At 39.1% G+C, this 72089-nt stretch overlaps 2 protein-coding genes and 3 pseudogenes across 3 annotated transcripts in view; 3 read left to right on the top strand and 2 right to left on the bottom strand.

The window, feature by feature from the left end:
• Window positions 1-12910: 12910 nt before the first annotated feature.
• LOC107805232 (leucine-rich repeat receptor-like serine/threonine/tyrosine-protein kinase SOBIR1) lies at window positions 12911-14399 on the top strand (annotated as a pseudogene).
• Window positions 14400-18242: 3843 nt separating this feature from the next.
• LOC142179883 (uncharacterized) lies at window positions 18243-20888 on the bottom strand. The gene is made up of 5 exons (XM_075250770.1): window positions 20723-20888; window positions 20564-20624; window positions 19727-19972; window positions 18898-19078; window positions 18243-18290 (listed from the first exon to the last, which is right to left on the bottom strand). The coding sequence occupies exons 1-5, from the start codon at window positions 20886-20888 to the stop codon at window positions 18243-18245; spliced, it is 702 nt and encodes a 233-aa protein (XP_075106871.1).
• Window positions 20889-25794: 4906 nt separating this feature from the next.
• LOC107819447 (protein SIEVE ELEMENT OCCLUSION B-like) lies at window positions 25795-28951 on the top strand (annotated as a pseudogene).
• Window positions 28952-50156: 21205 nt separating this feature from the next.
• Window positions 50157-52282, top strand: LOC107819446 (leucine-rich repeat receptor-like serine/threonine/tyrosine-protein kinase SOBIR1; annotated as a pseudogene).
• Window positions 52283-71603: 19321 nt separating this feature from the next.
• LOC107785968 (protein MHF2 homolog) overlaps window positions 71604-72089 on the bottom strand; it is a 2389-nt gene continuing 1903 nt past the window's right edge. The window contains exon 6 of one of the 2 annotated variants that reach the window (XM_075251743.1): window positions 71604-72028. In XM_075251743.1, the coding sequence (XP_075107844.1) occupies window positions 71928-72028 (101 nt within the window). In that variant the 3' untranslated portion in view covers window positions 71604-71927. Of the gene's footprint in view, window positions 72032-72089 lie in introns of both variants that reach the window. The other variant, XM_016607405.2, reaches the window with a different exon arrangement.

The raw sequence follows: 72089 nt of genomic DNA on the forward strand, positions 1-72089 counted from the left end.
TTTCTTTCTATGTTGGTTCCACATGAAGATTTCCCGTGATGGTATTGAGGCCTCTTGTTGCAATGCTGATAAAGGGGAAGAAAAGAGTGATGACCTACCATTGGCACCATCTCCAGAAAAGCTTATCGAGTCTATCCCTCAAGAAGTTAACGCATGTGAGGAAAAGGTTACGTTCACAAATGATGACCTTCTACTAAGTGACACTCTTCATAACCGCCAGTTGTACCTGGTTGGCTATATGCGTGATGAAAGGGTAAATCGAATTTTGGTTGATGGAGGATCCTCAGTGAATATATTGCCAATTCACACTGTGAAAGAACTCGGTATTCCCATGAACGAACTTTCGGAAAGTCGTGTGATGATCCAAGGATTCAACCAATGGGGGCAAAGAGCCATAGGCGCGATCAGGTTGTGAATCACCATTGAAGATATGCAATCAAGTGCATGGCTGCATGTGATCGATGCAAAGACTTCATACAACGTCTTGCTTGGAAGGCCTTGGATACATGAGAATAAAGTGGTTCCATCTACCTATCATCAATGTTTGAAATACTATGAAGGTGAAGTCGAGAAGAAGATAATTGTTGATGACGAGCCATTCACCGAGGTTGGGCCACACTTCGCCGATGCAAAGTTCTACTTGAAGAACTGCATTGTGAAGGAGCTAAAAGTTGATGATGTCATGAATGACAAGGATGATGGGTCCACGGCTAAGAGAGTTGAGGTGACTGCTGGTAAATCCAAAGTTGTTACTGAGGAGGTACAACCCGACGCGAATAAATCTCATAGAGGGGATATTGCGTCTTATGGCAAGAAAGTAAGTCCCGTGCTCCAATATATCCCTAAAAGGAAGAAAGATGAAATTGAATAATCTAATCTCCAAACTAACATGCTAAAGGATGTCCCTCGAAGCCACTTGAAGGGTTTTTAGCCCAAAATTGTTTGCAGAATGTGGCATTCCCTACAAAATGAATAGATGAAGGTTTTGATCCTAACGCTTACAGGCTATTTGCAAAAGTTGGTTACAATCCCAATGAGCCATCAAAGTTAGGGAAGCTCCCATCAAAAGCTGCAATGAGACAATCACGTGAAGGTTTGGTATACAAGCAACTGTCACCAGTGCGCATCTCCATAAGAAGGGCGAGCAACAATTATATCATTGTAGAAGACGAATCTGCCGCTTCTAATAGGCCTTCTATCTTTGATCGACTTGGAAAATCAACTGTGAGAACTTTCGTATTTGAAAGATTCGGTCCATTAAAGAAGGGGAATAAGTTCTAGAGAAATTATCGAAATACAAGAACACCCACTTCACCGAAAATTCAGAATATCTCTAAAGATTTCCAAAGTTTGGTTCCTTCTAGAATGAAGCAACAAACAAAAGTCATGGTTTCATGTGATGAGGTACTGAAGGTGAAGCCATACACTATGGTCTACACTAAAGAACATGATGAATACGAAGAAAGTGTGGGTTCTTCGTATCATGTTACTGCACAAGGCGAGCATGGTGTTTTATCTCTAATGGAGGATGGCGAGAAATTGGACGATATTTCATCGTGTTATTACATATCCTTCAACGATGAGGACCCTCAAGAATATGAAGATGTGAAAGATGCTCCCTCGGAACTTGAAGAAGGGGTGAATGCAACGATTAATGCCTTACAAGAAGTTTACCTTGGCACTGATGAAGAACTAAGACCCACCTACCTAAGTGATTTACTAGAAGTTGATGAAGAAAGCATTTATGTTGAGTTACTCAAGGAGTTTAGGGATGTATTTGCTTGGAATTACAAAGAAATGTCTGGATTGGACTCTAAAGTAGTAGTCCATCACCTTGCAGTCAAGAATGGCACTCATCGTGTTAAGCAAGCTCAAAGGCGCTTTAGGCCGGACTTGGTTCCCTCGATTGAAACCGAAGTTAACAAACTCATTGAAGCTGGATTTATTCAGGAAGTTAAATACCCAACATGGGTTTCAAGTATTGTCCCTGTAAGGAAGAAGAATGGCCAGATTTGAGTGTGCGTCGACTTCAGAGATCTCAACAATGCGTGTCCCAAAGATGAATTCCTGCTTCCTATTCCAGAGCTGATGATCGATGCTACTACTGAGTATGAGGCAATGTCATTTATAGATGGTTCGTCAGGCTATAACCAAATTCGTATGGCACCAAAAGATGAAGAGCTTACTGCATTCCGCACCCCCAAGGGTATTTATTGCTACAAGGTAATGCCTTTTTGGCTTAAAGAACGCTGGTGCTACTTATCAAAGGGCTATGCAGAATATTTTTGATGACATCCTCCACAAAAATGTCAAATGTTATGTGGACGACTTGGTGGTAAAATAAAGAAATAAGGTCAACCACTTGAAAGACTTGAGAATGGTGTTTGAGTTGCTCCGAAGGTACCAACTTAGGATGAATCCATCGAAATGCGCCTTTGGAGTTACTTCCGGAAAGTTCCTTGGTTTCATTGTCCGACATTGAGGGATTGAAATTGATCAAGCCAAAGTAGATGCAATCTTGAAAATGCCCGTGCTTCGGGATATTCACGAATTGAAAAGTCTACAAGGAAAGTTAGCGTACCTTAGGAGATTCATCTCAAACCTAGCTGGGAGATGCCAACCATTCAGTCGCCTTATGAAGAAAGGTGTCCCTTTCAAATGGGACCAAGCGTGTAGCAATGCCTTTGAGAGCATTAAATCCTACTTTATGAAGACTCCGATTTTAGCAGCCCCTATACTTAGAAAGTCATTGATACTATATATTTCAGCACAAGAAAGGTCTGTTAGAGCGTTGTTGGCCCAAAAAAATAGTGAGGGGAAAGAAAACTCTCTTTACTACTTGAGCAGGATGATGACACCAAATGAGCTGAATTATTCACCAATTGAAAAGTTGTGTTTGGCGCTAGTCTTCTCAATTCAAAAGTTGAAGCACTACTTTCAAGCTCATGTTGTTCGTCTTGTTTCTAAAGCAAATCCCATTAAGTTCATGATGTCAAAACCTATTCTTAGTGATCGACTAGCGAGATGGTATCTCCAATTTCAACAATTCGATATTTTGTACATCCTTCAAAAGGCTATAAAAGGACAAGCATTGGCAGACTTCTTGGAAAATCACCTTATACCTGATGATTGGGAGCTAACTAACGAACTACCTGATGAAAACGCAATGGTCATTGAAGTCCAACCTCCATGGAAGATGTTCTTTGATGGTGCTGCACATCGCGGAGGAGCTGGTACTGGTGTAGTATTTCTCACTTCTCAAGGTGAAGTTCTGCCCTACTCTTTTACGTTGACGCAACTCTGCTCTAACAACGTTGCTGAGTATCAAGCACTAATACTTGGGCTTGAAATGGCTGTCGAAATAAAGCGGTTGCAATTGCAAGTCTTTGGTGACTCTCAGTTGGTGATCAACCAACTTTTAGGTAGTTACGATGTCAAGAAACCTTTACTACGCCCATATCATGATTATGCTAAAAAGTTAATGGGATGGGTCGGTGACGTGACTATTCAACATGTGCCACGTAAAGAAAACAAGAAGGCTGATGCTTTAGCTGCCCTAACTTCATCGTTAACCCTGCCTAATCAAGCGCAAGTTACTGTCTGCCAAAAATGGGTAGTACCGCCACCAAATGAGGTTGAAGGTGAAGGAAATGAACTCAAGCATCTTATCGCTATTTCTGAAGATGAGAAAGAAGAATGGCGACAACCCATTATCGACTACTTAAGCTATGGGATACTTCCAGAAAATCCGAGTAGAAGGACTGAAATCCGTCGTCGTGCACCTCGCTTCCTTTACTACAAAGATACTCTATATAGAAGGTCATTCGAGGGAGTACTCTTGCGATGCTTAGTGGAAGAAGAAGCACTACAATCTTTGCAAGAGGCACATTCTGGGGTTATGTGGGTCACACCAGTCTCCAAAGCTCCACTTCCATATAAAAAGGATGGGATATTATTGGCCAACGATGGTAAAATATTGCTTGGACTACGCTCGAAGATGCAAGGCTTGTCAATTCCATGCGAATTTTATTCATCAACCTCCTGAAGTGTTGCACCCGACTATGGCATCCTGACCATTTGACGCTTGGGGATTGGATGTTGTTGGACCTTTGCCAAAGTCCTCTGGTGGGTACCTATACATCTTGGCTGCAACTGACTACTTCTCAAAATGGGTTGAAGTTGTTTCTCTTAAGGAGGTAAAGAAGGAAAATGTTACAAGTTTCATCCGAGTAAACATAATCTATCGCTTTGGCATTCCTCGTTACATAATAACGGATAATGGAAAGCCATTCGATAATAGGTCGATGAACAAGATTTGTGATCTCTTTGGCTTCAAGCAACGTAACTCTTCGAGGTACAATGCTGCCGCCAATGGTATAGCCGAGGCATTCAACAAAACTCTATGCAACTTGTTAAAGAAAGTCGTCTCCAAATCCAAACGAGATTGGAATGACTGTATGGAAGAAGCTCTATGGGCATATAGGATGACTCACCGCACGCCAACACAAGCGACTCCTTATTCACTCATTTATGGAGTCAAAGTCGACTTGCACTCGAGCGTCAAATACCTTCATTACGACTAGCTTTTCAAGAAGGAATCACTGATGAAGAAAATGCTCGACTTCGATTAGCAGAGTTGGAGGATCTTGATGAAAAAAAGGTTGGAAGCTCAATAGAGTCTTGAATGTTATCAAGCTCGATTGTCTCGCGCCTTCAATAAAAGAGTTTGCCTGAGATCCTTTCAAGTAGGAGATCAAGTCTTTGTCATATGAAGACCCATTATTACTTCCCATAAACCTGTAGGGAAGTTCACTACAAAATGGGATGGGCCATATGTCGTACAAGAAGATTACTCAAGTGGGGCTTACAAGCTGGTTGATGCAGATGGCATGAGAATTAGCCCTATCAATGGCAAGTTTTTGAAGAAGTATTATCCTTGAAATTGCAACTCTCCTAGGAAAAAGTTAGGACATAAAACAAAGTCTGCTAGGTTGAAAACCTCGAAAAAGGCGGCCTAGGAAAAAGTTAGGACATAAAACAAAGTCTGCTAGGTTGAAAACCTCGAAAGGGACGGCCTAGGCAAAAGTTAGGACATAAAAAAAATAAGAAAACAAATCACCCATTCTGAACTACGGTATGACTTGATCCTCTTCACTGAGGTATGTAGGTAGCTTAGAGTTTCATTATGAGTTCAGTCGCATAAGTTCAAAAGATACATATTGCCCTAGTCGTTGTCCAAATGAAGTATGATGGAAGTAATTCATTCAAACAACACTTGAAAATCAGACTGAAATTCCGTTATTCTTTTGAACTTTGGATCTCATATGTCTTAGAGGGGGAAAGCCTTCATGATAAACCAATGTCTTCAATAAGGCGATTATAGTATTTTAAGAGGCTATCGAGTATTTGCAATGAAGGTCAAGGATTTACTATGTCTTCATGTTCACCAAATCTTTAAGTCCTCCGGTCTTAAAGTTTGCTGCTCTTCAAGTTCAAATGTTTAAACCCTCCAAGTCTCCAAGTTGAAGTCTTCAAGTCCATCGGTCTTCAAGTTGAAGTCTCCAAGTTGAAATCTTCAAGTCTGTCAGTCTTCAAGTTGAAGTCTGCAAAGTCCGCCAAATCTTCAAAGTTTCCAAATATTCAAGTCAATGCCGTCAAGTCCACGAAGTCTTCGAGTTGAACCTTTATAATTTTCCAATCTTAAGGTGGACATATGAGTCCCTTTGCGCCTTAAGTTGGCCTCTTCGTTGGTTTTTCCTTAAAAGAAAACTGTAACTATCCAATCTTAAGGTGGACATATAAGTCCCTTTGCACCTTAAGTTGGCCTCTTCGTGGGTTTGTCCTTAAAAAGAAACTATAACTTTTCAATCTTAAGGTGGACATATAATGCCCTTTGCACCTTAAGATGGCCTCTTCGTGGGTTTATCCTTAAAAGAAAACTATATTTTCCAATCTTAAGGTGGACATGTAAGTCTCTTGAGAGTAATCTCTCCGATATTCGGGTCATTTTGAGAGTAATCTCTCTGATAGTCGGGTCATTTTGAGAGTAATCTCTCCGATAGTCGAGCCACATTGAGAGTAATCTCTCCAATAGTCGAGCCATATTGAGAGTAATCTCTTCGATAGTCGAGCCACATTGAGAGTAATCTCCCCGATAGTCGGGTCATTTTGAGAGTAATCTCTCTGATAGTCGAGCCACATTAAGAGTAATCTCTCCGATAGTCGAGCCACATTGAGAGTAATCTCTCTGATAGTCGGGCCACATTGAGAGTAATCTCTCCGATAGTCGGGTCACAATGAGAGTAATCTCTTCGATAGTTGGGCCACCTTGAGAGTAATCTCTCCGATATTCGGACAGAGATAAGTATCTATTAGGGGTGAAAATTCGATACTTCGGTTCAATATTTAAGAATGTCGGTTCGGTATTTCGGTATTCGGTTTATCAATTGTGTATATCAAATACCGTACTAAAGTATTTCGGTACGGTTCGGTATTTCTTATTTTGGTTTGGTACGGTTTCGCTACGGTTTTGGTTTAATACATATTCATGTATCACGTACTGCTAAGTGCTAAGAGCCTAAGCATTAAGCAAAAGGAAGCAGCACTAAATAATCAAATCTGCCATTCTGCCTAACAAAAGGCATGTAAGGCAACACCGCAGCAGTACTAAATAATCTGCCATTCTGCCTAACAAAATGCAGCAAGCCAGCAACACTAAATAATTAAATAAGCAAGCCAGCAACACTAAATAACAAAAGGCGTGTAAGAGGACATGATTATCACATTCACAACAAGTGCACACCTAATTATCACATTCACAGCAAGTACCTGAAAGGGAAAAGAAGTATTCCCTCTGTTTCAATTTAGATGAGCTAGTTTGACTCGGCACGGAGTTTAAAAAAAAAGAAGAAGACTTTTAAAACTTGTGGGCTTAAAAGCTTAAGGGGTAAAAGCTTTGTGAGACCATGACATTTGTATGGTTATAAAAGTTTCTCATTAAGGGTAAATGAATAAAATGAAGAGTTTAAAGTTGAATTATTTTCAAATTTAGAAATGTGTCATTTATTTTGAAGCAGACTAAAAAGGAAAGTACCTCGTCTAATTTGAAACGGAGGGAGTAAATAAATATCACAGCAAGCTAAGATAGTAACAACCACTAACAAGTAGTAGCAGAATTAAACATAGTGCAACAAAAACATAAGGGGCATCCTTCAATTCAAGTTTACACTAATAGTCTCGAATCAACTTAGTCTTAATTCTTAAATTCAAATTTCAGGAAGACGCTCAAGACAACGCCTAATATGCTTTCTTAAACAATATGTGCCATCCCTCTTTGGATGAACATTATAGACTCGACCACAATGCTTACACTCTACTTTGCGAACTTCTCTGTTATCTTCTATCACCTCAAAGTGTTCCCAAATATGAGAGCGTACTTAGGAGCACGGGGCATGATTGCACTTGAACCTAAAAAAAAAAAAGATAAATCATAAGTTAGAATATTATTTTTTGATGATAGTAAAACAAAACTACAAAAGTATATCACCAAGTAAATATAGTATTAAACTTACCACTCAAGTTGCAAGTTACAACTATACATCAAATAATGCCTAGTAGTGCTTCCATTATTTTCCATATCTAAAGATAATTTGACTAAATATGTCATACAAATAAACAAGTATGATATATTATTTTGAACTAAAATACACACAAAATATTAAAGCTTACCAAGCTCGAGTTCCTCAAGATACTCCAAGTCTTCTTCAACACTAATAGGATTCTTCTCTTCTCTAAGCCAATCTTGAACACAAACAAGAGCTTGCACACGTTTAGGAGTCAATGAACTCCTAAATAAATCAAGAATACGGCCACCGGTGCTAAATGCACATTCCGACGCCACACTAGAAATTGGAATGGCTAACATATCACGAGCCAACTCCGAAAGAATAGAAAATCTAGGAGCATGTGTTTTCCACCAACTTAAGATATCAAATTCTTCACTAAAAGGCTCTTGTTCTTTACTAATGTATTTATCCTACTCTGATTTTGCACCCCCACTTCCATTGTCTTCCTTTTGTTTCTTCAAGTAAAGCTTCGTCTTTATTAATGATGCAGTTATAACACTCCTACTAGATATATTAGATGTGTTATTAGATGAAGTAAAACTAGATGGAGATTGAGGACAAGACCCAGTTGAATACTTTTTAGATACTCTTCAAACAAAGAATTCATATAAGCATACACCTCAACATTTATTTTCTTCCCTTTTTCCTCCCCAAAAAGTTCTTCAAGTTCAAGGCTAGCATATTCAAATTTGTTACGTGGATCCAAGACGGAAGCAATGAAATTTATTTTATTCAACTTTTCAGGCTCACCCCAATACTTCTTGAACTTTTCTTGCATCTGCTCAGCATTTTTCTCAAATGCTCATCCTCTGTTAAACCGGAATCACTTACTCTACTTTCATCTGCCATCTATACAAAATTAAAATAAATATAAACACAAATTGAGACTAGAGTAGAGTTTAGATATACAACAACAACAACAACAACAACAACAACAACAACAACAACAACAATAACAACAACGACCCAGTAAACCGTGACCAGAAAATAAAAACTTAAACAACTAATATACATACGACCTTTTTGCTAATTTCCCTCGATATGTCAAACTATAATGAGAAAGAACTAAGACTCAGAGACCCGAGTCAACGAGCTAAGTTTAGTAGTTTATAGTGTCCCAACTGGATCATATAAAGTCTAGTAGTTTACATGTTGAAGTTATAATCAAAGTCTAAAATGGGGGTTGACAAGTATTTGACAAGGATGTCTACGAATTTCTGGGCTACTGTTTCCCTAACAAAATTTTGTAATCTCACTAGAGGTGTATTTATGTGATTATCTTTTACTAGAAATACTAGTAATTGAGAGCAAACAAAAAGAATATTATGCAAAGAGTAGAATCTGGAAGTGAGTCTTCATGTCAAAGTTAGTAACCTTCTATAAGACAATGTAGACGTTGAGATTCTTTTTTTCTTTTACAAATATAGAATTTGTTAGCTGATTTCATTCTTGAATTGGAATTACATATTATGTGAATGTGATTTACTGGTTTCGCAGAGTGTTGAGTCGTTAGTCAAACCTGTCCACAAATGATATTCCCCGTTATTGAAAAAAGAGCTAGTTATCATACAAAGAAAATACAAGTTAATCCATGTACGTATAAAATAGACGTCCAGTCAGTGCATAGAACTTAAACTCAGGAGAAGAAAACTAGCCATAAGGTTGCACACGCGACTAATAATCCAAGCTTAAATACAATAATAAATATTGTTGTAAGCAAATTTGAAGCTTCATTATTACATCAAATGAAGATAACCAAAATAAAGTACGTCACCTAATAAGAAATTGCCTCTGTCCGTGGTGCAACAAGCGTTACCACTCGTTCAAATCTTGTAGTTTAACTCTACTAAAAAACTAATCCCACTCTTTACATGTCACTGGAATCTTTAGGTTCAAAGTGGAATTTTTCAGAACTTGTTTATGAAAAGATTAGCTATTAAAAAAAACAAGTGGCAGAACATCATGATCAAACTTCATGTAATCAACCTATACATATAATTTGAGTCGAAAAAATACACAACTTAGCTCTAAAATTTTGCAGTGACCAAGTAGATCCACAAACAATGTGAAAAAGAAAAACTTAAATCCACAAAGAATTTTTCTTATTTCAAGAAGTGCCAATTAATCTACTATAAATTATTATAAAAAAACTGAAGTGAAGATTGAAGAATGAAAAGTTATGAACCTGTTGAAGAGTTGAAGATTGAAGAATGAAGGTAAAAAATGAGGAAACTAGCAGTCACACTTGAGAGTCGTCGGCGTCGAGGTCATAAAGTCGTCGTGACGTTGTCTCTATCGCACTCCCAGACGGCCAGACCATAGTCACAGATCTAATTAGGTTTCTCAGTTATCACAGCCGATCTGTTCAGTACTTCAGTATTCACTAGGGAAACCTAATTCTAATTACTAATTCTTATAGTGAAACTAGGGAAAAAGAGTAAGGAAGTTGGGCCTAGTCTTATTGGATTAGAGAGTAGAGATACAAACATTAAAATTTTGGGTTGGGCTAGGGCAGTGTAGGAAGCATATGAAATTCTTTAAAAATTCGGTATTTCGGTATACCGAAATTTCAAGATCTTAATATCGAGGACCGTACCGTTATACCGAAAATTTAATATCGAATTATACCGAAATATCGAAAAAACCAAAACCAAAATACTAAATTAATTCAGTCCAGCTCGAAATTTAATTTTTCGGATTTTATGCTCACCACTAGTATCTATCCCCTCACACCCTATGATTTCCTTCGTCATAGATGGATCGTCTTGCCAAACAAGAACATATCCTTCTACGTTTGACCTACAAGAGCGATCAATAAAAAGCAAAAAAAAAAGAAGGAGAAAGTCAACTTCAAACTAGTGCGTCCTAATCGTCAAAGACAGAAGTCGAACTAACTTGAGACGTTCGCCGCTGATGCTCAGTTAGCATGACAACTATGGGTTTATAAAGGTTATGAAAGAGAGCACTCTAAAAGTGTTTTTCGATGTGGGATTAGATGCTAAGAGAGGCGCTGGCAACACTCCTTTTCCTAGGCAGAGTAGAATCCTTTTCTTGTTATGATTTCAATTGGAATATAATTTGGCTCTCTATCTCCAATCTAATTGGTTACTGCTAGCAAAAGATTCGGCCTTCTATGTTTGCACGAGGCACTGTGCGTGAATATAGCTTTATACATATATACTTCCTTAAACAAGGAATGCAATATATTTGGCTAGATGGATTGTGATTTCTTGACCTAAAAGTCAGAATATGACTTTTATTGGCATTCTGCCAAACGCCACGTGAATCTTCTAGAAATAAACTAAGTGTTTGGATATTGGTCTATATGTATTGGAAGCTCATTTAAACATAATCTTATTATTTCAATTCTTTTGAAGTAATGCACGAATACATCTACAATGCACTTTAAATTATATATTAGTTCGTGCTACTTCAAGTCTAGTCTTCGAAGCTCGACATATTTATGCCCTGACAAGTCTTGAAGTATGGGAGATTTGTAGGCATATAGATTTTATTTAAATTAAATTCATAAAATAATTTGAACTATATTTTAAATTCAAGACATATTGGTCCAAATAAATATTATGGGCTAATATAATTGAATTAATTATATAAGTCCAATATATATGGATTAAATAAATAAGTCTTAATCCATTGGGCTAGCCCATTTAATTAGGCTAAAGTGATGAGCCCACTTCATTAAGCCCAAGATATCATCTTCCTAGAGGCCCAGTTTGGTGTCACGTGTCAAATGACGTGACACGCCAAGTCAAACGAAAGAGCCAATAGGATCGTACTACGTGTCAAAATGACAAGGCATGCCAAGTCGAATTAAAAGGCCAATGAAACCGCGCCACGTGTGCAAGTGACATATTCTGGCCAATCAAATGCGACCTTGTCACACTTCAATCTGATTGGTCAGAAAGAGTTTATTTTTATCATAGCTCTTCTCTTCCACAACTATAAATAGGGTTTTCATAACTCAGAAAAGAAACCAGAAGTTATAACAAGAAGCAAGAGGGAGCTCCTGGATCAAACGTTGCAAATTTCTCTAAAAGCTACAAGCATTCAAGTGTTTTAAGGATTAAAAAATCAAGACGAAGATTCAAGAAAAAGCTGCAAGCCCTTGGATTAAAAATATGTTAAGATCAAGATCAGGCCTCAAGCACTTGGATTAAAGTAAAATAAAATTCAAGATTAAGCTCGAAGGCTCTTTTATTTACTGTTGGAAAGAAGAATCAAAGGATTCATAGAGATTGTAACACTCAAAATATTTGAAATAAAATACTATGATTGTTGCAATATTTTTCGGTCTTGATTTTATTTTTTCCTGACGCGATTTATTGTCTACACAATTTTCTAAGTAACCATTATTTATTTCACTATCGATCTCAATCTCTCAAAATATAGTTCAGAATACTTCATTCAGAGCTTCATATTCATATTATGATAGAGATAGCGGTCAATTGCATATTTTTGAGCTAAAGTTCTAAATGAACCATCTAAAGCATAAAATAACTTGCATAAATACTATAAACCCAAATGCTGAAATTTGCAGTCTTACAAGCCAAAGTTACATGGCATCACTTCGCTTATACTAAGTGTGACATATATAATAGAACATTTTTCTATTTATTGCTCAAAGGAGCCACACATCAGTGTAAAGTTATGTTATTTTACAGAATATGCATCGAACTTACACAAATATTATAAATATCTTTCTTTGTTTTATTTTCTTTGATTTTATATTAATTAAAATGAAATACATATACAAGGTATGTACTTTTTTTTCTTTATTCACGTGCAGTATATATACGTGCATAATAAAGACTAATAGTTATGAAACAACAAAAATGATAAATTACATGAAATGCTTATATATAATATTGAAAGTTTAAGATTTCAAACATGAATAAGTTTATCTATTAACAAGTTTAACCAAAATGCAGTTAAACATTTTAATAGGCAACACAGAAGAAAAATCAGGAAAAGGAATAAAACAATTTTGTCCCCAATTATTGGTTATGCAAATGGCAAATGAGGAATTTCACTAGTCAACTCATGAGCAAAAGAAATTAAATCTATTGGGCCCTGGGAGATTCAAGTTTTCCACACGGTCCCAGCTTGACTTATAAAGTCTTGTTCTGCTTCTTATTACCTTAAATAAATACCAACCTTTCCTTTTATAGAACCCACTAAACAATATACATCCCACGACACAAGCACCACAGTACTCTCATCTCTCCTCCCTATTCCACCATAAAACTGGCGAAAACTGCCACCCAATGGCCTTCACTACCTCCAATACTCACCTATTATCTCTTATGTCTCTCTTCACTCTTATCCTTCTTGTTCAAGCAAGACTCAACCTTTACTCGCCAGATTATAATGCTCTTTTGCTTGTCCAAAAAGGTTTAGACATCCCTGGACAACGTAGTGCTATAGAGAACCAGGGGCGAAGCTATGTTGGCCCAACCCTTCGCCGAAAAATTATACTACGTATAAGGTAAAATATTAGTTGTTATTAGTTAAAAATAGACTTTGAATACCCTTGCATAACCCACCGACAAAGAGTGAACACCCTTATTGAATTTCCTGGTTTCGCCACCGTAGAGAACCCATGCAACTCTGTTGGAATATCATGTGAACGACGACTCACAAACAATTCATACGTGCTTAGAGTCACAGGGGTCGTTTTCAAGTCCTATGAACTGAGGGGAACTCTATCTCCTGCCATTGGCAAGATTTCTGAGCTCAAAGTGTTGTCCCTTCAAAACAACCACCTCTTTGATAGAATCCCAACTCAAATTGTTGACTGCCGGAAATTGAAAATCTTGAACCTTCAAAACAACCAGTTTTATGGCGAAGTCCCATCTGAATTATCATCTCTTGTTCGCCTTCGAATCCTTGACCTCTCTTCTAATGAGTTATCAGGGAACCTCAATTTCTTGAAATATTTTCCCAACCTTGAAAAAATGTCCCTTGCTGATAACATGTTCACTGGCAAAATACCTCAATCCTTGAAATCTTTCAGAAATCTCCGGTTCCTCAACATTTCAGGGAATAGTTTTCTTGAACGTCTGGTGCCTTTCATGAGTCAAATTGAGCACTTATCAGTAGACTTGAATCGAAAAGATTATGTTCCTAAGCATTACATTCTTGCTGAAAACTCAACAAGGTCAAGTCACAAATCTGCAATGGCACCACAATCCTATTCAGAAAATGCCCCAGCTCCAGGACCTAGTGCAATTGTAGTACCAGCGCACAAACATAACGAGACAAAAAAGAAGGAAAGCGTATGGATTCTTGGATTCCTAGCTGGATCTTTTGCAGGGGCCTTGTCTGCGATGGTCTTCTCCTTGCTCTTCAAGATGGTTATGATTTTCATCAAAGGGAGTAGGGATGATTCAGGTGTAACAATTTTCAGTCCATTGATTTGGAGAACGTAGACGGATTGGCATCACTGGATGTGGAGAAGTTTATAAAGGTGAGTTACCAGGAAGTAACGGAAAGATTATTGCTATACAGAAGATCGTAGAACCCCCGAAGGATGCTGCAGAACTCACTGAGAAAGATAGCAAGGCTTTGAATATTAAAATGCGCCAGATTAAATCAGAAATTAAGATTGTAGGTCAAATAAGACATAGGAATTTGCTTCCTCTGCTAGTAGTGTCACGACCCATTTTCTGAACAAGCCATGACCGGCACCCGATCACTAAACTTGACCGAGCGAACCATCTGTTCTTATCAAATATATTATAACTTCAAACTTTATATTCAACAAGCCAATACTTTAACCAAATACTTTTAATTAATTTAAATATCTAAAATAAACCAATTTCAAAACTTTATTCTTAGTAACCAATGAAATACTGCTAAGTTATTATCAAAAACATCCGAAACTCAACCCACCGACCGTGTCTATGAAGCCTCTATTGATAATTGACGCACTGCTCAGGACATGAGATTGCTTGGCTAGTTCTCCAAGTAAACAAAGAAATAACTAAATAAAGATGACTCGAAGGAATACTCCACGAACAAAAACGGAGCTCATCAATAGTACTGCAAGAGAGGGAAGTCCTAACCAGTAGCCTGCTCGCCTGCAAAACCAGTTCCTACGTTGTACCGCACACCAACGTAGGTTCCTAAAAGAGAACGTCAGTACCATCCATTATACTCAGTGAGTCTCAACTACAGGGGATGAAAGTTTAATAAAATATACTTTACGAGCAAAGATTCTAAATGAATGGAAAACATAAAGCTTCTAAGAACAATTTTAAAATAATTGCATAATTACAATTTATGAATATTCTAAAAGAAATTCTTTTCTTTTTCTTTCTTATAAAAAAAATACTTCACTTTATACTTCGGGAGTTCCAACTATCCTGACTTATTTCTGTCATAGTCACCGTGTGATCGGCACGGGTTCGATCCCAACCTGATCGAATAGGTCCAATCGACGAGGTGTCACCCGCTTCATAGTTCTCAACGCTCATATATCATACCTCAGCATGGCTAAGTAAATTCTCAGCAACGAGACCCTCGGTACATGTGCTCCCTACTTTGGAAGAAGTAGTTTCAGGAAGTCAACGCCTTGGTCAGGAACCCTCGGCCTTGACGATGACCCCTTCTTAGAATTGAGGATACCCCCAAAAATATTTTCTTTCTAAAACTTCTCTTGTTACCTTTCAAGTCTAAATCTTATTTGAAAAGTGATCTATCAATATTCATATCAATATTCTTGAGTGCATACATAGCATAAGCAAAAAATAGAATTACTCAATATATTTTTAAAAGTTCTAACTCTCAAAACTTTGATAAGTGATTCCCATAGTATGTTTTTTTAAAGTGAATATAAAGTCGAGGTATCATCTCTTTGCATATATAAAACTCCAACACTAGTCTTATAGTACTGCTTCATGGACATATAATGACATGGAGGGGATTTCTGAGTAGCAGAAGATAAGGATGGCAGTAGATATGTGTCACATCTCAAAGTGTTTGAAATAAAAGTTATTGGATAAGCTTATTGTTGTACGACTACTGTGTCTGTTATTGGTGTGAAATTTGTGCACCATTTAACGTGTAAGATCGTGTAATAAAGCATAAGAATATGAAAATAGATGCTTATACTTCTCGAGTAAAATACATAAGCTTTAACTAGAATATACTTGGTCAACATATACCCACTCGTTCCAATTAAGCACATGTTGACTCTTTAAAGTATTTTATCAAATACTTTGTGGGCATGTCTTTGTGAATAGAATCACTTTAGTAAAGGGTTATATCAACTCACCTCAAAACTCCTCGAGCCAATACATATACCCCAATCCAATTTATACTCGTCAAACAATTGATTCTACAACAACCAGTGCATTTTAATTAAATTTAACATTTCACACCTAAACATGGAATTTAATGTTGATACAGAGAAAGAAGGGAATTAACTATTCGATTCTTAGCTGTTACTACTGTAGGATAATTGACAATAGAAAATTTTATATATATAAGTTCAAGAATTAATAATTTGTAAAGAGCCGTAAAGTTTTCTACGTGTGTAAGCAGCAGTCTGCCTCTGCTTCCCTCTGTTTCGTTAGCCTTGTGTTTGCCTTTTTTTTTTTTTTTTTTTTTAACCGAATAAGGCTTTTAAAGCCTTTTGCCTTTTTTAAATGGAGTACGTTTCTTATAACAGCCACTTTATAAGAAACGTGACTTCGGGAGTTCCAACTATCCTGACTTATTTCTGTCATAGTCACCGTGTGATCGGCACGGGTTCGATCCCAACCTGATCGAATAGGTCCAATCGACGAGGTGTCACCCGCTTCATAGTTCTCAACGCTCATATATCATACCTCAGCATGGCTAAGTAAATTCTCAGCAACGAGACCCTCGGTACATGTGCTCCCTACTTTGGAAGAAGTAGTTTCAGGAAGTCAACGCCTTGGTCAGGAACCCTCGGCCTTGACGATGACCCCTTCTTAGAATTGAGGATACCCCCAAAAATATTTTCTTTCTAAAACTTCTCTTGTTACCTTTCAAGTCTAAATCTTATTTGAAAAGTGATCTATCAATATTCATATCAATATTCTTGAGTGCATACATAGCATAAGCAAAAAATAGAATTACTCAATGTATTTTTAAAAGTTCTAACTCTCAAAACTTTGATAAGTGATTCCCATAGTATGTTTTTTTAAAGTGAATATAAAGTCGAGGTATCATCTCTTTGCATATATAAAACTCCAACACTAGTCTTATAGTACTGCTTCATGGACATATAATGACATGGAGGGGATTTCTGAGTAGCAGAAGATAAGGATGGCAGTAGATATGTGTCACATCTCAAAGTGTTTGAAATAAAAGTTATTGGATAAGCTTATTGTTGTACGACTACTGTGTCTGTTATTGGTGTGAAATTTGTGCACCATTTAACGTGTAAGATCGTGTAATAAAGCATAAGAATATGAAAATAGATGCTTATACTTCTCGAGTAAAATACATAAGCTTTAACTAGAATATACTTGGTCAACATATACCCACTCGTTCCAATTAAGCACATGTTGACTCTTTAAAGTATTTTATCAAATACTTTGTGGGCATGTCTTTGTGAATAGAATCACTTTAGTAAAGGGTTATATCAACTCACCTCAAAACTCCTCGAGCCAATACATATACCCCAATCCAATTTATACTCGTCAAACAATTGATTCTACAACAACCAGTGCATTTTAATTAAATTCAACATTTCACACCTAAACATGGAATTTAATGTTGATACAGAGAAAGAAGGGAATTAACTATTCGATTCTTAGCTGTTACTACTGTAGGATAATTGACAATAGAAAATTTTATATATATAAGTTCAAGAATTAATAATTTGTAAAGAGCCGTAAAGTTTTCTACGTGTGTAAGCAGCAGTCTGCCTCTGCTTCCCTCTGTTTCGTTAGCCTTGTGTTTGCCTTTTTTTTTTTTTTTTTTTTTTTACCGAATAAGGCTTTTAAAGCCTTTTGCCTTTTTTAAATGGAGTACGTTTCTTATAACAGCCACTTTATGCCCCCCCCCCCTCCCCCCCCCTTTGTTTTATTGCTTTTCTCTTTTTGTTTTATTTTAACTTAACTAATAATTAATGATACCCATTTTTAATAATTAATAATATTAAAATTATTAATTTTTTCCTAATTATATATCCAATTATTTATAAATAGGGAAATAACTCAAAAGTCAATCACAAGGATTTAAATTCGTAATAGAAGTATAATTTTTATGCACTCAAGGCAATATTTAAAAATAAATAAATTCTATAATTAGCGTGTGTTGAAACTTTTATAGATTTGATGAGTGTTACAATCTTCCCTCCTTAAAAACATTCGTCTCGAATGTTGCTAGCACTACTCACTTGAACTTCTTAAGTTTTCTTAACACTACTCACTTTCCAAAGGGACTCAAAATTTTGGCTAACTCGGTAAAATTTTCAAAAATTTCGGCAGTCTTCCCTGTAAATTGGACTATCCAAAAACATATCCCTGTCACCAATACCACAACTACACCAACAACAACCAAATATTCCATAACAGGCCATTCATAGGCACCATACACCACTCATAAACTAATTGCTCACACTCAGGCAAGGAGGTACCACAATAACCAACCAAAATCTAAAGCACAACACTTCAGCAAAAGTAAATCACTTTAATGAATTAAATGTACTTTGGCATGGTACTAAATTATTTAATAACTAAATATGCTCTGACAGAAACTAAATTACTTCAACAACTAAGTATAATCTAGTAAGGACACAAACACTTGCTAACTTGTATTTAATAAATAAAATATAAATGTCAAGTCAAACATAGGTTCACATACCTTGTTTCTCAAATAAATAAGTGTACTTCTTCTTCATATCTTCCTCGACCTCCCACGTAGCCTCTTTTGAATTATGATTACTCCACAAAACTTTTATTGATGCTATATCTTTTGTTCTCAACTTTCTTACTTGCCTATCGAGGATGTCTATAGGTACCTCTTCATAAGTCAAGCCTTATTTAATTTCTATGGTATCAACACGTATTATATGCGACTCATCATGAATGTACTTTCTAAGCATAGACACATGAAAGACAGAATGAATAGAGGACAACTCAACGGCCAGCGCTAGCTCATAAGCCACGTTTCCTTTCTTTTCTATAATTTCATAAGGTCCGATAAATCTAGGACTAAGTTTCCCTTTCTTACCAAACCTCATAACTCCTTTCATTGGTGAAACTTTCAAAAATACCTTATCACCAACTATGAACTCTAAGTCACGATGCCTCTTGTCAGAATAAGACTTTTGACGACTCTGAGCTGCTTTCAGTCTTTCTCTGATTAGCTGAACTTTCTCTAAGGCCTCACAAACAAACTCTGAACCAATCAACGATACCTCTGCTGGTTCAAACCAATCCACTGGAGACCTACATCTTCGCCCATACAACGCTTCATAAGGAGCCATACCAATGCTGACCTGATAGCTATTATTATAAGCACATTTTATAATTGGCAAGTGATCATCCCAATTACCTCCAAAATCTATAACACATGCACGCAACATATCTTCGAGAGTCTGAATGGTACTTTTTGCCTGGCCATCGGTTTGTGGATGGAAAGCAGTGCTCAAATTGATCTTGGTACCTAATCTTTTCTGAAATGCCTGCCAAAAATGCGCCGTGAACTTAGGGCCTCTGTCAGATATGATTGAAACTGAAGTACCATGCAATCAGATTATTTCTTTGATGTACAACTACGCATACTGCTCTGCGGAATCTGTCGTCTTTATTGGTAGGAAATGCGCGGACTTTGTCAGTCGGTCTACAATAACCCAAATTGAATCATGCTTACGGTATGTGCGAGGTAGACCTACTACGAAATCCATATTAATCATCTCTCATTTCCACTGTGGTATCTCTATATCTTGAGCTCGGCCACCAGGCCTCTGATACTCGGCTTTGACTTGCTGGCAATTCATATATTTAGCCACATGATCTGCGACTTACTTCTTCATGCCTTTCTACCAATACAACTCTTTCAAGTCCAGATACATTTTAGTAGCACCTGGGCGGATAGAGTACCTCGAGCTGTGAGCTTCTTCCATTATGGCCTTTCTAAGACCATCTACATCAGGCACACATATCCGATCATTCAACTTCAAAACTCCGTCACTTCTTAAAGTGAAAGCATTGGTTTCTTTGTTTCTGACCCCTTCTTTTAACTTTACTAAGTACGGATCTTCGTCTTGTTTAGCCTTAACATGTTCAATAAGAGAGGATTGTGCTAAGGCATAAGTAGTTATACCTCCTTCATTGGTCTCATCCAATCTAATTTCATCATTTGCCAGTTTTTGAATTTCTCAACCCAAAGTTCGCCTTTGTACTTTAAGATGGGCCAGGACACCCATTGACTTTCTACTAAGTGCATCCGCTACCACATTAGCTTTGCCCGGGTGATAAAGGATATTGATGCCATAATCCTTTAATAGCTCGAGCCACCTTCTCTGTCTCAAATTTAATTCTTTCTGCTTGAAAATGCACTGGAGGCTTTTGTAATCTGTAAACACTTCAGAATGCTCGCCATAAAGGTAGTGTCACCATATCTTTAATGCAGACACTACTGCTGCAAGCTCCAAGTCATGTGTGGGGTAGTTATTCTCATGATTCTTTAATTGCCTACAAGCATAAGCAATAACTTTTTCATCTTGCATAAGAACGCAACCAAGACCAACTCTGGAGGCATCACAATACACAGTGAACCCACCCGAACCTGTCGGCAAGGTTAACATAGGTGCAGTGGTCAACCTCTTCTTTAACTCTTGAAAACTCTGCTCACAAGCGTCTGACCACTGGAACTTAACTGCTTTCTGAGTCAACTTAGTTAATGGAGCTGCAACTGAGGAAAATCCATCTACAAACCTTCTATAGTAGCCAGCTAATCCCAAGAAACTCCTGATTTCGGTGGCGTTGTCAGCCTTGGCTAGTTTTTGACTGCTTTTGTCTTTTGAGGGTCTACTTTTATGCCTTCGCTAGATACCACGTGGCCTAAGAATACCATTGACTGCAACCAAAACTCACATTTTGAAAACTTGGCATAAAGCTCATTCTCCTTCAACGTTTGCAAGGTTATCCTGAGGTAGTCTGCATGATCATCCTTTCTCTTAGAGTATACCAAACTATCGTCTATAAACACGATAGTAAAGGTATCAAGGAATGGATTGAAAACTTTGTTCATGAGGTCCATGAATGCAGTTGGAGCATTTGTCAACCCGAAGGACATTACTAGAAATTCATAGTGCCCGTAGCGAGTTCTAAAGGTTGTTTTAGATATATCCTCTTCTCTGATTCTCAACCGATGGTACCCCGACCTCATGTCTATCTTTGAAAAGTACTTTGCACCCTAAAGTTGATCAAATAAATCATCAATTCTTGGCAGTGGGTACTTGTTCTTAATGGTAACTTTATTCAACTGTCGATAGTTCACGCACATTCTGAGAGACCCATCCTTCTTCTTGACAAACAGGACCGGGGCACCCCAAGGTGAAACACTCGGCCTGATGAAGCCCTTGTCAAGGAAGTCTTTCAACTGTTCTCTCAACTCATTAAGTTCTGCTGGAGACATCCTATAAGGAGATATAGATATGGGCTGAGTGCCTGGCATGAGATCGATGTCAAAGTCTATGATTCTTTCAGGAGGAAGTCCGGGAAGGTCATCTGGGAAAACTTTTGGAAATTCTCTAACAACTGGCACAAACTCAAGAGCTGGTGGTTCTCATTCTGGATTAATAATGTGAGCCAAATAGGCGAGACACCCCTTACCGATCATTCGTTGTGCCTTAAGGTAAGAAATAAACTTACCTACAAGCGATGCTGAACTACCCTTCCACTCTAAGACTTCTTCATTTGGAAATTGGAACCTGACTATCCTGGCACGGCAATCTAACATGGCATAGAAGGAAGACAACCAATCCATACCCATGATCACATAGAAATCCACCATTTCTAACTTTATGAGATTGACCTCGGTGTTGCGACCTTGGACTGAAACTATACAACCTTTATAGACTCTTGTGGCTTCCACTAACTCGCCAACTGGGGTAGATACTAGGAATGTCTCACTAAGTTGTTCAGGTTCTACCCCGAGTATATTTGCAAAGTTTGGAGTCACGTACGAAAACGTTGAACCTGGATCAATTATGGCATAAGCATTATGTGAGCAGACTAGAAGTATACCTGTAATAACTTTTGCAGATGCCTCTGCACTCTGACGATCAAGTGTAGTAAACAAACGGGGTTGTCCCCCTCCCTGAGTAACTCGATTTGCACCTCTGCCTGCCCCATGCCTGGTCTGATTATGAGAACCACGAGCCTAAGGTGGTGTAACTGTAGTAGCTGAGGAACTAGAAGGATGAGTTGATCCCCCACTGAAATTACATCGCAACTTTGGGCAGTTGGCCTTTATATGACCAATGTCTCCGCAATGATAGAAACCATGAAACTCGAGCTTGCACTGACCTGAATGTTGCCGCTTACATGTTCCACAAAGACCTTGTTGTTGTGAATGTTGCTCAGCATGACTCTGGCTATGTGAGGATGATGTCCTAAAATTTTGATTCTGGCGAGGCTGGTTTCCATAACTTTGAGTACATCTGAAGGAAGTCCCACCACCTGACTGATGACTGGACTGAGCTAGTGCTAATGACTCCTTATTGGAGTAACCCCTTCCACCTCCGCTGGATATACTATTAAACCTGCTCGTTGTCCGTGCTTTCTTGTTATGCTCATTTTCTTCTGTCCTTTGTTGTCTGTCTTTTTCTAAGTACTTGGAAAAACCCACAACAGAGGAGAAAGTTGTTATTCCTACTGCTGCAGCTAATGTCGTATCCTTAATGTGGTAAGCCAAACCACCAACAAACCTGCGGATCTTTGCTTTTTCTATCTTAACCATGTGAGGAGCATGCTTAGTCAAACTTATGAATTCCATATAATACTCTTGCACACTTTTATTCCCTTGCTTGAGCTGCTCGAACTCTGTAGCCTTAACTTCCCTATCCTCTCCCGGGATAAAGTTAGCCATGAAGGCCTCTTCAAATTCTTCCCAAGTAGGCGGACCATCATCTTCATCCCTTTCCTTTTCTCACATCTCAAACCAAGCGCCAGCCACATCTCTAAGCTGGTAGGCAGCCAGCTCCACAGCTTCATCATCAAATGCCTTCATCGCTCAGAGGGATTTCTTGACACCCTCCATCCACAACATTGGATCTTCATCAACTATAGTACCACGAAATAATGGAGGACTCAGCTTCAAAAATTCATTCACTCTTGAGGACTCAGAATTGTTCTGTCTATTTGATTGAGGTAGAATCTCATCTTTTCTCTTGTTCTGGTTGGCCATGAAGGCTTTAAACATCTCCATAGCATTGTTGACAGCATTAAACATCTGACCCACCTCTGGAGATATAGCTGTCTGAGCCAGAGCTGCTGTTGGGGGCGGCACTGGATCCTGAGGTGTTGGATCATCATGCTCCACCCCTTCTTCAGGCTCAACCCGGGGTACTTGAATCCCTTTGTGGATTTACCCTTTCGTTTCTGAGTTGTAGCCTTCTTAGTTCTACCTTGAGCCACAATAGTAGCAATAATTTCTTGAGCATCATCCTTAGTGTCGGTGTCAGAGTTGCGAGTACGAGCCATTTCAACGAGTTTTGGAGAAACGAATACATTAGATAATTTCTTAGAGGTAGGCTCTACTACACGATCTAAAGTATGAAAAAAATGAGACTATTTCCTAAATGCTTGTAGTCTCCTGTTTATAAGTATGGCGCGCTTCATATCCATAAACAAGACTCTACTAACACTGCTTCATAAACCCCTAGAACTCCATAAACCTGACGCTCTGATACCAAGTTTGTCACGACCCATTTTCTGAAAAAGCCGTGACCGGCACCCGATCACTAAACTTGACCGAGCGAACCATCTGCGCTTATCAAATCTATTATAACTTCAAACTTTATATTCAACAAGGCAATACTTTAACCAAATACTTTTAATTAATTTAAATATCTAAAATAAACTAATTTTAAAATTTTATTCGTAGTAACCAATGAAATACTGCTAAGTTATTACCAAAAACACCTGAATCTCAACCCACCGATTGTGTTTATGAAGCCTCTATTGATAACTGACGCACTGCTCAGGACATGAGATTGTCTGGCTAGTTCTCCAAGTAAACAAAGAAATAACTAAATAAAGATGACTCGAAGGAATACTACACGAACAAAAGCGGAGCTCACCAATAGCACTGGAAGAGAGGGAAGTCCTAACCAGTAGCTTGCTCGCCTGCAAAATCAGTTCCTACATTATACCGCAGACCAACATAGGTTCCCAAAAGAGAATATCAGTGCCATCCATTGTACTCAGTGAGTCTCAACGATAGGGGACGAAACTTTAATAAAATATACATTACGAGAAAAGATTCTAAATGCAAGGAAAACATAAAGTTTCTAAGAACAATTCTAAAATAATTGCATAATTGCAGTTTATGAATATTCTAAAAGAAATTATTTTCTTTTTCTTTTTTATAAAAAAAAATACTTCACTTTATACTTCGGGAGTTCCAACTATCCTGACTTATTTCTGTCTTAGTCACCGTTTGATCGGCACGAGTTCGCTCCCAACCCGATCGAATAGGCCCAATCCACGATGTGCCACCCGTTTTATAGTTCTCAGCGCTCATGTATCATACCTCAGCATGGCTAAGTAAATTCTCCGCAACGAGACTCTCGGCACGTGTGTTCTCTACTGTGGCACAAGTAGTTTCAGGAAGTCTACGCCTTGGTCAGGAACCCTCGGCCTGGACGATGACCCCTTATCAGAATAGAGGATACTCCCAAAAATGTTTTCTTTCTAAAACTTCTCTTGTGACCTTTCAAGTCTAAATCTTGTTTGAAAAGTGATCTATCAATATTCATATCTATATTCTTGAGTGCATACATAGCATAAGCATGAAATAGAATTACTCAAAGTATTTTTAAAAGTTCTAACTCTCAAAACTTTGATAAGTGATTCCCATAGTATTATTTTTTAAAGTGAACATAAAGTTGAGGTAATCATCTCTTTGCATACATAAAACTCCAACACTGGTCTTATAGTACTGCTCCGTGGACATATAATGACATGGAGGGGATTTCTGAGTAGCAGAAGATAAGGATGGCAGTAGATATGTGTCACATCTCAAAGTGTTTGAAATAAAGGTTATTGGGTAAGCTTGTTGTTGTACGACTACTGTATTCGTTATTGGTGTGAAACTTGTGCACCATTTAACATGTAAGATCGTGTAATAAAGCATAAGAATATGAAAATAGATGCTTATACTTCTCGAGTAAAATACATAAGCTTTAACTAGAATATACTTAGTCAACATATACCCACTCGTTCCAATTAAGCACATGTTAACTCTTTAAAGTATTTTATCAAACACTTTGTGGGCATGTCTTTGTGAGTAGAACCACTTTATTAAAGGGTTATATCAACTCACCTCAAAACTCCTCGAGCCAATACATAGGCCCCAGTCCAATTTATACCCAGAATTCCTTACGCATGTTTCTTCACACGTGGTAGGAACTTTAGGATACATCGCACCAGAATATTACCAGACCATTAAGTTCACAGATAAGTGTGATATATACAGCTTCGGGGTGCTGCTAGACGTGCTAGTTACCTTTCTATCTTTTTCCCAGGGCTAGTGACTTTTGAGAGGAGAAAAAACAGGTAGAATGAGGATTTATATATGTTCTTTGCCTCTTCCCTCAAGCGTTTAACCTATATCAGGTATTCTCTCCTTGGTCATCTAATTATGCAATAGGGGAGTAGCCTAATTAAATAAACACTTCTTATTTAGAAGAAAAGTCAGTGATAACTCTACTTCAAGATAATCAAATCAAAAAGTATTTTATGCTTTAACCCTATAAAGAATATTTCAAAGGGACCACCATAGGCAGTGTAATAATTACTCCCTATTCAAATTCGGAAATGGTTTAGCATATTACACCATCTTACAAGCAAGGTACTCGATTCATTTACATTTTTCCTCCCCCCTTAATTTATTCCCATCTTTCTCCTCACAATATATACCTTGCATACATGCTTCAGTTAACATCATCGAACCAAAGCCAGTTCTTTTAACTTCTTCTTCAAAGGCCAAATTAAAAACCAGGAAAATGGGTGCTTTGGTGCCATCTGCTCGTCATGGTAGTAAGCCTTCGCGGCCAATGGCTAGACGAGAACGCCCAGTATTCTCATTGTCTGATGATCATGCTATGTCCAAGAAAATTCTTGGTACTCACAATCCTATTGGTCGCGAAGTTGATGTTAAAATCATCTTCCAAGTCGTCGAGGAGATTTTTCAACATGCTTACCCTGCTACCATTGATGGCGTGCTACATGTAATATTTAATTTTTCTTAGCTTGATTACATGATATATAATCTAATTTTCTGAACACATTTCTTGTCAAAACAAGGACGTTTTGTTTTCATAACTTTTGTTTGCAATGCTATATGTTTTCAGGGCACTACTCAGCCTCATGAAGCCAACATTGAAGCATTGAAGTTAGAAGAAAAAGCATCACTTGCCTTTGATGGCATACTAGAAGGATTGGCTTATATCATACACAAAGTCTCTTGCCAGGTTGACTAATATTCCGTGTGTCTACACACTTTCTTTTTAGTCTGTCCATTTTCTGTAATCCCCACGAATCTATAACATATATGATACCATAAAAAAGAATTGGCCCGTTTATTTCTTATTTATTTGATTATTCTTTTATGGCTATAACACGTTTATCTTTACAAAATGTAATTGCAGTTGACATGCAAGTGCTCAGGTGGTGGGGATACTCATTCAACAACAATGGCAATTTTAGCTATGCTCTCTGTCTACAAAGGGACGCAAAACTAGTGCTATCTTTAGCAGCATTTGCCATTACCTATGGTGAATTCTGGCTGGTGGCTCAGATGTTTGCTACTCATCCTTTGGCAAAATCTTTGGCTCTCTTGAAACAGCTACCAGATACTATGGAACACCATGCTTCCCTCAAGTCGCTATTTGATGCCATAAACGAACTTATCAAGGTCATTTTGGAAGTAACAAAACGTATAATTAAATTCAACAGGCTTCCTTCTCAGTACATCTCTGAAGATCAACCATCTCTGTCTGTTGCTACTTCCCACATTCCTACTGCTGTTTATTGGACCATTAAAAGTATTGTTGCTTGTGCTTCTCAACTTACTAGCCTTCTTGGAATGAACTATGAGTAAGCCTCCGTTTTAATTTTGTCCAAATGGAAGTAACAAAACTACATGCAAACAAATTGATATAATGCAGGATGATAGCAGCTACCACATCAGACACATGGGAAATGTCAAGCTCCACTCACAAGCTGAGAAACATAAACGATCACCTCAAATCTGAATTAGAGAGTTGCTGTCATCATATTCGTGAGTAAATTTAATCATCAAATCGTAAATATACAAGAAAATGGAAGAGAAGTGACAGATTAAGATACATATTAAAGTATCTCAGTGAAATTGAAACTTCAAAATCCTTCACAAGGAATCAAGAAATCATCAATAAAGTAACAAAATCATGATTTAAACTAGAATTTGAGCTAGTTCTTGGAATTTTTTACATGGCTTAATTATATCAATACCATGCAGAGGAGAAGATGCACGTTGAGTACTATCAGATGCTGGTGCACCTCTTTGAGACAACCCAATTCGACAACATGAAGATAAACAGGGGAATGATTTATATCAAGGACGATTTACTCCCACTTGAAGTAGGAACCACTCGCACGAGGGTACGTTCAAATTTTACTTCTTTTAACCTTAAAGAAAGATTATGTTTTTTCCTGTGTTAAAGATTATGTTTTCCCTGACTTCAGGCTAGTATTGAGGTGCTTAGAAGAAAGACTGTTCTGCTTCTTCTGTCAGATCTTGACGCCAGCCCTGAAGAGTTGTTAGTACTGTCTCATATATACACTGAATCAAGGGCAAGGCCAGAACTTCAATACGAAATAGTGTGGCTTCCGATTGTGGATCAATCAAAGGGTTGGAATGAAGAGCAGGAAATGAAATTTAAGGAGCTGCAAGCAATAATGCCGTGGTACACATTGCACCATCCTTCCTTGTTAGAGCCAGCAATCGTCAAGTTTGTCAAAGAAAGGTGGCATTTCTCCAAGAAAATGATGCTTGTAACCTTGGATCCACAACAGGGTAAAGTGGCTTGTCCAAATGCTATTCACATGGCTTGGATTTGGGGAAATTTGGCCTATCCTTTCACTATTTCCAAAGAGGAAGCTTTGTGGAGCGTGGAATCTTGGCGTCTTGAGCTAGTCGTCGATGGCATTGATCACAATTTAATTGAATGGGTAAGCTTACAACAAAAATGCCTTGCTATTTTATGTTTATACTCACATCCATGATCCATGTACTAATTAATTCTAATAAAAATCTTGGTTTTATAATGTGGCAACCAGATGACGAGTGAGAAGTTTATCTGTTTATATGGAGGAGAAGACATAGAATGGATCCGTAGTTTCACGAAATTAGCAAGAAGTGTGGCACAGAGAGCTGGGATTGAACTACTAATGATGTATGTAGGGAAGAGCAACAACAAGGAACGAGTTCAAAAGATCAACGATATGGTAACAGCAGAAAATCTGAGTTATTGTTTGATGGACTTAACATCAGTTTGGTACTTTTGGACAAGAATAGAGAGCATGTTTTACTCTAAAATGCAACTTGGAAAGACAATCCAAGAAGATAAAATTATGCAAGATGTGTTGACAATGCTGAGTTTTGATGGAAGTGATCAAGGGTGGGCACTTATAAGCAGAGGATCATTCGAAATGGCACGAGCCAAAAGTGTGATAATCACTAAAACATTAGATGATTATACAGTTTGGGAGAAAGATGCTAGAGAAAAAGGATTTGTGCCTGCACTTATTGATTATTATCAGCAATTGCACACAGTTTAGATGGAGTTGGTTCTAGGTGGATGTTTTAGATTGAAACTTGAAAAAGATGAAAATCAAAATTGTATCACGATTGAATCACAATTTGTACCTAAAACAATACATGATACAATACTAATACAAGTATAATACAATATTGTATCAATTTAAGTTTAGAGTTGGTTTTGAGTTGTATCGTAATTGTATTAAAATTGTGTAAAAATTCTTTTAGGATTGTATCAAATTTGTATCTGAATTGTATTTGATGCATCAATACATGAAAAATACTTGATACAACACTGATACAAGTACAATACAATCTTGTGTCAGAATTATATTAGTTTTTAGAGTAGTAACGTTTATAGATATAAAATTTTCAGATTTTCTATAATTACTGTGATGGATCTTCAAAATTGTATAGGATCGAAAATGTTACCATACAAAAAGTAACTATTTCTTTGGTTCCATTTCTATGGTGAGTATGGCTTCTTTTTTGGTTTAAGACTTATTTTGTCCATTTATATTTTTCTTGTGGCTTCTTATACCAGAAGTGAGTATCTTGTATAGAGTTTTCGAGAAACTGGAAGAAAAATTTTGGTGAAATAATATTGGAAGAAGAAGTTGCTTCCAGATCTGCGTAGAAGAAAAGGGAGGGAGGGGAGTAGAGAAAAAAGAAAAGAATATAATTCAATCCCTTAATTGAAGGTGCTAATAATGGGGTAAAAGCTTTTTAAGGGGGAATACATACAGTTTGTAAAAAAAAACCTAGATACTTTTTGAAAACTACAAAACCTAGAGAAAATAAATAAATAAGTTTCTATTATAGTATAAATAGGAAAAACTCCCATTTCTTTCTATTTCTTTTTCCTGTCCATCCTTTTCTAAAGAACAACAACAATAACAACTCATTATAATCCCACTAGTGGGGTCTAGGGATGGTAGTGGAGTAAAAAAAAAAGAAAAGGATATAATTCAATCCCTTAATTGAAGATGCTAATAATGGGGAGAAAGCTTTTTAAGGGGGAATACATACAGTTTGTAAAAAAAAAACCTAGATACTTTTTGAAAACTATAAAACCTAGAGAAAATAGATAAATAAGTTTCTATTATAGTATATATAGGAAAAACTCTCATTTCATTCTATTTCTTTTTCCTGTCCATCCTTTTCTAAAGAACAACAATAACAACAACCCACTATAATCCCACTATTGGGGTCTGGGAAGGGTAGTGTGTACGCAGACCTTACCCCTACCCTAGGGTAGAGAGGCTGTGTCCGATAGACCCTCGGCTCCCTCCCTCCAAGAACTCCCCACCTTGCTCTTGGGATGACTCGAACTCACAACCTTTTAATTGGAAGTGGAGGGTGCTCACCTCTAGAGCAACCCACTCTTGTCTTTTCTAAAGAAGTGTAATTCTTTTCTTTATTCATCCAGCGTTGTCAAGCCCGAGGCAAACGTTTGGAACATTTTATTATCCTCTCATATATTCTTAGTCACCCTAGTGCAAATATTTAACTTATATAGTTATATATATCATTTACATTTCTTTTCTATTTCAATTTTCTCTTGAGTCCCACACTAGTTGTAAAGGGTAGGACGATCTCTTTATATAGTCTTGGATAATACTTATCTCATGAACTAACTTTTAAAATTGAGTTAGACTCAATATTCATATCTTTAATATGGTATTAGATCTAACCACATCTCAATTTATTGTTTATTCGATATTGGGCCACATCTTATATTGTCCACTTATATTGTCCGCGCTCCAAATATTTAGTTCTAGATGTGCAGAGGGTGTTGAACCACACACCGGTTCTAAAGGGGTGGAATAATCTCTTTAATTATATACTCTTGGGCAATCATGAGCTTATGAATTAACTTTTGAGATTAGTTTGGGTTCAAAGTTCATTTCTTTATCATCTTCCTTCTTCTTCTTTTTTCACTTTATTAGTATCTTCTTGTTTACCCTAAAATTCGAGTAACAATTAAACTTATTTAGTGGTTTCAAGGACACGTAATTTAATCCAGTACTAATTGATAAACAAGGAATTAAATAGATAATTTGAATAGTAAAATAAATCAAACCAGTGTTCTAGCAGTGCTTTCGACCTTGATTCGGGATGATCTCGAGGTTGGGTAATAAGAATAGTAAAGAACAGAAAATAAATAGTGATAAGCAGTAATTGATAGTAAGTGAAATAAAGAGCAGCGTTTTTATATTTTTTCAGCCAATCCGCCTCCTTACAAATGAATGGGGTTCCTCTTTATATAGTAGACAAATCCTAAATAAGGTACAATTCTAATAACGGAAACAAATCCCATGATTGGCGTCAATAACCGCTTGATTCGATCTGTTCCGGGATTTTCTCCGAGATCTTTGGTCGGTTGCTAATATCTCGCAATTTCGTTAAGTCATGCTCGATCTCGATCTTCAACGAGCACTTTGATCTTCATGCTCCATACTCTGCCATTGAGCTCGAGCCTGGTCTATTACGAGCTTACTCTCGAGGTAGCTCCTCATGCCTATGAAATCGGGTATGCCCAATTTCGACCGTATACATATAGTCCTCTCATTTTTTGGAGTGTAATGAGAAGAAACGAATTTGAGACTTTGATTTAATATTTCGATCAATTATGACATCAATATTGTTACATAAGCGACATAAGCGATTGAAGCGTCATGTCTGCGCAGTTTCCAAGGTCACTAATTAACGCCAGTTGATGGTCGGCCACTAGTGCTTTCAAACCGTCAAAGTGGCTATTATAAATAGACCACCTTTGTAATTTTTTCAAACTTTACTTTCAAACTTCTTCTAATCTTCAAAAGCCCTTCTATTCTCTTCAAGTTCATCAACTTTGTCGGTTTTCGTTTGCCAATCTCTTATTAAAATGCAAATTCCGCATTTTCCTTCCTTAAACCTTATATAGCAATGGCAAAAACATCAAAGACCGTTTCTCAAGAAGAGAAGGCTTCCTCATCGCAGCCGCTCGGTGGAAAAACACCGGTGGAGCCACGTATCAAAGAGTGCATCCTCGGGCCATGTGAACTTATTTCAGACTTTAAAGTCGAAAAACCCTCTTCGGTTCCTGGCCGATGCGAGCCCATGTCTAGATACATTTGTTCGATATCCGAAGGCGATCTCGAGCATGTGAAAAAGGACTGCCGCTGGGAGAATAAAGAGGTGGTAATTTCTACCCCCGAAGAGGACATCACCACTCATGTGAAAGGGTTTTTAAGTGTGTATACTTACCCTTTCACATTGGGTTCCATCGATCCCGTCATAATCGACTTCTGCCGCCAATACCGGGTAACCCTAGGCCAGATCTACCCCTCTTTTTGGCATATTGTCATTTTGATCAGATTCTTCTCGAGCAAGATCGAGGGGATGTCTTTCACCCTCGATCATCTCATTAGGCTATACAACCCCCGTCTTTATCGAGGCAGACTGATAAGGCTTCAGCGCCGGGCCACGAAGGTGCTATTCTCGAGCATATACAAAGACAAGGACCGAGGATGGATGTGTCGGTTTGTCCGAGTCAGGACCTCCGATTTAATCTCCGCCGAGAAGATGCCATTCCCCGAAGAATGGAACATGAAGCGTAAGTAGAACTTCACTGATAACGTTTGATTACCTGTTATATTTCCTTTACCTCTTCTTATCTATATTCTTCTTTATGGTGCAGCTTCCCCCTAGTTTCCTGGTGCAGTCCCAGATCTTGCAGGTTGGGTTCGACAACTGGTTTCTACCTCCTCGTATGATGAGCGCTCGTGGCGCGATTTGGCCAAGGGTCGATGGGTGGCCAAAAATCATGGTAAGTTCCCCTGTACGTGTTTGATGATTTCCTGTGAAATACTTCTTTTCAACTTGATTTCTTCTTATACAGGTCTTGGAGATAATGTCGTCATAAGGTCGCCTCTCCTAGGGGAAGATGAGGCCCCGAAGCCGACCAAAGACAAGAAAAGGAGAAGGGCCTCCACTCCAGATACCCCAAAGCCCAAGAAAAGTAGGGCTGGAAAGTCGAAGACTGATCCCTCTGTTCTGTCTGCCGATGTAGCCCAAACGCTATGAGATAAGGACGAGGAGGGAGAAGATGTCGACTGCCTGCTGGTGGCTCGGAAGAGGGAAAGCGTCGAAGCTTCGATAACTGGTGAGCCGGTGAAGGTCGAGGAAGTTCAGCCATAGATCGAGGTGATCTCGGGGGAAGGTCCGAACAGAGTCCCCGAGTCATTGGCTATTGATGACGCCTCCTGCCGTGATGAGCAACTGGCGGGTGTGCCCGAAGGGTCAAGTTCTGAGGCCCTTCAAAGTGAAGAGAACGCCCCGAGTGACTCGCTCGGGGCAATAATATCGATGATTCACCGCCAGGTCCCACGTTCTCTGAGGGGCAATTTCGGGATGCCCGGTCCTTGGGAACCCCCGAAGCGGGGACGGCCCCCGAAGGGGACGATATATTTCATGGGTGCTTTACAGGGGTCGATGATGTTTTCGACCTTGACACATCACTCATTTTTAATGAGGCCCAGCGGCTTCTGAACCAAGTGAGTTTTCAGCACATGCTACCATGCTTGCGTTTGTTCTTATTTCTCTAAGTCTGATTTCCTTTCTTTCTATACAGGCTACATCGCTCCATCGAGAAACGTCTTCCAAGTATCGAGCCTAGCTGGCCCGATGTGAGGCTGATCTCAAAAAGCTTACGGAGGAGAGAAACGCCCTCAAACTTCTCTACGTGCAAAAAGAAGAGGAGATCATGAGCATTCGAGCCAAGTTGACAAGAGCTCATTGAGATCAGACCGAGCTCATTGAACGAGTAATGTAACTTTTTGGGAGCTTATTATGTATTGACTTGATATTGGCAACTAACACTTTGATCCTGCAGGTTCAGCAGAAGGCCGAATTGGTTGAGCAGCTTTGTGAGGAGGCCAAGATGAAAGAGGCAAAGACTTTGGTGTGGAAGCAGAACATGGACCGTCTCGCCTCGGAGAAAGAAACGGTTCAAGCCCAACTGTCTTCGGTCGAGCGTCAAGCCCATAAGGTTGAAGATCTAGAGACTCGGTTGGACGCTGAGCTTGCAAGGGCCACATCCGAGGCAGATGTTCTCGTGGATTCCTACCGAACTGACGCTGAAGCCGCTAACACTCGGGCAAAGGAAACTTCTGTTGCGGCTGAGGTTAGATTGTCCCTAGTTGCCGAGCATGCTAGGCGCCAGTCTCGAAGAGAGACTCTTGAGGAGGTGTATGCTCGTGGCTTCGACCTCACAGCTGATATCGAGAATGCGAAGGTTTTGGAGGACAAGGCTGGAGCTTTGCTTTCCGTTGAGAAAGACTCTGCGAGTGGATCCGAGAGCGGAGATGAAGATGAAGCTTCCGAAGATGCGACTCCCGAGGTGGACTAGGCACTTAGGATTTTTTCTCCTTTTGTTTTTTGTGTAAGACCCTGAGTGGTTTTTGTAAATACTTTGCATATATGAAAGATTTCTTTTCTTTCCGTTTCGTTGATTTTTGATTTATGATAAATTCTGTTTTTCCTTTGTCTTGTGAAAACTTTGTTGCAATCGGGTTACTATAGCCTCTATAGATGAGTGAGCAATAGCTCAAACTAAAAGTAGAACAAACCCTTATGTTTGCTAGTTAAGCGAGGGCGAGTCCCCGACCTTAACAATATGTTCGGGATTTTAATTTCGGATGGCTTGATCGAGCCGTAAATGTACTGCTTTTATAGCCGAGTTCGAGTAAGTTTGGAACTCACAGTAAGAGACCCCTTAAGGTTTTATGATGAATCCTCGAGCTATATTTATTTGAGCTCGGAATAGTGGAACCGTTAGGTCTGAATTGAGTGAGAACAAAATCTCGAACTCTAAGTGTATTGGCCCTTAGGCTCTTTAGATTGGACCGACATGGCCTCTAAAAGATGGCTATTTTTCCCTTTTTTGGCTTAGAAGACTTAGTAAAGAAATTTTCTTTATGTCTTAACACGTATTCTTTACCCATTGGGTTTTTTGAGGGTTCGATGTCGATTGAAACCCCTTTGCTTTTTGTGCCTTAGCACGTTTGTGTTAAGATAATTTGGTACCTCTTAAGGTTTTTCGACGGCTGATTTTATCGAGGCCCTTTTGATTACATGCCGAGGGTAGCCTTTTTAACCGATTTTTCAAAGAATTCGAAGGCCTATTTTTATTGCGGAATTCGAAAGTCTCCGAGCCGCTTTAATTTGGCCGTAGCCTTTGGGTATGCCTCTTGGGCTTATTCCCAATAATACTTCGAACTTGTTCGAAGTGTTAATCCCCGAGAATGATGGCGCCTTGTCCTGTAGAACGAGGAGTGCCTCTTTGAGGTCTTATGAATTTGAGTTTAGATTATTTGAATATGTCGATCGTCGACGGCAGTCCCCGAGTATATGAGGTATATTTGCACTTGGCCCTTGAGCCATTTCTCACAAAATCATAAGTATAGAGCTTGTATAGTAGAAATTATTTTTTGAAACACAAGATGTTTGATATAAAAAGAATGCTTCTTTGTATAATTTATACATGCGTACATGTTTTTCCATCGAGGCTCGACTAATCTATACGAACACGTTTCATTCGACTATTTGTCCCATTACAAAGTTTTTCTATCGAGTCCCTTTGACATGAAATATTTTTCTTCAAAAGTAAAACATCCGAAGGTGATGCCCCCCAGTATTCGAGGTTGATTGTAAAGAAGCCTTGGATACTATTGAATGGTCCCCAGGTAACACATAATTGTTACCTCGTTAAAAACCTCGCCAGAAAAATCCATTTGGGATAAAAACCGATCTAAGGGAAAAATAGTGCAACGCGTACTTTAAAACCTGAGGTCTCGATGTCTTTGGTCAAACTCCTGCAATGAGTTAGCGTCGAATATATATATAAACGAAAGAAGGGAGAAAGTCATTTCTTAACAATAATATTATTTGAGAAGTGATATGTTCCAGTTGTTTGGAAGTGGTTCGCCTTCCATCGTTTCGAGTTTATAAGACCCTTTTCCGACTATATCGAGGACTTGATAGGGTCCTTTCCAATTCGGGCCGAGCTTCCCCTCATTAGGATCTCGAGTGTTGATGGTGGCCTTCTTTAGGACTAAGTCCCCGACCCTGAAGTGGCGAAGGTTGGTTCTTCTATTGTAGTACCTTTCAATTCATTGCTTTTGTGCAGCCATTTAAATGAGTGCCGCTTCTCGTTTTTCATCTAATAATTTGAGGCTAGTATTCATAGCCTCGTGGTTCGATTCCTCCGTTGCATGTCAAAACCTGGCGCTGGGTTCTCTGACTGGAATCAAGGCTTTGGAGCCATATACTAAGGAAAACGGAGTTGCCACTGTACTGGACTTCGATGTTGTTCGATATTCCCAAAGAACTTCGGGTAGAATTTCTCTCCATTTCCCTTTAGCTTCATTCAACCTTTTCTTCAGGTTTTGGATGATAGTCTTATTCATTGATTCGGCATGTCCGTTCCCAGTAGGATGATACAGTGTTGGTAATATTCTTTTTATTTTATAGTCTTCGAGAAATTTTGTCACTTTACTGCCGATAAATTGTTTACCATTGTCGCATACTATTTCATGGCAGAGGGTCGATGATATCCATCCCCCATTTCATGAAAGGCCATGGGGGTAGGACCGGGTGAAGTTGTTATCCGGGCTGGTGGATCATCGATTCAAACCTTTGACATTTATCATATTTTCAAACAAACTTCTTAGAGTCCTTTTCCATGCTATCCCAGTAGTATCCTACTCTAATGACTTTGCGAATAAGTGAATCAGCGCCGGAGTGGTTCCCATAAGTGCCTTCATGGACCTATCGTAGAACATAATCCGTATCTCCTGGTCCCAAACACACTGCCAATGGTCCATCGAATGTCCATCTGAAACGAGCAACTTTAGTTCGTAGGGCCCTCGATTCTTTAGGGTCCGATGGAAGCTTTTCATTCTTCAAGTACTCGATGTATTTGTTCCTCCAATCCCAGGTTAAGCTTGTAGAATTTATCTCGGCATGCCCTTCCTCGATCACGGATTTTGAGAGTTGAATGATAGTCCCCGAGCTAATCTTATCTTTCTCGACCGATGACCCTAAATTTGCAAGTGCATCAGCCTCACTGTTTTGTTCCCGAGGTACATGCTGTAAAGTCCATTCCTTGAAACGGTGCAAAGTTACTTGCAATTTGTTCAAATGCCTTTGCATTCTATCCTCTCGAACTTCGAAGGTTTTATTTACCTAGTTCACCACCAGTAAATAGTCGCACTTGGCTTCAATGACTTCTGCTCCCAAGCTTTTAGCTAGCTTGAGACCTGCAATCATGGCCTCGTACTCGGCCTCATTGTTAGTTAATATGGAGGTTTTGATAGATTCTCTAATAGTGCTCCCCATGGGCGGCTTCAAAACGATGCCTAGTCCGAACCCCTTCGCATTCGAAGCACCGTCTGTGAAAAGGGTCCATACCCCCGACGATGTACCTGATTTCAATTAGAGTTCCTTTTCAACTTCAGGTACGAGGGTTGGCGTCAAATCGGCCACGAATTCTGCTAAAATTTGACACTTGATGGCCGTCCGGGGTTGATATTCGATATTGTTCCCACTGAGTTTGACGGCCCATTTGGCCAATCGGCCCGATAGTTCGAGCTTGTGCAAAATATTACGAAGTTGGTAAGTGGTTAATACGCATATGTGATGACATTGAAAGTATGATCTTAACTTTCTAGAGGTGCTTATCAGTGTAAGTGCCAATTTTTCCAAATATGGATATCTAGTTTCTGCTTCTCCTAAGGTTCGACTTACATAATAAATGAGAAATCGTGTACCTTGCTGTTCTCGAACTAGGACGCCACTTACCGCGACTTCCGATACTACCAAGTACAAGTAAAGTTTCTCATCTGCCTTTGGAGTGTGAAGCAGTGGTGGGCTCAATAGGTACCGCTTCAATTCCTCTAATGCATGTTGGCATTCCGGGGTCCAGGCGAGTCGTTCTTCTTTCTGAGCAGAGAGAAAAATCTGTGACTTTGATCCGATGACCTCAAAATGAATACGGCCTAAGGCGGCTATCCGTCCAGTCAGCCTATGCACGGATTTTACATTGTTCACGACGGTGATGTCTTCTATGGCCTTGATTTTATCGGGGTTGATCTCAATACCCCGATTCGATACCATGAAGCCAAGGAACTTGCCCGAACCGACCCCGAAAGCACATTTCTCGGGGTTGAGTTTCATGTTATATTTCCTTAAAATCTTGAATGTTTCCTGCAATTGAGCCAAATGGTCCTCTGCGCGCAGGGACATAACTATCATGTCATCAATATAAACTTCCATTGATTTACCTATTTGTTCTTCGAACATTTTATTTACTAGGCGTTGGTAAGTAGCACCTGCATTTTTTAGCCCGAAGGGTATTACATTATAACAATATGTTCCATACTTGGTGATAAATAAAGTATTTTCTCGGTCCTCCGAGCTCATTTGGATTTGTTTGTACCCGGAATAGGCATTGAGAAAAGTAAGGATCTCGTGGCCGGCCGTGGCATCGATCATACGATCGATGTTAGGCAGTGGAAAAGAATCTTTGGGGCATGCCTTGTTTAAATCCTTATAATCTACACACATTCTAAGTTTGTTCCCTTTTTTAGGGACTACAACTACATTGACTAACCATTCGGGATATTTCACCTCCCGAATAGACCCTATTTTGAGAAGTTTAGTTACCTCGTCCTTTATGAATGCATGCTTTACCTCGGACTGGGGTCTTCTCTTTTGCTTCACCGGTTTGAACCCGGGGTCCAGGCTTAGTCGATGCGTCGCTATCTCCGGTGGGATCCCTGTCATGTCTAAATGGGACCAAGCAAAATAATCTATGTTATCAATAAGAAATTGAATAAGCTTTTTCCTGAGTTCGAGGGTTAACCCTGTTCCCAGGTATACCTTTCGCTCAGGTAGGTACTCGATCATTATAACCTGTTCCAGCTCTTCGACCGTTGATTTGGTGGCATCAGAATCTTCGGGAACAATAAAAGTTCGAGGGGTCAGAAAATCCTCCTCTTCTTCTTCTATCTCATGCTTCCCTGATTCGGTCGAGGCTGGTGGCTGTGATTGCTATTTGACTTACTATTTATTTTTGATGCTCGACCTTTTCGAGGTTGATAGTGTCGATATCGATGTTATCTCATCGACCGCAAACAAAACTTTGCAGCATGCTGCTCCCCGTATACTGTTTTTACATCGCCCGACGTCGAGAATTTCATCATTTGGTGGAGAGTCGAAGGAACTGCCCTCACATTGTGGATCCAAGGCCTTCCGAGTAGGGCATTGTACCTCATGTCGCCCTCGATTACGTGGAACTTGGTATCTTGAATGGTTCCAGCCACGTTCAATGGTAGAATAATCTCCCCTTTAGTTGTTTCACCGGCCATATTGAAGCCGTTTAAGACTCGAGCCGCGGGTACAATTTGATTTTGTAAGCCGAGCTGCTCCACGACCTTCGATCAGATGATATTTGTCGAGCTACCTAGATCCACTAAAACACGCTTAACTTGAACTTTATTTAATAAGATAGAAATTACCAGAGCGTCGTTGTGGGGCTGAGAAATGCCTTCCGCTTCTTCGTTGTTGAATGATAAAGTGCCTTCGGGCACATGATCTCGGGTTCATTTTTCCCTAGTGATTGATACCTTAGTGCGTTTGAATATGGGTCCATGTGGAATGTCGACCGGAGATCATATGAATGACATGTTGAAGTTATTCCTGTTCATTTTTCCTGTTGGCGTCCCTTTCTCTGAAATGATTCTTGGCTCGATCGCTAAGGAACTCTCGAAGGTGGCCCTCATTGAATAGACGAGCCACCTCCTCCCTTAATTGCCTGCAATCCTCGGTCTTATGACAATGCGTGCCATGATACTTGCACATCAAATTTGGGTTTCTTTGGGAAGGATCGATTTGTATGGGTTTAGGCCACCTAGTATCTCTGATCCTTTCGATTGCCGATACAATGCCCGATGCATCGATGCTAAAGTTATATTCCGATAACCAAGGTGCCTCTGTGGGATCAACATACTTGTCAAAACCACTTTTGCTCATAAGTCCCCGAGAATTCTGTCCTCGATCACTTCTTCGATCGTTCTGAGCGAAATTGCATCATGAACCATTGTTCCTTCGATCTACGGTATATGGTTAATATCGGTCCCTATTCGACCTTGGCTCCCTGTCAATGTCCCTCTGGTTTTTAACTGTCGACCTGTTTGGACATACTAAACCGGAAGGGGCTCCTAATTGGCCGTCCTCGACCCTGATCTTCGACTGATATCGATTGTGCACATCTGCCCAAGTTACAGCTGGATACTCGATCAAATTTTGTTTCAACTGACGTGATGCTATCGAACTCCGCTCGTTCAACCCTTGGGTGAAAGCTTGAACAACCCAATCATCTGTGACCGGTGGAAACTCCATGCGTTCCATTTGAAATCGGTACACGAACTCCCTCAGCATTTCATTATCCCCTTGTCTTACCTTGAAAAGGTCTAATTTCCTCGTTGTGACCTTTATGGCACCGTCATGTGCCTTTACGAAAGAATTTGCTAACATGGCGAATGAGTCGATGGAATTTGGTGGCAGGTTGTGATACCAAATCATTGCTCCCTTCGAAAGGGTCTCTCCGAATATTTTCAACAGCACAGATTCGATTTCATCATCCTCTAGATCGTTACCCTTGATGGCGCATATATATGAAGTAACATGCTCGTTGGGATTGGTGGTCCCATTTTATTTGGGTATGTCTGGCATAAACTTCTTTGGAATAGGCTTCAGAGCCACACTTGGAGGAAACGGCTTTTGTACAAACTTCTTCGAATCCATCCCTCTCAAGATTAGCAGTGCCCCCGGTATCTGATCAACTCGAGAGTTGTATGTCTCCATTTTTTTATTGTTGTCTTCGATTCTCTTCTCCCCTGATTCAATTCTTTTGGTGAGCTCCTCGAGCATTTTCATTACCGCAGGATTAGTCCCCGGTTCGTTACCATTCGACCTTTCCGGTACTGGCTCGGTACGACGAGTAATTTTTGGCTCGGCCTTATTCGGAGCTCTATGTTGATTTTGTAACTGAGCAATATCGGCTTGCTGAGCCTGAAGCATCTCAAATATCACTTGGAGACTGACTCCTTCGTCTTCTCTGCCTAGTGTTCCTTGGCCACTAAATTCGGCCTTATCTTCATACACTCCCATCGAGATTTGCGCCCGCGTTTAGAGCAACATGCGAACTGACATCGACTGGGTTGGCAACCAGTGTTGCTCCGAGATTAGCTTATGGCGCCTCGACTCCTGGAGCGATCACATTTTCGTTTTCATCGTGGAATCTAAGGCTATTGTCACCGTGAGTGGATGTGTTTTGTGAGTTTGACATGTTTTAACCTGAAAACAAAGATATTTGACAAGAACAAGCGTAAAATAGTGTGTTTTACCGGAATCAGCACTGAACAATCACTATTATCCTTGGCCCCACGGTGGGCGCCAAACTGTTTACCCTAAAATTCGAGTAACAATTAAACTTATTTTGTGGTTTCAAGGATACGTGATTTAATCCAATACTAATTGATAAACAAGAAATTAAATAGATAATCTGAATAGTAAAATAAATCAAACCAGTGTTCTAGTAGTGCTTTCGACCTCGATTTGAGATGGTCTCGAGGTTGGGTAATAAGAACAGTAAAGAACAGAAAATAAATAGTGATGAGCAGTAATTGATAGTAAGTAAAATAGAGAGCAGGGTTTGTATATTTTTCAGCCAATCCTCCCCCTTACAAATGAATGGAGTCCCTCTTTATATAGTAGAGGAATCCTAAATAAGGTATAATTCTAATAACGAAAATAAATCCCATGATTGGCATCAATAACCGCTTGATTTGATCTATTCCGGGATTTCTGCCGAGATCTTCGGTCGGTTACTAATATATCGCCATTCCGTTGTTATGCCTTACTCGAAGTCGGTCATGCTCGGTCTCGATCTTCAACGAGCACTTCGATCTTCATGCTCCATACTCTGCCATTGAGCTTGAGCCTGGTATATTACGAGCTTACTCTCGAGGTAGCTCCTCGTGCCTATGAAATCGGGTATGCCCAATTTCGACTGTATACACCTTTTTTTCAAAAAAAAAATAATAATTGTGTGGTTCACACGGCATGATTGGAAAAGAAGAAGAGACAAAAAGAAAGAAAAGAACAAAAGGGATTCACTTTTAGTCAAATGAGTATGATGCGAGCGTTATGCACAATCTACGTAGAAAAAGGATTAATTAAAAAGCATATAGGATTAATCGTCTCTATAATCATTTCGAACATACGTTCTTTCGACCAAAATCAAATCGGAACTGGTTAAATTTAGATGAAAATTTTAGAGATTTTAACAAACATTATCCTATAGTAAATGGGATCTTTAAATATATAAGTCAACTTTTGTTTTTTTTTTCTTTTCCTTTCAAATAACATACTTGAAGACAAATATATTTAAGTTGAAGGTACAAAAGATATATGTTAGCCAATTTGCAAAGGTTAGAAGAAAATTAGATCTGATCTCATTTAGTTTTTAAACTAGTTTGAAGTTGAATTGATTAGTTCAATCCAAGTCGTATTTGAATCGTTTGGTAAAAATTGGTTCGTATCAACCAATTAAGATTTTTTTCTATCCTTATTTAGCAATTTTATTTGCCATGATTATTTTTCAAAACATAATTGTGTGAGTGGCACGGCTTAAGCTCTGACTTCATCGTTTTTAATAAATAACAAAAATAATTTTACTAATGTGTGTACGGTGAAAATCTATTCTCAGTCATAAAGACCGGTCGAGACAATGACGTTTCAATCGAAGGGTATCCACATGACAAGCTCGGACGAATTCCGAAGTAGGGGCGTCGAGCTTCGAGCTATAAGACCAATCAACGGCAAAACTCGATATCATTATCGAGACCTTGTCCGAATCGAACTACGGGGCAACACCGATCGACACAGGCCCCGAATATCGATGCCCCAAGGCAGAATCGAGCTCGAACCAAGACTGGGGGTTCGATCTAACAACGAGCTCGAGCCAGTGCTAAGCTCGCAGACAAGAACCGTTACAATCGCACCGATGGAGAGAATCTTGGCGAGAATCAAGGAAGAGACAAACCATCATGAGTCCTCCACTAGATGTATTATTTTATTATGTCGTTGTAGATAAAGAAGGGACCCTCTACTATAAAAAGGGAGATAGACTGCAATAGATGGGGATCCTCCCATGATACATTGAGATATCATTGTGCTTGTTTTTCAACTCATTCAGTCTTCTTGTTCATCATTCCCATTTATTAGCTAAAATACCTGTATTGTCATTTTTTTTATCAAAAGAAATTTGCATAACATTAGAACCATATCTAAATTTAACGTTATCCAATTTTTCGGGTAAACAGTTTGGCGCCCACCGTGGGGCTAAGGGTAACTGTGATTATTTGATATAAATCTACAGTACACTCCAGCTTACAACATCAAGTCAGCAATGGTTTTACCTATTGACCTCGAAGTCGGCCTTCAAGATGAAACCAACAACTTGGCACCCGGGGCCGAAAGGCTACCTGACAATGGCAACGAGGCTCGAGTCGAAGAACCCGAAATTCAAGTCGAAGTACCATTGGATGTCAATTCACAAATAACTGTGGAGGCGAATCAGCATTCCGAACCGGAAAGAAGCATTCAGGGCGGTGCTCGACCCACAACCCGAGACGCCCACAACACAGGGGAAATCGGGGTCAGCTTGCGTATGATTTTTGAAATGCTACAAGCCCAACAAGCAGCGATAACTCAGTTGTAGAGCCAAACTCAGGAACAAAGCAGGCCGGAGCCCAATCCGATTCGAGAAATCACCCACAGAACGAAACCAGCCATAGTGAAGTCAAATGAGCCGGAATCGGGGACTACTCCCGAAATTACAAAATTGCTCGAGGAACTCACAAAACGAGTCGAAGCCAATGATAAAAAAGTATAAATGTATAACTCCAGGGTTGATCAGATCCCGGGAGCTCCACCAATGATAAAAGGGCTAGATTCGAAGAAATTCATTCAAAAGCCTTTTCCCTCGAGTGCAGCCCCTAAACCAATCCCCAAAAAATTTCGTATGCCCGAAATACCCAAATATAACGGAACGACCGACCCCAACGAGCATGTCACTTCTTACACGTGTGCCATCAAGGGCAATGATTTGGAAGATGATGAAATCGAATCTGTATTATTGAAAAAATTCGGTGAAACCCTGTCAAAGGGGGCAATTGTATGGTATCATAATTTACCATCTAGCTCTATTGATTCTTTTGCTATGCTTGCAGATTGCTTCGTAAAAGCACATGCCGGTGCCTTAAAGGTCGAAACCAGAAAGTCGGACCTGTTCAAGGTAATACAAAAGGATAACGAGATGCTAAGGGAGTTCGTAGCTCGCTTTCAAATAGAACGAATGGATCTGCCACCAGTCACAGATGATTGGGCTGTTCAAGCTTTTACTCAAGGTCTAAACGAGCGGAGCTCGATGGCTTCACGGCGGTTGAAGCAAAATCTGATCGAGTACCCAGTTATTACTTAGACCGATGTACAGAATCGATATCAATCCAAGATAAGAGTTGAAGATGACCAGTTGATTTCTAGGTCCGTTACGAAAAAGCAAAAGTCGACCAGGGATCGATACCATCCATATAGCGGAAACGATACTACTGCTGAGTATCTGAGGCCTCATTGAACGCACCTGTGATGATTATCAAGTTCGGTGCAAAGGAAGTTACTTCGTTATTTCATGACAAACAGTGTCTCAACGGGAAATGTTGTAAGGGCCAAGTGATCAAAACGAACCAAGCTTATGTAGTTGGCCCGAGCCCAGACGCAAAACATGAACCCATGTGTAATGACTTGCAAAGAAAGCTCTCTTCTTTACCGATATTCTATGTTCAAGATTTATTATGTGAACAGGATCGAGTTCGAATCACTCGCTCGACTGCCGAGCCTACGGGCTACCTTTATTTCGAGTTCGAGCAATCACTCACTCGACCATTAAAGCCCACGGGCTAATTCAACTATTACGCCTATGGGCTACATTGCATGGAGTTCGAATCATTCGCTCGACTGCCGAGCCTACGGGCTACATTTATTTCGAGTTCGAGCAATCACTCACTCGACCATTAAAGCCCACGGGCTAATTCAACTATTACGCCTGAGGGCTACATTGCATCGAGGTCGAATCATTTGCTCGACTACCGAGCCTATGGGCTACCTTTATTTTGAGTTCGAGCAATCACTCACTCGACCATTAAAGCCCACGGGCTAATTCAACTATTACGCCTATGGGCTACATTGCATTGAGTTCGAATCATTCGCTCGGCTGTCGAGCCTACGGGCTACCTTTATTTCGAGTTCGAGCAATCACTCACTCGACTATTAAAGCCCACGGGCTAATTCAACTATTACGCCTACGGTCTATATTGCATCGAGTTCGAATCATTTGCTCGACTGCGGAGCCTATGGGCTACCTTTATTTCGAGTTCGAGCAATCACTCACTCGACCATTAAAGCCCACAGGATATGTTCAAGATTTATTATGCAAACAGGATCGAGTTCGAATCATTCGCTCGACTGCCGAGCCTACGGGCTACCTTTATTTCGAGTTCGAGCAATCACTCACTCGACCATTAAAGCCCACGGGCTAATTCATTCCGAGTTCGAGCAGACACTCACTCGACCACTATGCCTACGGACAACATTATCTCGAGTTCAAAACATTCACTCGACGGCTAATAAGCTACTTTTACTCTGAGTTTACGTTAACTCAACCATTACATTACACCTACGGATTATGTTCCTTCAGAGTTTGAATCATCGACTCAACAAGCAAACATAGGGGCTACAAATCTGATCGATCAGAGAGACTACAAGGTCAACATTCAATTAAAAGTCTTCACAAAATAAAAATAAGTCGACCTCGTTATACATATATATACAAAAATTGCCTACGTGATTAATTTACAAACATGAAGAATTAGAAACTAAGCTTCCTGGTCGAGCTCTTCCCCGTCCTCGGATCCACTTTTGCTACTATCATCATCATCATCATCATCATCATCATAAGCCAAGGCTTCAGCTTCCGCTTCGAGCTCTTTTGCCTTTTTTTACCTCTTCGGTAAGGTCGAAACCTCGAGCGTGTATCTCCTCGAAGGTCTCCCTCTGAGACCTACACTTAGCAAGTTTGGCAACCCAATGAGCTCGAGCATCGGCGGTCGTCGCCGCTTCCCGGGCCTCCATATGAGCAGCCTCAGCATCAGCCCGATATACAGTAATGGACTTATCTGCCAAGACTTTCGACGACTCAACCTCCGCCTTAGCCTCAACAAGTCGTGTTTTATGCACATCGATCTTCTTAGCTTGAACCGACTCCTTTTGCTTAACACTTCGGAGTTGAACGTCGGCCGATAATAATTTTGTTAAGATGGTTTCTTTTTTCGCTGCCAGGCGGTCGAGGGTCTCCTTCCACCGATTGCATTCAGCTCGGATTTGATCGACTTCTTCTCGAAGTAACCCGATCTTTTTTATCTTTTGCTGCAACTGAGACAACGAAGGGTTAACTTCCACAATTGAGTCAGACCCATAAACTTTAACAGAACGAGGCTCACCTGCTTATCGAGCTCGACCCCTTCTTCACGGACCTTAGCCAAATCTGCTTGGAGATCCTTTATAGCCTCGTCCTTTTGGCTGCAAAGAAGCCGCAGGGCATCTCTCTCACCTGAGACCTTCCGGAGCTCGGCCTCACACTAGCTAAGATCGACTCGAAACCTACTAATGGCCTACACAGTAAGAAACACGAGTCAAGTATGGAAAAGAACAAAGAAACCAAGTATGGAAGAATCATTACCCGAGTAATGAAACGCTGAGCCTCCTCTAATAAAAGAGAAGCGTCACCGATATCGGAACCATCATCGACTCCAGTAAAATAATCCCTAAAAGGATCCCCTGAACCAGAGCCTGCGCCGATATCGGGAGTCTTCAACTCTCGAGCTTCCTTCAACGCCTCCTCAGAAAAAGATGGAAGAGAACGTGAATGACCCATTGTCATAGCCCCGAGCAAATCACTTGGAGTACTCCGGTCGAGACTCTGGTCTTCGGAACCAACCCCGACAGGCACATCCGCCATCGGCTCGGGAGCACTAGCAACCTCGATGGCCTCCGTAGATCGGACTACCAAAGCCGAGGAGCCTTCTTTTTATTCTTCTTCTCCTCTCAATCGTTGGACCGAGTCAATCAAAAGGGCAATTGCTTTTTTCCTCACCCTTCGAATTTTTGGCTTGGGGTCCTCTGACCGAGAGGAAGCTCTTCGCTTCTTATCTTTCCCCTGTTTAGAGACTAGGGACTTGTTTCCTTCTTCATCGCTCGAAGGCCTCAAAGTGGCATCCCTGGTTATGCCTACACAAAAGGAAATCGGTAACAAATAGAATGCAAAGAATACTTCGAAGGAAACAAGAAGCAAACCTCACCATGGTTCTTGGCCTCCCATCTGCCTTTTGCCAAATCACGCCAAGCGCGCTCGGCATAAGAGGAGGTCAAGGCTAACTTCCGAACTCAGTCCTCGAGGTCCGGCACCGCTTGTGGCATCCAAGGGGCAGCTGGACATTAGAAAAGGATGTCAGAAAAAATCGGAAAAGGACATGAAAAGTGGACAAGAATCACTTATGGTCAAAATTCCATTCTTCAGGGAACGACATCTTCTCCTCCGGAATAAGATCACGGGTCCTTACTCGAATATAACGACCCATCCAACCCGGATCCTTGTCTTCATCGATGCTCGACATCAAAGCCTTCGTTGCCCGACGATGAAGTCTAATTAGTCATCGAAAGATCTGAGGCCGATACAGTCATATGAGGCGGTTCAGAGAAAAATCCAACCCCCCGGCTTTGATAGAGAAGAAGCGCAATGAGATCACTATACGCCATAAAGAGGGATGAATTTGGCCAAGGGTGACTTGATACCTTTTGCAGAAATCAATAATCACCGGGTCGACGGGTCCCAGTGTGAAGGGATAAGTATAAATACTTAAAAATCCCTCCACGTAAGTGGTGACACTCTCATCGAAAGATAGAATTTGCAACACGACCTCGGAATCCAGTTGTAGTCTTTTCTGACGGCCTCGAGGTGATCCTCCGTTATGGAGCACGTATACATCGATACGTGCTCACATCGACCCGGAACGGAGGAAGGGTTCTCCACCTTAAAATCGATCTTCAAAGTGCACGGGCCAGGAACATATTCATGAACGGACGGCTTCACCGGCGCCTTATCATCAAACGACCGTGAGGTACGGTTTTAGAAGTTTTCGCCATTGATATAAAAGGAAAGAGTGCAAAGGAAGGTGAAGAAGTAGACAGCACCAAAATTCTGGTATGGGCGACCCTGTAGCAGCGAAATAGAGAGGATAAATAGGAAAATTTGGAAGAAGAGAAGGCGCAAAAGTGGAAAAGGTTGTATGGAAAGACTATTTATAGACTAAGGCATGACGGTTCGGTATCAGCGGTGGCCGACCACCGTCTGACACACATTAAATGCTTCGGTAAAATCGAGCCGATGGGACAGCTATCACGTACGTCAAGATTGGGTTCGATAGAAACATCAGCATAAATTTGATCGAGCCGCAGGGAAATCATATCGTTCCTCGCCACATCCTTTCCGAAAAACGAGGGGACTATTTGTGTACGGTAAAAACTGATTCTCAGTCATAAAGACCGGTCGAGACAATGACGTTTCAATCGAAGGGTATCCACATGACAAGCTCGGACGAATTCCGAAGTAGGGGCGTCGAGCTTCGAGCTATAAGACCAATCAACGGCAAAACTCGATATCATTATCGAGCCCGTATCCGAATCGAACTACGGGGCAACGCCGATTGACACAGGCCCCGAATATCTATGCCCCAAGGCAGAATCGAGCTCGACTATAAAAAGGGAGATAGACTACAATAGATGGGGATCCTCCCAAGATACATTGAGATTTCATTGTGCTTGTTTTTCAACTCATTCAGTATTCTTGTTCATCATTCCCATTTATTAGCTAAAATACCTGTATTGTCATTTTTGTATTAAAAGAAATTTGCATACCCTTAGAACCATATCTAAATTTAACGTTATCCGATTTTTCGGGTAAACATAATGAATAAATTGTACTTAAGAGTCGTACGATTCTAATACTCTATTTTATATAGCAAACAATACAAAAAATATTATAATATGTTTATATGCAAATAAAAAACTGAACATTTCAAGAGTCTTCATAGGAGACTTGTTTTTAGAATCAAACCGACCTGAATTAAGCATACTCAATAAACACTTTAGGTAAACAAGCTTAGGGAATTCCTAAATATTCATTTGGATGTTAAACCGCAAAAGAAAAGTAGGGATATTCTGGACTAGTCTTACGTAAACTTGAAGTTAACAACTAAGACTATGAACGATGGAAGGAGAATTATGTACGCACTTTTTTCCACTTAAAAGTTTGAATTAGTTGTACACAAGTCATACATCTAATCTATGTAGAGGTTAATTGGGACCAACATGGTCTTGTAAGTGTGTGTTAGTTTCATTCCATCCTATATTCCTGGATAACCCTTTCAATTTTTTAAGTAATCATTATTTACCTCACTTTCGATTTCAGTCTCTTAAATTATAATTCAGAATACTTCAATCAGAGCTTCATGTTCATATTATGATAGAGAGAGCGGCCAATTGCATATTTTTGAGCTAAAGTTCTTAATGAACTATCCAAAGCATAAAATAACTTGCATAAATACTATAAACCCAAATGCTGAAATTTACAGTCTTAAAAGCCAAAGTTACATGGCATTGGCATCACTTCGCTTATACTAAGTGTGACATATATAATAGAACAGTTTTCTATTTATTGCTCAAAGGAGCCACACATCAGTGTAAAGTTATGTTATTTTACAGAATATGCATCGAACTTACACAAATATTATAAATATCTTTATTTGTTTTATTTTCTTTGATTTTATATTAATTAAAATGAAATACATGTACAAGGTATGTACTTTTATTTTCTTTATTCACCTGTAATATACGTGCATAATAAAGACTAATTGTTATGAAACAATAAAAATGATAAATTACATGAAATGCTTATATATAATATTGAAAGTTTAAGATTTCAAACATGAATAAGTTTCTGTTAACAAGTTTAACCAAAATGCAGTTAAACATTTTAATAGGCAACACACAAGAAAAATCAGGAAAAGGAATAAAACAATTGTATCCCCAATTATTGGGTTATGCAAATGGCAAATGAGGAATTTCACTAGTCAACTCATGAGCAAAAGAAATTAAATCTATTGGCGGCCCTGAGAGCCTCAAGTTTTCCACACGGTCCCAGTTTGACTTATGAAGTCTTGTTCTGCTTATTATTACCTTAAATAAATACCAACCTATCCTTTTATAGAACCCACCAAACAATATACATCCCACAGCACAAGCACAACAGTACAAATTCCACCATAAAACTGGCGGAAACTGCCACCCAATGGCCTTCACTACCTCCCTTACTCACCTATCTCTTCTGTCTCTCTTCACTCTTACCCTTCTTGTTCAAGCAAGACTCAACCTTTACTCACCAGATTATAGTGCTCTTTTGCTTGTCCAAAAAGGCTTAGACATCCCCGGACAACGTAGTGCTATAGAGAACCCATGCAACTCTGTTGGAATATCATGTGAACGACGACTCACAAACAATTCATTCGTGCTTAGAGTCACAAGGGTCGTTTTCAAGTCCTATGAACTGAGGGGAACTCTATCTCCTGCCATTGGCAAGCGTTCTGAGCTCAAAGAGTTGTCCCTTCAAAACAACAACCTCTTTGACAGAATCCCAACTCAAATTGTTGACTGTCGGAAATTGGAAATCTTGAACCTTCAAAACAACCAGTTTTCTGGCGAAGTCCCATCTGAATTATCATCTCTTGTCCGCCTTCGAATCCTTGATCTCTCTTCTAATGAGTTATCAGGGAACCTCAATTTCTTGAAATACTTTCCCAACCTTGAAAAAATGTCCCTTGCTGATAACATGTTCACTGGCAAAATACCTCAATCCTTGAAATCTTTCAGAAATCTCTGGGAATAGTTTTCTTGAAGGCCCGGTGCCTTTCATGAGTCAAATTGAGCACTTATCAATAGACTTGAATCGAAAAGATTATGTTCCTAAGCGTTACATTCTTGCTGAAAACTTAACAAGGTCAACTCACAAATCTGCAATGGCACCACAATCCTATTCAGAAAATGCCCCAGCTCCAGGACCTAGTGCAATTGTAGTACCAGCGCACAAACATAACGAGACAAAAAAGAAGGTAAACGTATGGATTCTTGGATTCCTGGCTGGATCTTTTGCAGGGGCCTTATCTGCGGTGGTCTTCTACTTGCTCTTCAAGGTGGTTATGATTTTCATCAAAGGGAGCAGGGATGATTCAGGTGTAACGATTTTCAGTCCATTGATTAAGAAAGGCGAGGACTTGGCATTTTTGGAGAACGTAGACGGATTGGCATCAATGGAAAAAATTGGAAAAGGTGGATGTGGAGAAGTTATAAAGCTGAGTTACCGGGAAGTAACGGAAAGATTATTGCTACAAAGAAGATCGTAGAACCTCCGAAGGATGCTGCAGAACTCATTGAGAAAGATAGCAAGGCTTTGAATATTAAAATGTGCCAAATTAAATCAAAAATTAAGATTATAGGTCAAATAAGACACAGGAATTTGCTTCCTCTACTAGCACGTATGCCAAGACCTGACTGCCATTACTTGGTCTATGAGTACATGAAAAATGGGAGCTTACAGGATGCCACCCAACAAGTCACAGAGGGGACACGAGAAATAGATTGGTCGGCACGCCATCGAATTGCAGTCGGGATCGCTGTTGGGCTTGAGTATCTCCATGTAAATCATAGTCAGCGTATAATTCACAGGGATCTAAAGCCAGCAAATGTCCTTCTTGATGATGACATGGAAGCTAGAATTGCAGATTTTGGCCTTGCGAAAGCAGTCCCAGAGTTCCTTACGCATGTTTCAACTTTACACGTGGTAGGAACTTTAGGATACATCGCACCAGAATATTATCAGACCATTAAGTTCACAGATAAGTGTGATATATACAACTTCGGGGTGCTGCTAGGCGTGCTAGTTGTGGGAAAGTTTCCCTCGGATGAGCTCTTCGAGCCCGCTTCTGGGATGGGTTTAGTGAAATGGATGAGAAATGTCATGACTTTTGAGAATCCAAAAAGAGCAATTGATCCAAAGTTGATGGGTAACGGGTATGAGGAGCAAATGCTTTTGGTTCTCAAGATTGCCTGCTTTTGCACCCTGGATAATCCAAAGTAGAGGCCTAACAGTAAGGATGTTAGGTGCATGTTAACTCAGATAAAGCCTTAAGTAGGTAGAGGATAACTTACTGTAAATAAAAGTTGCTTATGCAACTAAGAGAGCGTCCTTGTGTACTCTGTTACAACACCAATATAAGAGATTGTACTTGTGTATTATGTTAAATCTCCAATATGAGATATTGTACTTGTGTATTCTATTCTTTACAGAAGTGTCCTCGCTATATTGTGATACCTGTTATTCCCGCCAATATTACTGTATTTATAAATAAAAATTCTGCAAAATATAAGTTAACGTTATGAAACAATAATAAATTCGAGCCCACTGAATTCACAGTGTTTCCTTAAGGAATTTAATCCCCTCCTAGTACCCAAGGTAATGGATTATTTCCTCCCAGGATAGAACGAATAACACACTGGTGTAGCGGTACTTCAAACCCCAGTGTTTCAGCGAACACAAAGTTCGGTAGCAAATCACACTTACAGTTGCTTTGTTTGAAGTTAAAAACAATGCAGAACGAAGGAGTATAAACTCAGAAAATCGTATGGAAATGCTGAGAGGAAGGAGTGCAATGTATAGCCAATTTGTTGAGCGAATTGTATGTTGTGTGTTGAGTGTCTTTCTTCAACATCTGCTGCACATATATATAGCAGCAAAATGTTGAAGAAGACCAAACGTCCACCCTCCATGGTGGAGCAAGCATTACATGTTTGTGGAGCAAGCACTTCATGTTTGTGGAGCAAGCACTTCATGGTGGGAAGAGCATTAGGCGGCTGCCAAATGGTCAATACACGGATTGGAAAATATCCGTTACAAATGCGGATAATCTTACGTTAATATTTACTATTAACAAATAAATTTGGTCCAAAAAATTAATCAATCAATCGATCATTTGACCAAATCCAAATCCAAATCCAAATCCAAATCCAAAGCCGAAGCCGAAGCCGTAGCCGTAGCCGAAGCCGAGCCGAGCGAGCGACAACGACGATGGCGCGAGGCTTGCTTTCTTCTTAACTCTTTAAGAGCTACAAGAAGAGCAATTATATATATACCCACCAAAAATGTCTTCCTCTTCTAATATGGGACAATGTCTCATTGTCAAGAGGGGGAAACTTAAAATTTTACTCAAAATTTCATTTTCCCTCCATTTTCCATTCACCCTCATTTTAAGAATATTTCATCTTAAAAATAAAACCTCAACAATCCCCCACATGAATGGGGAATGGCTATATCACGGAAGTATGCATGGAAAAACTGTGTGATTTACAAGTAAGGATTAATCGCATCTGGATAAGTAGGTTTCCCTTTGAACTTTCCGTAGTAAACTTATGTCGGATATACTCGGTCAATCGGTAGATTTGATATCTTTGAACCGTCGATATTTGGTGTATACCTAGACAACCATAAGTCACACAATCAACCTTTAACCGTCTTTGGTTCTCATTGTTGTGTTCGTTTCAGCCATGAACACCGCCTGGTTTCATAAGTGCGTAGAGAACTGGCCTTACAAAGTTCTCCTTGAAGCGGCTAACACTTCACACTTACATAGGTGATTCCTAAACGTGTCATCCTGTAGATACACTATTTGATATACCCCGTATCAAATTTAAAAATCATTAAAAAGCCTTAATGCTTTATCCTTGGTACTGAACATTGTCTCATCATGAGAACGGACTAAAATTTTATTTGACAATGTTGAACCGTCATTAATGACTTTGTTTGATCTCCTTGAACCTAGATCTTGGGATCTCCAGTCTTCTAGGTAGAGTTACCGCCACAATGACTTGTTCTCAGCCATAGCCCCATTCCCCTTGATGATTTCTCAACTACCTCTCTAGTTAGGCCTTTTGTAAGTGGATCCGACACATTATCACTTGACTTTACATAGTCAATCGTGATAATTCCTCTAGAGAGTAATTGCCTAACGGTTTTATGTCTTCGTCGTATATGACGAGATTTACCGTTATACATAACGCTCCCAGCCCTTCCAATTGCCGCTTGACTATCACAATGTATGCATATTGGTGCCAACGGTTTGGGCCAAAATGGAATGTCTTCCAAGAAATTCCGGAGCCATTCAGCTTCTTCACCGGCTTTATCTAAGGCTATGAATTCAGCCTCCATTGTAGAGCGGGCAATACATGTTTGTTTGGACGACTTCCAAGATACCGCTCCTCCACCAATAGTGAATACATATCCACTCGTGGACTTAGAATCAGTTGAACCGGTGATCCAATTTGCATCACAGTATCCCTCAATCACCGCAGGAAAATTACTGTAGTGCAATTCAAAGTTCTGGGTATGTTCTAAATATCCCAAAACTCGTTTCATTGCCATCCAATGAGATTGGCCTGGATTGCTCGTATATCGACTCAGTTTACTTATAGCACAAGCTATATCTGGTCGTGTACAATTCATGATATACATTAAGCATCCCAACACACGAGCATAATCCAATTGTGATATGCTTTGGCCTTTGTTCTTTGCTAATGCAAGATTCACGTCAATTGGAGTCTTTGCAACTTTAAAGCCCAAGTGCTTGAATTTTTCAAGTACTGTCTTAATATAATGAGATTGTGACAATGCCAGACCTTGAGGAGTCTTATGGATCTTAATTCCCAGAATTAAATCAGCAACTCCAAAGTCTTTCATATCAAACTTGCTATTGAGCATACGCTTAGTAGCATTTATGTTGGCAATGTCATTACTCATTATCAGCATATCATCCACATATAGGCAAACAATGACTATGTGATTTGGAACATTTTTAATGTACACACATTTATCACATTCATTTATCTTAAAACCATTTGACAACATTGTTTGGTCAAATTTCGCATGCCATTGTTTGGGTGCTTGTTTTAGTCCGTAAAGAGACTTAACAAGTCTACATACCTTCTTTTCTTTACCTGGAACCACAAACCCTTTAGGTTGTTCCATGTAAATTTCTTCCTCCAACTCTCCATTTAAGAAGGCCGTCTTAACATCCATTTGATGAATTTCAAGACCATACACTGCAGCTAATGCTACTAACATCCGTATGGACGTAATTCTTGTAACTGGAGAGTATGTATCAAAGTAGTCTAGACCTTCTCGTTGTCTATACCCTTTGACTACGAGCCTTGCCTTGAATTTATCAATAGTGCCATCATCTTTGATTTTTCTCTTAAAAATGCATTTAGAACCCAAAGGTTTATTTCTAGGAGGAAGATCAACCAATTTCCATGTATGGTTGTTCAATATGGATTCTATTTCACTATTGACTGTCTCTTTCCAAAACAATGATTCCGAAGAAGTTATAGCTTCTTTAAATATTTGAGGCTCATTCTCCAATAAGAAAGTCACAAAATCCGGTCCAAATGAAGTAGACGTTCTTTGACGTTTACTACGTCTTGGATCCTCCTGGTTACATGTACTTTCTTTTGTTTCTTCCCGAGGTCGTTTAGATCCTTCACCAAATGACTCACATTCCTTTTTATACGGATATATATTTTCAAAGAACTCAGCATTATCTGATTCTATAACCGTATTATTATGTATGTCAGGATTTTCTGATTTATGAACCAGAAATCGATATGCTTTACTATTTGTCGCATATCCTATGAAAACACAATCAACGGTTTTCGGTCCTATCTTTACCCTTTTGGGTTTAGGAACTTGCACTTTTGCCAAACACCCCCACACTTTAAAATAATTCAAGTTGGGCTTCCTTCCTTTCCATTTTTCATATGGAATGGATTGTGTTTTGCTATGGGGCACTCGATTTAATATTTGATTAGCCGTAAGAATGGCTTCCCCCCACAAGTTCTGTGGCAAACCAGAACTTATCAACAACGTATTCATCATCTCCTTTAATGTGCGATTCTTTCTTTCCGCAATCCCATTAGATTGGGGCGTGTAAGGGGCTGTTGTTTGATGAATAATTCCATATTCTAAACATATTTCTTCAAAAGGAGATTCATATTCACCACCCCTATCACTTCTTATCATTTTTACTTTCTTGTTAAGTTGCGTTTCAACTTCATTTTTGTATTGCCTAAATGCGTCTATTGCTTCATCTTTACTATTCAGTAAGTAAACATAGCAATATCGAGTACCATCGTCAATAAAAGTTATGAAATACTTCTTTCCACCGCGAGATGGTATTGACTTCATGTCACAAATATCTGTGTGAATTAAGTCTAAAGGATTTGAATTCCTTTCAACTGACTTATAAGGATGTTTAACATACTTAGATTCCACACATGTTTGACATTTTAATTTTTCGCATTCAAACTTGGGCAGTACTTTCAAGTTAATCATTTTCCGCAAGGTTTTATAATTAACATGTCCCAAACGTACATGCCATAAATCATTTGACTCAAGTAAGTAAGAAGAAGCTGAAATATTATTATTATTTTCCACAACCATTACATTTAGGTTAAAAAGGCCCTCGGTGAGGTAACCTTTTCTTACAAATATTTCATTCTTACTAATTACAACCTTGTTGGACACAAAAATGCACTTAAAACCGTGCTTAACAAGAAGTCCAGTAGAGACTAAATTCTTTCTCATTTCGGGAACATGAAGGACATTGTTCAAAGTCATGACCTTGCCAAAAGTCATTTTCAGAAATATCTTCCCATATCCTTCAACTTTTGCTGTTGAAGCATTTCCCATATAAACTGTCTCTCCGGGTTCAGCAAGAGCATAGGTAGCAAAAGCCTCTCTAACTGCACAAACATGGCGAGTGACTCCTGAATCAAACCACCACAGTTTAGGATTTCCCACCAAGTTACATTCAGAAAGCATGGCACACAAGTTATCAACATCATCATGGTTTACTACCATGTTTGCTTGACCTCTTTTCTTGTCTTTCTTCGGAGCACGACACTCCGTAGACTTGTGTCCAGTTTTCCCACAGTTGTAGCAGTTTTCACTGAACCGCTTCTTGCTTGGGTTGTATTTCGGACCAGAAGCCTTCTTCCTCTTTTTGTTAGCTTCAACAATATTTGCTCCCATTATTGTTGAATTTCCACGGCCTCTCCTTTCAGCAGCTTTATTGTCCTCTTCGATTCTCAACCGAACAATGAGATCTTCAAGGGACATTTCCTTTCGTTTGTGTTTCAAATAATTTTTGAAGTCCTTCCACAACGGAGGCAACTTCTCAATCATTGCTGCTACTTGGAATGCTTCGTTGATGACAAGACCTTCAGCAAGTAGATCATGAATAATCACTTGCAATTCCTGGACTTGGGTAATAACAGATTTGCTATCTACCATTTTGTAGTCCAAAAATTTTGCGGCAACGAATTTCTTCATCCCGGCATCTTCAGTTTTATATTTCTTTTCAAGCGCATTCCACAATTCTTTTGAGGTCTCCACGCTACTGTATACATTATACAGATTATCATCCAGTCCGCTAAGAATATAATTCTTGCATAAAAAATCAGAATGCTTCCACGCTTCAATCACGAGAAAGCGTTCATTATCTGGAATTTTATCTGGCAGATCACGAACATCTTCCTTGATGAACTTCTGTAGACATAACGTAGTTAAGTAGAAGAACATCTTCTGCTGCCAGCGCTTGAAATCAATCCCGGAAAATTTTCCGGGTTTTTTTGCCGGTGCCAACGCCAGTGTTCGGCTTGTCGATGCGTTGGCAGTTACCATCGGAACAACTTGGTTTTCGCTTTCAGTAATCATTTTTTTCTATAAAAGAATGACACAAACAAACATTTAATACACGTTTTCAAACTGGAGTAAAAATCACGTAGATTTTAATATCCAACAAAACGCCACGAAGGCTTAACTCTCCAAAACGGGAGTACACAAACCACAAAAGTTTTAGTTTGCAGAATAATAAGAATAACACAAATACAGAAATAAATATTAAATTCCTTAAGATTGTTATTCCCGCCAATATTGCTGTATTTGTAAATAATAATTCTGCAAAATATAAGTTAACGTTATGAAACAATAATAAATTCGAGCCCACTGAATTCACGGATTGGAAAATATCCGTTACAAATGCGGATAATCTTACGTTAATATTTACTATGTCCAAAAAATTAATCAATCAATCATTTGACCGAATCCGTAGCCGTAGCCGTAGCCGTAGCCGTAGCCGTAGCCGTAGCCGTAGCCGTAGCCGAAGCCGAGCCGAAGCCGAGCCAAGCGAGCGACGACGACGACGGCGCAAGGCTTGCTTTCTTCTTAACTCTTTAAGAGCTACAAGAAGAGCAATTATATATATACCCACCAAAAATGTCTTCCTCTTCCAATATGGGACAATGTCTCATTGTCAAGAGGGGAAACTTAAAATTTTACTCAAAATTTTATTTTCCCTCCATTTTCCATTCACCCTCATTTTAAGAATATTTCAACTTAAAAACAAAACCTCAACAATACCTCAAAGCATGGTGTGAAAAGTTGAATGAAATTATTTTCACTCTTTGCAAAAACTACCAATTCTCTAGACATCATTGTTTATATTTGGAGATGTGAATGGAATTCTTTCCACTAGGTGCAGAAACTACTAATTCTCTGATGTACTAATATGACCAACATTGAAACACTTGTATCCACAAGCAAGAGAACAACTGACGAACTGATCTATAACATACCAAGTACCCCTAGATCATGGAAGATTTTAAACATGAATAACAAGCATATCAATGTTTGGTTCCTTACGTATCATATAACAAACATTCAAAATCATTCGAAGAGTAAATAGAATTATAACCACTAACACAGTAACACCCTCCGAACTTATTCAGAATGTCTGGCGAAAACTTGTGCGAAACTTGTGCATCCTTTGTTTTCCTGATATGTGTGCAAAACTTGTGCATCTTGCACGCAGCAGACCCAGATAACATGATTGCTTGTCCTGGTAATCACTTCGTAATGCCTAAATGTGTGAAACCAGAATCCTCTATGATGTGATATCAGAGTTAAAAGCGAGAAAGCGCAAATCTTGAATTCAAAAGCTAGTGTTTCCATTTTCATTTGAAACTTTTGTATCTTACAGTGTTGTGTCCTAACTCATCAACAACATGGACTAAAACCTTATTTTGTTTTATTCCTTTACTATATATGTCCGCACTAAATTACATAATATCGTCCATTTCTCCATCCCTCAGTGTATAATAAAAATTTACATTTGCTAACATTAGAGAGATTTATACATGCATTGTCAATTAACAACTCTTGTTAGACAGGACAATACGCAAACGTTGATTACAAATGTAACACTCCTCAAATCTATAAAAGTTTCAAGACGCACTAAATATAGAATTTAATTTTTTTTATCTTAAATTATACTTCTATTACGGATTTAAACCCCTGTGATTGATTTTCGAGTTACTTTTTTATTTATAAATAATTGGATATACAATTAGGGGAATATTATAATTTTAATATTATTAATTATTAAAAGTGGGTATCATTAATTATTAGTTAAGTTTTAAAAAAAAGGAAAAAGGGCCTAAAGCCCATAAAATGGGCTGTTGAAAAACAAAGGCTTCGAGCCTTAACAAAAACAGAACCTTGGTTCTGTCATTCACGCAAAAGGCAGAAGGCAAAAGCCTTAGACAAAAAATAGAACTATGTTCGCTCACGAAACAGAGAGCCACGAAACAGAGGCGGCTTACTCACGCAGGCAACGTAAAATCTAGGGTTCTTTTCAAATCACTAATTCTTGAACTCAGGTATATAAAATTTCCTATTGTCAATTACCCTACAGTAGTAATAGGTAAGAATTGAATAGTTAATTCCCTTCTTTCTCTATATCAACAATAAATTCCATGTTTAGGTGTGAAATTCTAAAATTAATTAAAATGCACCGATTGTTGTAGAATCAATTGTTTGACGGATATAAATTGGACTGGGGCCTAAGTATTGGCTCGACGTGTTTTGAGGTGAGTTGATATAACCCTTTACTAAAGTGGTTTAACTCACAAAAGCACGCATACAAGGTATTTTATGAATTGTTTAAAAGAGTTTATATTTACTTAATTGGAGCGAGTGAGTACCTATTAGCTTAGAATTGTTCTAGCAAAAGTTTAGATGATTTATTATGATATATGTGCATAAATTTTCAGATTTTTATGTTATTCTTATATGTTATTTTCATGTTAAAAATTTATGAAGAAGCAAGAATCTTTAGAAATACTTTTAGATGTTTATTTCATTCTTATGCCATGCTTTATATTTAAGGATACCAGCATGAGCATGTACATGATGTTCCAAAAAGAAAAGATTTAGACTTGAAAAGTCACAAGAAGAAGTTTTAGAAAGAAAATATTTTTGGGAGTATCCTTTATTCTGAGAAGGGGTCATCGTCCAGGTCGAGGGTCCTGACCAAGGCGTTGACTTTCTGAAACTACTTGTGCTAAAGTAGGGAGCACACGAGCCGAGGGTCTCGTTGTTGAGAATTTACTTAGCCATGCTAAGGTATGATACATGAGCGCTAAGAACCATGAAGCGAATGGCACCTCGTGGATTGGGCCTATTCGATCAGGTTGGGATCGAACCCATGCCGATCATACGGTAACTAAGACAGAAATAGGTCAGGATAGTTGGAACTCCCAAAGTATAAAGTGAAGTTTTTTTTTAAGAAAGAAAAAGAAAAGAATTTCTTTTAGAATATTCATAAACTACTATTATGCAATTATTTTAGAGTTGTTCTTATAAGCTTTATGTTTTACATGCATTTAGAATATTTGCTCGTAATGTATATGTTATTAAAGTTTCGTCCACTGTCGTTGATACTCACTGAGTACAATGGATGGTACTAACGTTATCTTTTGGGAACCTACGTTGGTCTGTGGTACAACATAGGAACCGATTTTGCAGGCGAGCAGGCAACGGGTTAGGACTTCCCTCACTTCAAGTGCTATTGGTGAGCTCCGTTTTGTTCGTGGAGTACTCCTTTGAGTCGTCATTATTTAGCTATTTCTTTGTTTACTTAGAGAACTGGCCAAGAAATCTCATGTCCTGAGCAGTACGTCAGTTTATCAGTAGAGTCTTCATAGACATAGTCGTTGTTTAAGATTCAGATGTTTTTGATAATAACTTAGCAGTATTTCAGTGATTACTACGAATAAAGTTTTGGAGTTGGTCTATTTTAGATATTTAAATTAATTAAAATATTTGGTTAAAGTATTGCCTGGTTGAATATAAAGTTTGAAGTTATAATAGATTTGATAGGCGGAGATGGTTCGCTCGGTCACGTGTAGTGATCGGGTGTCGGTCACGGCTTGTTCAGAAAATAGGTCATGACAAACTTGGTATCAGAGCCTTAGGTTTATGGAGTCCTAGGGGTCTATGAAGCCGTGTTAGTAGAGTCTTATTTATGGGTATGAAGCGCGAAATACTTATAAACAGGAGGCTACAAGCATTTAGGAAAAGTCTCATTTTTTCATACTTTAAATCGTCCAATAGATCCTACTTCTAAGAAATTATGTAATGTATTCGTTTCTCCAAAACTAGCAGAAATGGCTCGTACTCGCAACTTTGACACCGACACTCAGGATGCTGCTCAAGAAACTATTGCTACTATTGTAGCTCAAGGTAGAACTAAGAAGGCTTCAACTCAGAAAATGAAGAGTAAATACACAAAGGGGGTTCAAGTACCCCGGATTGAACATGAAGAAGGGGTGGAGCATGATGACCCAGTGCCGCCCCCAACAGCAGCTCCGGCTCAGAAAACTATATCTCCAGAGGTGGGTCAGATGTTTAATGCTGTCAACATTGCTATGGAGATGTTTAAAGCCTTCATGGCTAACCAGAATGAGAGAAGAGATGAGATTCCACCTCAATCAAATAGACATCACAATTCTGAGTCCTCAAGAGTGAATGAATTTTTGAAGTTGAGTCCTCCATTGTTCCATGATTCTATAGCTGATGAAGATCCAATATTGTGGCCGGAGGGTGTCAAGAAAGCCCTCCGAGCATTGAAAGCATTTGATGATGAAGCTGTGGAGCTGGGTGCTTACCAGCTTAGAGATAAGGCCGACGCTTGGTTTGAGATGTGGAAAAAGTCTTAACATGCTCCTCACATGGTTAAGACTGAAAAAGCAAAGATTTGCAGGTTTGTTGGAGGTTTGGCTTACCACATTAAGGATATGACATCAGCTGCAGCGGTAGGGATGACAACCTTTTCCTCTGTTGTGGGATTCTCCAAGCACTTAGAAAAAGATAGACAACAAAGGAGAGAAGAAAAAGAGCATAACAAGAAATCCCGGACAACAGGAAGGTTTAATGGTACATCCAGTGGAGGTGGAAGGGATTCCTCAAATAAGGAGTTATTAGTACCAGCTCAGTCCAGTCATCGGTCAGGTGGTGGGTGTTCCTTCAGACGTACTCAGAGTTATGGAAACCAGTCTCGCCAGAATCAGAATTTTAGGACATCATCCTCATATAGCCAGAGTCATGCTGAGCAACATTCACAGAAACAAAGTCTTTGTGGAACATGTAAGCGGCAACATTAAGGTCAGTGCAAGTTCGTATTTCATGGTTGCTATCATTGTGGAGACATTGGTCATATAAAGGCCAACTGCCCAAAGTTGCGACGTAATTTTAGTGGTGGATCAACTCGTCCTTCTAGTTCCTCAGCTACTGCAGTTGCACCACCTCAGGCTCGTGGTTCTCATAATCAGACCGGGCATAGGGCAGGCAAAGGTGCAGATCGAGTTACTCAGGGAAGGGGATTACCCCGTTTCTTTGCTACACTTGATCGTCAGAGTGCAGAGGCATCTGCAAAAGTTATTACATGTATACTTTTAGTCTGCTCACATAATGTTTGTGCCATAATTGATCCGGGTTCAACGTTTTCATATGTGACTCCATACTTTGCAATTAACCTCGGGCTAGAACCGAAACAACTTAGTGAGCCATTCCTAGTATCTACTCCAGTTGGCGAGTCAGTGAAAGTCACAAGAGTCTATAGAGGTTGTATAGTTTTAGTCTAAGGTCGCAGCACCGAGGACGATCTCATAGAGTTAGAAATGGTGGATTTTGATGTGATCATGGGTATGGATTGGTTGTCTTTCTACTATGCCATGTTAGATTGTCGTGCCAAGACAACCAGGTTCCAATTTCCAAATGAAAAAGTCTTAGAGTGGAAGGGTAGTTCAGCATCACTGGTAGGTAAGTTTATTTCTTACCTTAAGGCACAACAAATGATCGGTAAGGGGTGTCTCGCCTATTTGGCTCACATCATTAATCCAGAATCAAAACCACCAGCTCTTCAGTCTATGCCAGTTGTTAGAGAATTCCCAGAAGTTTTCCCAGATGACCTTCCCGGACTTTCTCCTGAAAGAATCATAGACTTTAGCATTGATTTCATGTCAGGCACTCAGCCCATATCTATACCTCCTTATAGGATGGCTCCAGCAGAACTTAATGAGTTGAGAGAACAATTGAAAGACCTTCTTGACAAGGGCTTCATCAGGCCGAGTGTTTCACCGTGGGGTGCCCCGGTCTTGTTTGTCAAGAAGAAAGATGGGTCTCTCAGAATGTGCGTCGACTATCGGCAGTTGAATAAAGTTACCATTAAGAACAAGTACCCACTGCCAAGAATTGATGGTTTATTTGATCAACTTTAGGGTGCAAAGTACTTTTCAAAGATAGACTTGAGGTCGGGGTATCATTAGTTTAGAATCAGATAAGAGGATATATCAAAAATAACCTTTAGAACTCGTTACAGGCACTATGAATTTCTAGTAATGTCCTTCGGGTTGACAAATGCTCCAGCTACATTCATGGACCTCATGAACAGAGTTTTCAAGCCATTCCTTTATTATCGTGTTTATAGACGATATTTTGGTATACTCTAAGAGCAAGGATGAGCATGTCGAACACCTCGGGATAGCCTTGCAGACCTTGAAGGAGAATGAGCTTTATGCCAAGTTTTCAAAATGTGAGTTTTGGTTGTAGTCAGTGGCATTCTTAGGCCACGTGGTATCTAGTGAAGGCATAAAAGTAGATCCTCAGAAGACAGAAGCAGTCAAGAACTTTCCTAGGACGACAACGCCAATCGAAATCAGGAGTTTCTTAGGATTAGCTGGCTACTATAGAAGGTTTGTAGAGGGATTTTCCTCACTTGCAGCTCCATTAACTAAGTTTACTCAGAAAGAAGTTAAGTTCCAGTGGTCAAACGCTTGTGAGCAGAGTTTTCATGAGTTAAAGAAGAGGTTGACCACTGCACTTGTGTTAACCTTGCTGACAGGTTTGGGGGGATTCATAGTGTATTGTGATGCCTCTAGAGTAGGTCTTGGTTGTGTTCTTATGCAAAATGGAAAAGTTATTGCTTATGCTTCCACGCAGTTAAAGAATCATGAGAAGAACTACCCCACACACGACTTGGAGCTTGCAGCAGTGGTGTTTGCATTAAAGATATGATGACACTACCTTTATGGCGAGCATTCTGAAGTATTTACAGATCACAAAAGCCTCTAGTAAATTTTCAAGCAAAAAGAATTAAATTTGAGACAGAGAAGGTGGCTCGAGCAATTGAAGGATTATGGCATCAATATCCTTTATCACCCGGGCAAAGCTAATGTGGTAGCAGATGCACTTAGTAGGAAGTCAATGGGTGTCTTGACCCATCTTGCAGTACAAAGGCGAACTTTGGATCGAGAAATTTAAAAACTGGCAAATGATGGAATTAGCCTGGATGAGACCGAAGAAGGAGGTATAACTGCTTATGCATTAGCGCAATCCTCCTTAGTTGCGCATGTTAAGGCTAAGCATGACGAAGATCCGTACATAGTGAAGTTAAAAGAAAGAGTTAGAAACAAAGAAATCACTGCTCTCACTCTAGGAAGTGACGAAGTTTTGAAGTTGAATGATCGGTTATGTGTGCCTGAGGTAGATGGTCTGAGAAAGGCCATAATGGAATAAGATCACAGCTCGAGGTACTCTATCCACCCAGGTGCTACAAAAATGTATCTGGACTTGGAAGAGTTGTATTGGTGGAAAGGCATGAAGAAGCAAGTAGCAGATCATGTGACTAAATGTTTGAATTGCCAGCAAGTCAAAGCCGAGCATCAGAGGCCTGGTGGCCTAACTCAAGATATAGAAATACCACAGTGGATATGGGAGATGATTAATATAGATTTCGTAGTAGGTCTACCTCGCACATACCGTAAGCATGATTCAATTTGGGTTATTGTAAACCGACTGACAAAGTCCGCGCATTTCCTACCAGTAAAGACGATAGATTCTGCAGAGCAGTATGTGCAGTTGTACATCAAAGAAATAGTCCGATTGCATGGTACTCCAGTTTCAATCATATCTTATAGAGGCCCTTAGTTCACGGCGCATATTTGGCAGGCATTTCAGAAAAGATTAGGTACCAAGGTCAATTTGAGCACCGCTTTCCATCCACAGACCGATGGTCAGGCAGAAAGGACCATTCAGACACTTGAAGATATTCTACGAGCATGCGTTATAGATTTTCGAGTTAATTGGGATGATCACTTGCCACTTGTAGAATTTGCTTACAATAACATCTATCATGTCAGCATTGGTATGGATCCTTATGAAGCGTTGTATGTGCGAACTCCAGTGGGTTGGTTTGAACCAGCAGAGGTGCCGTTGATTGGTCCAGAGTTTGTTTGTGAGGCCTTAGATAAAGTCCAGCTAATCAGAGAAAGATTGAAAGTGGCTCAGAGTCGTCAAAAGTCCTATTCTGACAAGAGGCATCGTGACTTAGAGTTCATGGTTGGTGACAAGGTGTTTTTGAAAGTTTCACCAATGAAAGGAGTTATGAGGTTTGGTAAGAAGGGAAAACTTAGTCCTAGATTTATTGGACCTTATGAGATTATAGAAAAGAAGGGAAACATGGCTTATGAGTTGGCGTTGCCCGTTGAGTTGTCCTCTGTTCATCCTGTCTTTCATGTGTCTATGATTAGAAAGTACATTCATGATGAGTCACATATAACACCTGCCGATACCATAGAAATTAAAGAAAGTTTGACTTATGAAGAGGTACCTATAGAAATTCTCGATAGGCAAGTAAGAAAGTTGAGAATAAAAGATTTAGCATCGGTAAAAGTTTTATGGAGTAATCACGATTCAAAAGAGGCTACGTGGGAGGTCGAGGAAGATATGAGAGAGAAATATCCATATTTATTTGAGAAAAAAGGTATGTGAACCTAAGTTTGGTTTGGCATTTATATTTTATTTATTAAATACAAGTTAGCATGTGTTTATGTCCTTGCTAAATTATACTTAGTTGTTGAATTAATTTAGTTTTGTGAGAGTATATTTAGTTATTTAATAATTTAGTGCCATGCCACAGTACATTTAACTCATTAAAGTGATTTACTTTTGCTAAAGTGTTGTGCTTTAGATTTTTATTGGTTATTGTGGTACCTCCTTACCGGAGTGTGAGTAATTAATTTATGAGCTGTGTATGGTGCCTATGAATGGCCTGTTATGGTATATTTAGTTGTTGTTGGTGTAGTTGTGGTATTTGTGACAGGGATATTTTTTTGGATAGTCCAATTTACAAGGGAAACTCTGCCGAAAATTTTGAAAATTTAGGGAGTTAGCCAAAATTTTGAGTCCCTTGGAAGAATGAGTAGTGCTAAGAAAACTTAAGAGGTTCAAGGACCTAAGGAATGATTGTTAGCTTAAGAATAAGGCCCTAGCAACATTTGATGACGAATATTTTTAAGGAGGGAAGATTGTAACGCTTCTTAAATCTATAAAAGTTTCAAGACACGCCAAATATAGAATTTAAATTTTTTAATCTTAAATTATACTTCTATTACGGATTTAAACCCTTGTGATTGATTTTTGAGTTACTTTTCTATTTATCAATAATTGGATATACAATTAGGGGAATATTATAATTTTAATATTATTAATTATTAAAAGTGGGTATCATTAATTATTAGTTAAGTTTAAAAAAAAGGAAAAAGAGCCTAAAGCCCATAAAATGGGCTGTTGAAAAACAAAGGCTTCGAGCCTTAAGAAAAACAGAACCTTGGTTCTGTCATTCACGCAAAAGGCAGAAGGCAAAAGCTTTAGACGAAAAACAGAACTCTGTTTGCTCACCAAACAGAGAGCCAAGAAACAGAGGCGGCTTACTCACGCAGGCAACGTAAAATCTAGGGTTCTTTTCAAATCACTAATTCTTGAACTCAGGTATATAAAATTCCCTACTGTCAATTACCCTACAGTAGTAATAGGTAAGAATTGAATAGTTAATTCCCTTCTTTCTCTATATCAACAATAAATTCCATGTTTAGGTGTGAAATTCTAAAATTAATTAAAATGCACCGATTGTTGTAGAATCAATTGTTTGATGGATATAAATTGGACTGAGGCCTAAGTATTGGCTCGACGAGTTTTGAGGTGAGTTGATATAACCCTTTACTAAAGTGGTTTAACTCACAAAAGAACGCATACAAGGTGTTTGATGAATTGTTTAAAAGAGTTAATATTTACTTAATTGGAGCGAGTGAGTATCTATTAACTTAGAATTGTTCTAGCAAAGGTTTAGATGATTTATTATGATATATGTGCATAAATTTTCAGATTTTTGTGTTATTCTTATATGTTATTTTCATGTTGAAAATTTATGAAGAAGCAAGAATCTTTAGAAATATTTTTAAATGTTTATTTCATTCTTATGACATGCTTTACATTTAAGGATACCAGCATGAGCATGTACAAGATGTTCCAAAAAAAAGATTTAGACTTGAAAAGTCACAAGAAGAAGTTTTAGAAAGAAAGAATTTTTGGGAGTATCCTTTATTCTGAGAAAGGGTCATCGTTCAGGCCGAGTGTTACACCCTCTATTTTCGTACGTAAAAATGCGTTGTGAGCAAACTAATGTAGGACCCAAAAAAAATGAGTTCATCTTTGAAACTATATAAAGCAAGTTAATCATGTTACCTCGGAAGTTACAAATATTGAAGATCATGAACAACAAGTACAAAGAGGGTTGGAAGGTTCAGAAGCTAAAGGAATTGAAGAAAATAATGTTTCGTCGAAAGTCGACAAGTTGAGAATGTTATAGCATGTACTTTTGGGGTGAGACCAGGGTATTTAACATGATAAGTAGGTTATGTTATGAGTTATGTTATTAGTATGATAATCGTGTGTTATTGTTTGAAGTCAAGCGAATGGTGGAACAAAAGTCGATGAAAGTCATCACAAGTTATGTTCATAAGTTTTACTTAAAATTTTGGGTCACATATAACTGCAATTTTCTCCCAATATACTTAGAGTTATGGAGTGTTCCACCCATCAACGTAAATATCTATGAGTCTATTTTCCGACGTATTAAATCGTTTGTCAATACGATATCGGAGTAGAGAGATATGGGCATTTTTGCGAGACTGCGCAGTCTGTCACCTACTTGCTTAAACGAGAATCCAAAATTGGGCCAGTTCGGGTCGTCCAAAAATGGGCCAATTTGGGTCATTCAAAGATGACTTTTTAAATGCCTATCCCCTTCATATATTAGGATAATAATAGGGCAAAATAATCAGACTTAATCTCTGCAAAAATCCTTCCAAAAATTTCCCACAAACCCTAATTGATTTTCTCTCCCTTTCAAGTTCTAATTGTAGGTAAAGCCTAGAGTTTGAAGAACCAAGATAGGAGCTGAGTTATCCAACAAAAAAGGCAAGTTGACTGCTCTCTTTCATCCATTCATTTCTTCTGTAGATGCATAGTAAATTGTTCTATATTTGTAAGAACTCACGTGACGATGATTGGAAGCCGTGAGTTCGAGTTATTCACTTGTTGTGGATTATTTTGTGGATTATTTGGTGTTGTTGTTGGGCTGTGTGATTTACTATTATTTTGTGGATTTTTGGAGGAGGAAGGGTGTGGAGAAACACCACATAAATGCAGGATGTTGGGCTGGTCGTTCGTCGTAACATTTTCGGGTTGTTGACACTACTACGATGGTCATTTTGTATATAAAGAGATTGGGGCGTGTTGGGCTATTTTGTAGTATTGTGTGGTGTACATAAGGTTGGAAAATAATTTATATATGTTGTTATTGTTGTTTTTGGTGTTGTTGGTGTTAACTTGAATTTGGAGGAAGTAAGGATTATAGGGGAGATGTCCGTTTTAATACAAAATATGCTTGTCATTCGTTGTGCGATAGTTGTACCTTTCGTAACTTAATGATAGTATTATTATCATTGTTGTAGATTAAGATGAGAAGAGACGAGTTCAACTTGGTGATTGGAAAGATTGTGATAAGGAATGTTAAGGCTAAGCCCTTCCTTCATGTTGGCATGATCTCGTAATTATATATGTTTGATAACGAGGTATAAAGAGAAGTTTATATTCCCGAATTTATATACATTATCTTAGTCTCATAAATTCCAGTATTCTCCTTATCAGGACTTCATATTCAATTGAGTATTGTCTTCTTCCAGTCAAGAGAGCAGAGAGCCTATATATACAGTATTATAGTATTTTCATTACCATCGAGTTATAATCGATGGGCAGGCCCCTATTGGGAAAGCTCTGATCAGATGGTAAGTTATATACTGAGCCTACTGTGGCCGAGCACCTATGAGCGAGCCCATTTGATCGATATACATAGCCTAGTATGGACGAGCGCCTATGAGCGAGCCTACTACGGTAGAGCAGTTATATATACCGAGCCTTATAAGGCCGAACAATTATTTTACTTACTATATTGAAGGAGTAGAGTCAGTATCAGCAGGTAAGTATATCTCCAGATCATCTTTGACTCCCAATTACTTTCAGTTATTATATTATCAGTTCATTTCAACTTTCAGTTATGTTATTGCCTTATATACTTGGTACATTATTTTGTACTGACGTCCCTTTTCTGGGGACGCTGCATTTCATGCGTGCAGGTTCAGATAGACAGACGGGTAGACCTCCTCAGTAGGTGTTTCCAGAGTTCAACCTGATCGGTAAGCTCCACATCCTTTGGAGTTATCGGGTCTAGGTTTTCGTGTACATATTCTGTATGTATGTATATATGTTATGGGTAGGTCGGGGTCCTATTCCGATCACAATATATCCATCAGTAGAGGCTTGTAGACATATCCTGTCAGTTAGTGCACTATGTTGGGCTTGTAGGCCTGGTATGTATATTTTGGTGGTTTGTCAGTTGTAGTAGTTATGACGGCCTTGTTGGCCCAACTCTATATTGATGTTTAGTCAGCGTTAGTTTCCATTCAGTTTTATATTTTGCTTCACAAATTGTCTAGCAAGGTGGCTCCATGGCCAAATTATGACATTATATGTTCAGAGTCCCTTAGTCGCAATTTGGTACGCTAGTTTAGGTGAGGCATCGGGTGCCGGTCTCGCTCCCAAGTTCGGGGCGTGACACCGAGGGTCCTGACCAAGGCGTTGACTTCCTGAAACTACTTGTGCCAAAGTAGGGAGCACACGAGCCGAGGGTCTCGTTGCTGAGAATTTACTTAGCCATGCTAAGGTATGATACATGAGGGCTGAGAACCATGAAGCGAGTGGCACCCGTGGATTGGGCCTATTCGATCAGGTTGGGGTCGAACCCGTGCCGATCACACGGTGACTAAGACAGAAATAAGTCAGGATAGTTGGAACTCCCAAAGTATGAAGTGAAGTATTTCTTTCTTTGGGAAGTGAAGTATTTCTTTTAAGAAAGAAAAAGAAAAAAATTTCTTTTAGAATATTCATAAATTGCTATTATGCAATTATTTTAGAATTGTTCTTATAAACTTTATATTTTACATGCATTTAGAATCTTTGCTCGTAATGTATGTGTTATTAAAGTTTCGTCCCCTGTCGTTGAGACTCATTGAGTACAATAGATGGTACTGACGTTCTCTTTTGGGAACTTATGTTGGTTTGCGATACAACGTAGGAACCGGTTTTACAGGCGAGTAGACTACGGGTTAGGACTTCCCTCACTTCCAGTGCTATTGGTGAGCTCCGCTTTTGTTCGTGGAGTACTCCTTTGAATCGTCATTATTTGGCTATTTCTTTGTTTACTTAGAGAACTGGCCAGAAAATCTCATGTCCTGAGCAGTGCTTCAGTTTATCAGTAGAGGCTTTATAAACATAGTCGTTGGGTTAAGATTCAGATGTTTTTAATAATAACTTAACAGTATTTCAGTGATTACTACAAATAAAATTTTGGAATTGGTCTATTTTAGATATTTAAATTAATTAAAAGTATTTGGTTAAAGTATTGCCTGGTTGAATATAAAGTTTGAAGTTATAATAGATTTGATAGGCGCAGATGGTTCGCTCGGTCACGTTTAGTGACCGAGTGCCGGTCTCGACTTGTTCAGAAAATGGGTCGTGACAACATAATACATGGAATATGATTTACGTAACTGCTGAAAAAATGTGCAACAACAACAACAACCCAGTATAATCCCATTAGTGGGCCTGAGGAGGGTAGTGTGTACGCATACCTTCCCCTACCCTTGTTTCCGATAGACCCTCGGCTCCCTCCCTTCAAGAAATCCCCACCTTGCTGAAAAAATGTGCAATGTCGCAAGTTCACAGTCATCCAGCCTAATTGCACTTTGAGAAGGAAATCAACGAAATCAATCACAATGGTTTCTAGCATTAAAACTTCCTCAATCCATAAGAAAGTGATATTACAAAAATTGTGATTATTTTGAGAAAAAAAGTTTTTCCCAGGGGCACCTTTTCCAAGAACTAACATGTGGTAACACCTGGAGTATCGTAAATTCTAAAAACAGACAAACAATCAAAATTTGCTAGTTACTCCAAGAGCTACAGAAGAAATCATCCAACATCTAGAATGTTTAGAGAAGAAAAGCGGCATCCCATTTTTAAGAGGATAATACCCATTTCTGCATTCTCGTAGAGACAAAACTTTATGATTCCAGATCTCCTCAAGTACCTTAAAAATCTAAAAGTAACTGAGGAAGTATCCTTTCTAGATGAGTTGCTTCAATTTTGATACTGCCCTCCGCTTCAGCAATAGTAGCAGCACGTTGTATAGCTTCTATATCAAAGAATCAAGTCGCAAGATAAAAAGAATGCACATGAAAGTCTAGCCAAGT

Source organism: Nicotiana tabacum, chromosome 4 (assembly GCF_000715075.1).
Source record: "Nicotiana tabacum cultivar K326 chromosome 4, ASM71507v2, whole genome shotgun sequence".
Lineage (NCBI taxonomy): Eukaryota > Viridiplantae > Streptophyta > Magnoliopsida > Solanales > Solanaceae > Nicotiana > Nicotiana tabacum.

Excerpts from the sequence above, each read along its gene's own strand:
- LOC142179883 (XM_075250770.1), bottom strand. The coding sequence starts at position 20,888 with ATGGACCTCATGAACAAAGTTTTCAATCCATTCCTTGATACCTTTACT. Across the intron at positions 19,973-20,563 it reads TTAGCTGGCTACTATAGAAG|ATTGGATGAGACCAATGAAG; the intron begins GTTTGTAGATGG and ends TGATGAAATTAG. Across the intron at positions 19,079-19,726 it reads GAAGAAGCTCACAGCTCGAG|ATGTAGGTCTCCAGTGGATT; the intron begins GTACTCTATCCG and ends GTATGGGCGAAG.